The following is a 72,089-nucleotide window of genomic DNA, read 5'->3' as shown; positions in this document are numbered from 1 at the left end:
TTGAAAATGGTTTGTTTTGAAAATGGCATATTGTGGTTTTATATGAAAATATGATTTTTGGGCATACTTTGACGGGACATAACTTGGACTACGGATCTCCGTTTTGTACCAAATCTGTTTAGAAATGAAATTGGATCCAGGATGTCCATGCCGTTCGAAGGACGGGTGAAAAACGATTTAAAATGAGGAAGTTATGTCCGTTGGAAGATTGGGGTTTGAATCTATAAAATTCTGCAGCTTTTAACTTAGAAAATTTTTAGCAGAATGACCCCTTGCGCGTGGGCGCACCTGGCGCGTACGCGCCGATCTTCCGAGAAGTGCCATCCACGCGTACGCGTGATGTGCGCGGGCGCGCCGATTGTGCTGCACCCAATGCCCAGCCATTTTCCAGAGAGTTATGCCAGAACTGTGCCGGTGTTGTGCCTGGGGCACGAGAACACCCGCGCGTACGCGTGGTTGACGCGTGCGCGTCGATGGGCAAGTTTGGAATCCACGCGTTAGCGTGCAGGACGCTTACGCGTCGATGAGTTGTTGAGGCCATTCACGCGTGCGCGTGGAGTGCGCGTACGCGCGGCCCTGTTTTCATCCCAAAGTTGATTTTTGAGTTTTAAAAGCCAAATCTCATACTTCTAAGCCTCCGATCTCACCATTTATGTCTTAAATCATTATGGCATGTCTAGCTATTAAAAAGGGGCTAGTGAATGAGGTAACTTGCGAGTGAAGCAAGGGGAATATGAATGATCAATGAGGATCAAGATGATTATGTGAGATGCGGAGGATGGTGGTGGAAGTGCTTGTTATGCCATTGGCCGAAGGGCCGTGATTACTTGTGAATTGGCTGGTTCTGGATTGAACCATGAGCCGGAATAGCTGTGTATGCTATGAATATTGGCTGGTTATGGATTTAACCGTGAGCCGGAATGGCTGATATGGATGTTGATCCATGGATGAGAATTCATGCATGTTTATGCTGAATTATGATAATTGTGATTTGCACTTCCACTATCTGAGATACGAGTTTCCCTGGGTAGTAGCAGTGGCTAGCCACCATGTGCTCCAGGTTGAGACTTGATACTCTGTTTACCCTATGTCGTCAGGGTGGCCGGGCACTGTGAAATTCCCGGACGAGCTCACTCCCAAATATTTACCTGTGATGGTGATGGATAAATATTCACCTGTGATGGTGATGGATAAATATTCACCTGTGATGGTGATGGATAAATATTCACCTGTGATGGTGATGGATAAATATTCACCAGTGATGGTGATGGATATGGATCATGATTATGATCAAGCTCATATTGAGCATACTCGAGTTGGGGAGACACGACAGAGGGACAGTCCAGTGGTTAACTGCCAGGGCTTGTCGGGTTGGCTCTGTAACCGACAGATGATATCATCGGCCACTAGGGACAGGCATTCATCATATGCATACTATGTGAATTGTTTGAGATTGCCTATTTGACTGCATATTACTTGCTAATTGTCTAAATGTCTTAACTGCTCCTATTTGTATATTCTTGTCTGATATAACTGTGTTTGTTACATTATACTCCTGCTGGTGGTTGGGAGGTGAGAAGGAATTGGAAAGGGAAGTATTAGTTAGACTGAAGAATCTTTAGTCAGATGCCCTTATATGGTTTAGCTTGTTTATAAGCTTCGATATTATCTGGAGGAAGTTTTAGGATTGCCTATGGCTTTCCTCTATTTATTATGTATTATATATGTGGAAGCTGTTACCATGCTGGGGACCCCTGGTTCTCACCCATGCGGATTTTGTGGTTTTCAGATGCAGGACGTGAGGTTTCCCGTTGATACATGCTGGAGACTTCTACCTTTGCGAAGATCCTTTGTTCTCGGGACTATGTTTTTGGTTTATATGTTTTGCTTAGATACTTTTATCTCCATTAAATAATACAAATTGTGATGACTCCTCTTATGGGAGATTTTGGAGAATAGGTTTTATGTATTTGTGTCCCTTTGGGTTTCCTTTGGGGTTTTCCTTATTTTATCATATGTATATATTACTATGCTCGGACCGGTTATCTTCGCAGCCGGATTTTGAGTCTTGATATTCCTGTTTTTGACACTCCCTTGTGTATATATAATCTCGCATTGGTTTATCCTTGTTCGTTACGTTATCGATCGGAGTGATGCGCTTTTGAGTTGCGGTTTTTGTTTACCCCTTTTTCTACAAAGGCTCCTAGTTATAATCAATCATTCATACTACTATACGTACTAAATTTTTATTTTAGAGGTCGTAATGCCTTGCCATCTCTGAATTATGACTTAAGCATAAGACTTTGTATGGTAGGGTGTTACATTATGGTATCAGAGCAGTTCGTTCCTGTAGAGCCTGAGGGATGGACTGATTATGCTTCTGTGCATTCTCTGTGTGTGTGTTATGTGCTATTAGTATATCTGCTTGATATAATTGGCATAAACGTTCATGAGCATGCATTTGGGACTTTGAAGTACTAGACTTCCGATATTGAGACTGATCAACTTAATATCGATTGTTTGATATGTATAGGAACCAGATGGCGCCTCGTGGACGCAGTAGAGGTAGTGCGAGAGGTCGTACGAATGCTCGTGCACCGGAGAATAACCCTAATGACCCGGTGAACTTTATGGCTGCGTTGGAGAACATGGCTGCTGCTATGCAGGCCACTGCTGAGGCTCTTGGCCAACAAATGAACAACCATGGTAATGATGGAGGTGGAGTTCAGGGCCCGATGACTCTAGCAAACTTTTTGAAGGTTAATCCGCCTAAGTTCAAGGGAACTACTAGCCCGACTGAGGCTGATACATGGTTTCAGGCTATAGAGCTAGCGCTGCAAGCGCAAGTGGTGCCTGAAGGACAGCGTGTCGAGTTTGCTACCTATATGCTTGTCGGTGAAGCATCGCATTGGTGGCAAGGCATCCGACGTCTTCTGCAGTAGGGTGATGACTATATCACCTGGAATGTCTTTCAAGAAGAGTTCTATAAGAAGTACTTTCCGACTTCGGCTAGGACAGCTAAGGAACTTGAATTGTTACAGCTGAAGCAGGGTACCATGTCCATATCAGAGTATACGGACAAGTTTGAGGAGCTGTTCAGGCTCTCTCGCATGTGCCAAGGGACCCCGGTGGACTATGAGGAATGGAAGTGTGTTAAGTATGAAGGAGGACTCCGGAGTGATATCTTCAGTTCAGTGGGACCAATGGAGATTAGGACTTTCTCCGAATTGGTGAACAAGTGTAGGGTTGCTGAAGAGTGTGTGAAAAGGGCAACCGCTGAGAAAGGGAGTCACAAAGGTTCATTTCCACAGAACCGAGGGAAGAGCTTTGCACCTAGAGGTCCGTCTTTCAAGAGGGGAGGCTCTTTCAAGAGGCCCAACAACAACAATTTCCAAGGAAAGAAGTTTGGGAAGCAACCTCAGAATGAACAAGCTTGTGCTAGGTGTGGGAGTCACCATCCGGGAGCACCATGCAAGGCCGGATGGGGCTTGTGCTACTATTGTGGAAAGGCGGGGCATAAAGCCGCCAACTGCCCGGAGAAGCAGAAACAAGGTGCTGGGAAGGCACAACAGACTGGTCGGGTGTTCACCACTTCAGCGGTAGGAGCTGAAGGATCCGAGACACTTATTCGAGGTAACTGTGAACTAGCTGGTCAAACTCTAAATGCTTTATTTGATTCGGGAGCATCACATTCATTCATTGCATTTGAGAAAGCCCATGAGTTAGGGTTGAAGATTGTAACTTTAGGTTATGATCTAAGAGTGTACAATGCTACCCATGAAGCCACGGTAACTAGGCTAGGGTGCCCGGAAGTTTCCTTTAGGTTCAAGCAGCGTGATTTTGTTCATAATTTAATCTGCTTGCCGATGATCGGTCTTGATCTTATCTTGGGATTGGATTGGTTATCTAAGAACCATGTCCTACTTGACTGCTCTACAAAGTCGGTGTACTTTATGCCGGAGGATACAGAAGGGCCGGTTGTGGTGAATAATTATTACTTGAATTCGATGATGGTGAACTGTTCTGGAACCGAATGTCAGGGTATCATGTTGTTAACCGCGGGTGTTTCGGGTGATGACCAAAAGTTGGAACAGATTCCGGTTGTGTGTGAGTTTCCGGAAGTGTTTCCCGATGATATTGATGAGTTTCCACCTAACCGAGAGGTTGAGTTTGCTATTGAGTTGGTGCCCGGGGCGGGACCAATCTCAAGTGCTCCTTATAGGATGTCACCGTTAGAGATGAACGAGCTAAAGTCTCAGTTAGAGGATTTGTTGGGAAAGAATTTTATACGGCCAAGTGTCTCTCCGTGGGGTGCTCCAGTGTTACTGGTGAAGAAGAAGGATGGGAGTATGCGGCTCTGTGTGGATTACAGGCAGTTGAACAAGGTTACAATTAAGAATAAGTACCCATTGCCGAGAATTGATGATCTCATGGATCAGTTACAAGGAGCTGGAGTTTTCTCCAAGATTGATTTGCGATCCGGTTACCACCAGATAAGGGTGAGGGGTGAGGATATCCCTAAGACCGCTTTCAGGACTCGTTATGGACATTACGAGTACACTGTAATGTCTTTTGGGTTGACGAACGCTCCAGCAGTATTTATGGATTACATGAATAGAGTTTTCCGTCCGTTTCTGGATAAATTCGTTGTTGTCTTCATTGATGACATACTAATTTATTCCAAAACTGAAGAAGAGCATGCGGAACACTTGAGGACCGTGTTGCAGATTCTAAAGGAGAAGAAACTCTATGCAAAACTGTCTAAGTGTGAGTTTTGGAAGAGTGAGGTGAAGTTTTTGGGCCATGTGGTGAGTAAGAAGGGAATAGCCGTAGATCCAACTAAGGTGGAGGCGGTGATGGATTGGAAACAACTAACTACCGTAACAGAGATAAGGAGTTTTCTGGGTTTAGCTGGCTATTACCGAAGGTTTATCAAGGGCTTTTCACAGATAGCTTTGCCAATAACAAAGTTAACCCGAAAAGACACTCCGTTTATTTGGACTCCTGAATGCGAGGAGAGCTTTCAGACATTGAAGAGAAAGTTGACCACTGCACCTGTGTTAGTGTTACCCGAGCCGAATGAGCCATTTGAGGTGTATTGTGATGCCTCATTGAAGGGTTTAGGGTGCGTGCTGATGCAGCATCGTAATGTGGTGGCGTATGCCTCACGACAGTTGAGACCGCATGAAGTTAGTTACCCTACGCACGATTTGGAACTCGCTGCGGTTGTGTTTGCCTTGAAGGTGTGGAGACATTATCTCTATGGGGTTAAGTTCCAAGTTTTCTCTGATCATAAGAGCTTGAAGTATCTCTTTGATCAGAAAGAGCTTAATATGAGGCAGAGAAGGTGGATGGAATTGTTGAAGGACTACGACTTTGAGTTGCATTACCATCCGGGGAAGGCAAACGTAGTGGCGGATGCGTTAAGTCGGAAGTCATTATATGCGGCTTGGATGATGCTTCAAGAGGAGAAGTTGCTCAAGGGATTTGAGAGTCTAAAAATCGGTGCTCGAGAAGTATCCGGAACTTTGTGTTTGAGCCGATTAGAGATCTCAAGTGATTTTAAGACCGAACTCCTAAAGGCTCATCAAAATGATGAAGCGTTATGGAAGGTGTTACCGGCTATTGAGCAAGGAAAACGGTGGAGAGTGTCAGAAGAAAAAGATGTGTTATGGAGATTCAAGGGTAGGATCATTGTGCCGGATGTTGGCACTTTGAGGCAAGATATTTTAGAGGAGGCACACAAAAGTGGATTCTCCATTCACCCGGGAAGTACTAAGATGTACCATGATTTGAAGGCGATGTTTTGGTGGCCGGGTATGAAGAATGATGTGGCGGAATACGTTTCAAAGTGCTTAACTTGTCAAAAGGTAAAGATTGAACATCAAAGACCTTCCGGGATGTTGCAACCTTTAGAGATTCCGCAATGGAAGTGGGAAAGTATTGCAATGGACTTTGTGTCGGGATTGCCAAGGACTAGGGCTGGTTTTGATGCTATTTGGGTGATTGTGGACCGACTGACGAAGTCAGCTCACTTTTTGCCTATTCGGATGACTTACACCCTTGAGGAGCTAGCACGGTTATACATAAAGGAGATTGTGAGACTCCATGGTGTACCTGCTACTATAATCTCTGATAGAGATCCTCGTTTTACTTCAAGGTTTTGGGGTGCATTCCAAAAGGCTTTTGGGACCCGATTAAGCTTGAGCACGGCTTACCATCCTCAAACAGATGGTCAATCTGAGAGGACGATCCAAACACTAGAGGATATGTTGAGAGCTTGTGTTTTGGACCAACCGGCGAGTTGGGGTCGGTATATGCCATTGGTGGAGTTTGCATACAATAATAGTTATCATGCGAGCATCGGAATGGCTCCGTATGAGGCCTTGTATGGGAGAAAATGTCAATCTCCGCTATGTTGGTATGAAGCTGGAGAGAAAGGCTTGTTGGGGCCAGAAATGATAGCTGAGACTACTGAACAAGTCAAGAAAATCCGAGATAGGATGCTTACGGTGCAGAGTCGTCAAAAGAGTTACGCCGATCAAAGGCGAAAGCCCTTAGAATTTGAGGAAGGAGACCATGTTTTCCTTAAGGTTACTCCGACTACGGGAGTAGGTAGGGCGATTAAGGCAAAGAAGTTGAATCCTCGATACATTGGTCCATTTCAGATCCTAGAGAGGATTGGACCGGTGGCGTATCGGATAGCTCTACCACCTCATCTTTCGAACCTGCACGACGTGTTTCACGTGTCGCAGCTTCGGAAGTACACTCCTGATGCTAGCCATGTGTTGGAACCCGAATCGGTTCAGTTAAGGGAAGATTTGACGCTTCCAGTGGCTCCAGTCAGAATTGATGATACTAGTATTAAACGGTTGCGTGGAAAAGATGTTTCACTAGTCAAAGTGGCATGGAGTCGAGGCGGCGTTGAGGAACACACTTGGGAACTTGAGTCAGAGATGCGATCGGATTATCCGCATTTATTCTCAGGTAATTGCATCTGAATTTTGTGGGCAAAATTCCCAATTAGGTGGGTAGAATGTAAAACCCAGTTAATTAACGGCTAATTAACCCATAAATGAGAATTTATTCTAGAAAGCCTAAAATGTGATAGAGGAGACTGAGACGAGAATTTTGGTACCAATTTTATAGAATTCGGACCAAGATTGGACCGAACGGGCCAAACCGGGCCAATTGGACCCAAAGTGGGCCCTTGGCCCAACATAACTTGACCAAAACCCTAGTTTTCAGCACTCTCTCTCCTCATTTGTTATACACACAAGCTGAAATTAGAGAGAAAGGGAGGAAGAACATTCTCTCAACTTCTCTCTCTCACTTGATCTTCAAACCACCATAACTTTTGATCTAGAGCTCCGATTGCCGCACCGTTTGCGGCCACGCGTTCACCGCGGAGAGCTCTACAAAACCCATACAATCAATCTTGAGGTAAGCCACACTATGCTGTTCGAAACTTCAGCCCCTATTTTCGAATTTCATGGGTGAAATGTTGAGATTTTGGGTTCTTTGATGTTATAGGACCCAACTCTCTTGAAGGAGAAGGTTAATCTTGTCTCCTTGGACCTTGGGTGTGGTAAGATTCTCAACCCTAGTGTATTTTGTTGTTTGATGATGTTTGGGTTTTGAGATGTTGTGTATGGGTATGATGTTTTTTGCTTAGGTTGTGTATGTGTGTATTTTGGAGCTTGATTGGTGACTTTGAAAATCTTGAAAAGGGTTTGGTGGTGAAAAATCTGTTCTTGGAAGTGTTGAGACCTTGAGAGCTTGTGGATAAGTGGTCTAGAAGTGCTCCGGTGGAGCTTGGGAAATTCGGCTAAGGTATGGTTTCGGTTTCCCGTATCTAATATGTAATGTGGTAGGAAATACTTAGGCTAGAGGCCCTAAGATAGGCATTGAAATGTTGATGTTGTTAAATGATTGAGATATATGATGTGGTCATATATGTGATGATGATTATTGATGCCTTGGTGGTATGATGTATGAGAAATATGCATGTTGTGATATATGCTTGATAATTGGTTATGGTTGAATTGTGGGTTGAACCATGTTGATGGTGAGTATGATGTTGATTATGTACAATAATGATTTATTGGAATTGGTGTTGTTGAGAATTGGCATGAGGAATAGTATTTGATATGTCAATATGTTTGAGTTTGAGCCACTTGGGTGAAGTGGGCTAAAATGATGAAGTAGTGATTTTGGTAATTGGGGTAATGTGTCAATGCGTGAGTTGAGGAGGCTTGATGTTGAATTTGATACATTTTGCATTGATTTCAAAGAAAGGGATGAAATTGGCATGTTTTGATTGGTTTTGAAAAGAGTTGAAAATGGTTTGTTTTGAAAATGGCATATTGTGGTTTTATATGAAAATATGATTTTTGGGCATACTTTGACGGGACATAACTTGGACTACGGATCTCCGTTTTGTACCAAATCTGTTTAGAAATGAAATTGGATCCGGGATGTCCATGCCGTTTGAAGGACGGGTGAAAAACGATTTAAAATGAGGAAGTTATGTCCGTTGGAAGATTGGGGTTTGAATCTATGAAATTCTGCAGCTTTTAACTTAGAAAATTTTTAGCAGAATGACCCCTTGCGCGTGGGCGCACCTGGCGCGTACGCGCCGATCTTCCGAGAAGTGCCATCCACGCGTACGCGTGATGTGCGCGGGCGCGCCGATTGTGCTGCACCCAATGCCCAGCCATTTTCCAGAGAGTTATGCCAGAACTGTGCCGGTGTTGTGCCTGGGGCACGAGAACACCCGCGCGTACGCGTGGTTGACGCGTGCGCGTCGATGGGCAAGTTTGGAATCCACGCGTTAGCGTGCAGGACGCTTACGCGTCGATGAGTTGTTGAGGCCATTCACGCGTGCGCGTGGAGTGCGCGTACGCGCGGCCCTGTTTTCATCCCAAAGTTGATTTTTGAGTTTTAAAAGCCAAATCTCATACTTCTAAGCCTCCGATCTCACCATTTATGTCTTAAATCATTATGGCATGTCTAGCTATTAAAAAGGGGCTAGTGAATGAGGTAACTTGCGAGTGAAGCAAGGGGAATATGAATGATCAATGAGGATCAAGATGATTATGTGAGATGCGGAGGATGGTGGTGGAAGTGCTTGTTATGCCATTGGCCGAAGGGCCGTGATTACTTGTGAATTGGCTGGTTCTGGATTGAACCATGAGCCGGAATAGCTGTGTATGCTATGAATATTGGCTGGTTATGGATTTAACCGTGAGCCGGAATGGCTGATATGGATGTTGATCCATGGATGAGAATTCATGCATGGTTATGCTGAATTATGATAATTGTGATTTGCACTTCCACTATCTGAGATACGAGTTTCCCGGGGTAGTAGCAGTGGCTAGCCACCATGTGCTCCAGGTTGAGACTTGATACTCTGTTTACCCTATGTCGTCAGGGTGGCCGGGCACTGTGAAATTCCCGGACGAGCTCACTCCCAAATATTCACCTGTGATGGTGATGGATAAATATTCACCTGTGATGGTGATGGATAAATATTCACCAGTGATGGTGATGGATATGGATCATGATTATGATCAAGCTCATATTGAGCATACTCGAGTTGGGGAGACACGACAGAGGGACAGTCCAGTGGTTAACTGCCAGGGCTTGTCGGGTTGGCTCTATAACCGACAGATGATATCATCGGCCACTAGGGACAGGCATTCATCATATGCATACTATGTGAATTGTTTGAGATTGCCTATTTGACTGCATATTACTTGCTAATTGTCTAAATGTCTTAACTGCTCCTATTTGTATATTCTTGTCTGATATAACTGTGTTTGTTACATTATACTCCTGCTGGTGGTTGGGAGGTGAGAAGGAATTGGAAAGGGAAGTATTAGTTAGACTGAAGAATCTTTAGTCAGATGCCCTTATATGGTTTAGCTTGTTTATAAGCTTCGATATTATCTGGAGGAAGTTTTAGGATTGCCTATGGCTTTCCTCTATTTATTATGTATTATATATGTGGAAGCTATTACCATGCTGGGGACCCCTGGTTCTCACCCATGCGGATTTTGTGGTTTTCAGATGCAGGACGTGAGGTTTCCCGTTGATACATGCTGGAGACTTCTACCTTTGCGAAGATCCTTTGTTCTCGGGACTATGTTTTTGGTTTATATGTTTTGCTTAGATACTTTTATCTCCATTAAATAATACAAATTGTGATGACTCCTCTTATGGGAGATTTTGGAGAATAGGTTTTATGTATTTGTGTCCCTTTGGGTTTCCTTTGGGGTTTTCCTTATTTTATCATATGTATATATTACTATGCTCGGACCGGTTATCTTCGCAGCCGGATTTTGAGTCTTGATATTCCTGTTTTTGACACTCCCTTGTGTATATATAATCTCGCGTTGGTTTATCCTTGTTCGTTACGTTATCGATCGGAGTGATGCGCTTTTGAGTTGCGGTTTTTGTTTACCCCTTTTTCTACAAAGGCTCCTAGTTATAATCAATCATTCATACTACTATACGTACTAAATTTTTATTTTAGAGGTCGTAATGCCTTGCCATCTCTGAATTATGACTTAAGCATAAGACTTTGTATGGTAGGGTGTTACAAATGCTACCTTAGCATAATTATTGTTAATTCTTATTATTGGATTCAATTGTTGAGGTTATATTTTGTCACATGGTTTTGGGTTCTTAATGCTTAATATTTTTGAACACCAAGTACATTTTACATTGCCTTCATGCTTCTTAACTCTCTTGAATTGCATGTTTTGGCCACCATGCATTCATCATCCATTGTTAGGCAGTTGTATATTATCATTGCATTTTTTTAGGTGATGCTTGTTTGTGATTCACCTTTATTGACATCGCCTATTTCATCCATTGCGATTTTGGAATTGTGAAATTGGATCGAAAGCTTACCTAGTGGCATATTTTTGAGCTTTCTAAGCTTTGTGGACCATGTTTGCTATGTGATTGAGTTGCAATTCCGTCTTCTTTTTCCTAAGTTCCATAGCAATCATGTGCTCCACTTCTATGTCACTTAGGTGTTGCAATAACTTCAATATGTGTCATTATTTGTGGTGTAAGTTTCATATACCATTATGTTCATTAAGTTCACTTACACATCAATCAATGTCCATGCATTATCCAATTTCACAATTGCTTGATTAATTGCTTGAATGCTTTCATGCCTCTTCACTACTTGTTTGGTTGACTTACCCAACAAGTCTTTTGAAGTACTTCAAGAACACTAGAATGAGTGAAGTGCATGCCTCTTTTGTATAATTGTGACATGGTTATTAATTACTAGGGTGTGAGCTCTAAAATCGCATGCAAGATATAACCCACACGCCTATTTTTGGTTAATGTCACATTAACTCACTCACTCAATTCTAGTGAATTACCTCATTTCAACAATCCATGCTTCCTTGCTTGTGCATTTACTTGTCTTATTATCTCTTGTTTTCTATTTTCAGGATAAATCATCATAAGCAACAATGGAAGTGGGAAAAGGACACGCAGCAACCGGTTGACCTACCAGCTGAAGGTGGCAACTCGGAGAGTCGCCGTACCCCCTTGCTCATCTTTGAGTGCACCGAGGACGGTGCAAACTATTAAGTGTGGGGAGGTCACCCGACCACTCGGCGTTTTTGGGTAACAAGCTTCTAATCCCAACACTTTTGCATTTCATTTTAGGATTTTTAGTTGCATTTTCTTGTTTTGCATATGTATATATTAAACTTAGTCAAAATCATGATATTTTCCAAGAATTCTATCTATAAGGCACCCCAATTGATTGGAAAAAAATTTTTAGAACTTGCTTGAATTATATATTTTGTGGAACATGATTTTTGAGTTAAGAACACAAGCATGTGAGTTTTGAGCCTAATGCGTGGTTACATCTTATAACCACTTATTTTCATTCTTGTGTGCATTATTCTCTTTCTATGATTGTAATCTTTGATTTGTTTGATTCTATATGTCCATTATTTTGTGTATACATGAACTTATATGATTGAGGCCATCGTTTCAATTAGCTCACTTACCCAAATAGCCTACCTTTTATCTACCATTGTTAGCCAATTTTGAGCCTATGCTTAACCCATTTGTTCTTAATTTTAGCACATTACAAGCCAAAAGCGAAAAACAATAAATGTCCTTATTTGGATCTTTGATTAGCTTAGACTAGTGAGAGTGCTTATCATTCAAGTTTTGGGAAGTTGGGAACATGGGGTAGAGATAAAAGTGTGTTTGTTGAAAAATCTTGGAAATTGGGTACATACTCATGCATTGAATGTAAAACCATATGCATTGATACTTTTGTATATACTTTATTGCAAAAAGAAAAAAAATAATACAAAAAAATATAGATATCAAAAAAAATGAAAAGAAAGAAAAAGAAAAGCAATAAGAAGGGGACAAAATGCCCCAAGTAAAGCTCAATAAGAATCAATGCATATGTGTGGTGATAAAAAAGAGAATGCATGAGTGTGTGTGAAAAGTGAAGAATAGGTAGTTAGGTTAGCTTTGAATTGTATAGTTTATCATAGGTTAGGTGGGAAGTTTAAGTTAATCAAAGATTCAAATCTCAAGCCCACTTGACCATATGCATCCTACCTTGACCTTAACCCCATTACAACTGATGGGAAGTCCTCATGATATTTGTATGCATGCATGAAATAATTGTTGATTGTTAGATGAAAAACAAATCTTGGAAAACATGATTAGTGGATAATTGAGTGAATCAACCCCATACACTTTAGTGCCTAGAGCGGATACACATCCAGTGAGGGTTCGATTGCTCAATTACATGTCTCCACCCATGATCATCTTTTCTTGCAAGTTTGTAAAATCTTTCAATGATTCAATTCAATTGTGGGTTGATTTGATTGCTATTGCCTTAGCCCTTGTGCTTGTATATTGGTGGACGAAATTGTGATCCATGCTCTTTGTACTTGTATAAAATTTAATAATTGGCTCTATTTGAATTCACAACTCCGTTCAACTAGCCAGCAAGTGTACTGGGTCGTCCAAGTAATAAACCTTACGCGAGTAAGGGTCGATCCCACAGAGATTGTTGGTATGAAGCAAGCTATGGTCACCTTGTAAATCTCAGTTAGGTAGATTAAATTGATTTATAGATTTTTGAATAATTAATAATAAAATAGAAAATAAAAAGGGATAGAATTACTCATGTAAATCAATAGTGGGAGTTTCAGATAAGTGCATGGAGATGCTGTGCTCCTCTTGAATCTCTACTTTCTCATTGCTTTCATCCAATCCTTCTTCCTCCTTTCCATGGCAAGCTATATGTAGGTCATCACCATCATCAATGGCTACTTTTAATCCTCTCGGGAAAATGGTCCTATGCGCTGTCACTGCACGGCTAATCGTCTGGAGGCATCACCCTTGGTTGATAGCTACATCCCATCCTCTCAGTGAAAATGGTCCAAATGCTCTGTCACAGCACGGCTAATCATCTGTCGGTTCTCAATCAGGTTGGAATAGAATCCATTGATTCTTTTGCGTTTGTCATCACGCCCAGCCTTCAGGAGTTTGAAGCTCGTCACAGTCATTCAATACCGGAATCCTACTCGGAATACCACAGACAAGGTTAGACTTTCCGGATTCCCAGGATCCTACTCGGAATACCACAGACAAGGTTAGACTTTCCGGATCCCCATGAATGCCGTCATCTATCTAGGTTATACCACGAAGATTCTGTTGGGGAATCTAAGAGATATGCGCCCGGCCTAAGGTAGAACGGAAGTGGTTGTCAATCACGCGCGTTCATATGTGAGAATGGTGATGAGTGTCACGGATCATCACATTCATCAAAGTGTTGTGCAACGTATATCTTGGAATAAGAATAAGAGAGCATTGAATAAAAAGTAATAGTAATTGTATTGAAACTTGAGGTACAGCAGAGCTCCACACCCTTAATCTATGGTGTGCAGAAACTCCACCGTTGAAAATACATAAGTAAAAGGTTCAGGCATGGCCGAATGGCCAGCCCCCATGTGGTCACAAGACCAAATGATCCAAGACTTAACAGTCAAAAGATTAAACTGTCAAAAGATGTCTAATACAATAGTACCTATCCTATTTATACTAGACTAGCTACTAGGGTTTACATGAGTAAGTAATTGATGCATAAATCCACTTCCGGGGCCCACTTGGTGTATGCTTGGACTGAGCTTGATCTATCCACGAGCTGAGGCTTCTCTTGGAGTTGAACTCCAAGTTATAACGTGTTTTGGGCGTTCAACTCCGGATCATGACGTTTTTCTGGCGTTTAACTCCAGACAGCAGCATGTACTTGGCGTTCAACGCCAAGTTACGTCGTCAATTCCCGAATAAAGTATGGACTATTATATATTGCTGGAAAGCTCTGGATGTCTACTTTCCAACGCCGTTGAGAGCGCGCCAGTTAGAGTTCTGTAGCTCCAGAAAATCCATTTCGAGTGCAGGGAGGTCAGATTCCAACAGCATCAGCAGTCCTTTAGTCAGCCTTTTTCAGAGTTTTGCTCAAGTCCCTCAATTTCAGCCAGAAATTACCTGAAATCACAGAAAAACACACAAACTCATAGTAAAGTCCAGAAATGTAAATTTAACATAAAAACTAATGAAAACATCCCTAAAAGTAGCTTGAACTTACTAAAAACTACCTAAAAACAATGCCAAAAAGCGTATAAATTATCCGCTCATCACAACACCAAACTTAAATTGTTGCTTGTCCCCAAGCAACTGAAAATCAAATAGGATAAAAAGAAGAGAATATACTATAAATTCCAAAATATCAATGAATATTAATTATAATTAAATGAGCGGGACTTGTAGCTTTTTGCTTCTGAACAGTTTTGGCATCTCACTTTTTCCTTTGAAGTTTAGAATGATTGGCTTCTCTAGGAACTTAGAATTTCGGATAGTGTTATTGACTTTCCTAGTTAAGCATGTTGATTCTTGAACACAGCTATTTATGAGTCTTGGCCGTGGCCCTAAGCACTTTGTTTTCCAGTATTACCACCGGATACATAAATGCCACAGACACATAACTGGGTGAACCTTTTCAGATTGTGACTTAGCCTTGCTAGAGTCCCCAGTTAGAGGTGTCCAGAGCTCTTAAGCACACTCTTTTTGCTTTGGATCACGACTTTAACCACTTAGTCTCAAGCTTTTCACTTGGACCTTCATGACACAAGCACATGGTTAGGGACAGCTTGGTTTAGCCGCTTAGGCCTGGATTTTATTTCCTTGGGCCCTTGATGAGCGGATAATTTGTATGCTTTTTGGCATTGTTTTTTAGTATGTTTTTAGTAGTTTTAGTTTAGTTCTTAGTATATTTCTATTAGTTATTAGTTAAAATTCACTTTTCTAGACTTTACTATGAGTTTGTGTGTTTTTCTGTGATTTCAGGTAATTTCTGGCTGAAATTGAGGGACCTGAGCAAAAATCTGATTCAGAGACTGAAAAGGACTGCAGATGCTGTTGGATTCTGACCTCCCTGCATTCGAAGTGGATTTTCTGGAGCTACAGAAGCCCAATTGGCGCGCTCTCAACGGCGTTGGAAAGTAGACATCCTGGGCTTTCCAGCAATATATGATAGTCCATACTTTGCCCAAGATTTGATGGCCCAAACCGGCGCTCAAAGTCACCTCAAGAAATTCCAGCGTTAAACGCCGGAACTGGCACCTAATTGGGAGTTAAACGCCTAAACTGGCATAAAAGCTGGCGTTTAACTCCAAGAGAAGTCTCTACACGAAAATGCTTCATTGCTCAGCCCAAGCACACACCAAGTGGGCCCGGAAGTGGATTTTTATGTCATTTACTCATCTTTGTACACCTTAGGCTACTAGTTTTCTATAAGTAGGACCTTTTACTATTGTAATAGATATAGAGAGTCTTTTGATCATGTTTTGATGATTGAACTCACTTTGGGAGGCTGGCCATTCGGCCATGCCTAGACCTTGTTCTTATGTATTTTCAACGGTGGAGTTTCTACACACCATAGATTAAGGTGTGGAGCTCTGCTATACCTCGAGTATTAATGCAATTACTATTGTTCTTCTATTCAACTCCGCTTGTTCTTTGTCCAAGATATCACTTGTTCTTCAACTTGATGAAGGTGATGATTGACACTCATCATCATTCTCACTCATGAACAAGGTGACTGACAACCATTCTTGTTCTACAAGCATACGAGGCTTAGTGAATATCTCTTGGATTCTTTAACCGAAATCTTCGTGGTATAGGCAAGAACTGATGGCGGCATTCAAGAGAATCCGGAAGGTCTAACCTTGTCTGTGGTATTCTGAGTAGGATTCAATGAATGAATGACTGTGACGTGCTTCAAACTTGTAACCTGCTGGGCGTTAGTGACAGACGCAAAAGAGGGATTCTATTCCAGTAGGGGAGGGAACCAACCGGTGACTGGCCGCACTGTGACAGAGTGCGTGAGCATTAGCTTTCACTGCGAGGATGGGAGGTAGCCATTGACAATGGTGAAACCCTACACGAGCTTGCCATGGAAAGGAGTAAGAAGGATTGGATGAAGACAGTAAGAAAGCAGAGAGACGGAAGGGAAGGCATCTTCATACGCTTATCTGAAGCTCTCACCAATGATATACATAAGTATCTCTATCTTTATCTTTATCTTTTATGTTATTTTCGTTCATCACTATACCCATTTGAGTCTGCCTGACTGAGATTTACAAGGTGACCATAGCTTGCTTCATACCACCAATCTCCGTGGGATTGACCCTTACTCGCGTAAGGTTTATTACTTGGACGACCCAGTGCACTTGCTGGTTAGTTGTGCGAAGTTGTGTTTATGCCATGGTATTGAGCACCAAGTCCTTGGAGCCATTACTAGGGATTGTTTATGTTTTGAAAAGTATTGATCACAATTTCGTGCACCAAGTTTTTGGCGCCGTTGCCGGGGATTGTTCTTGTGTATGGACAACTGACGGTTCATCTTGTTGCTTAGATTAGGCATTTATTTTTTTTCGAAATTCTTGAAGATGAATTCTAGAGTTTCATGATGATTTGCTGAAATCTGGCTGGCTGTAAAGCCATGTCTAATTTCATTGGACCGAGGTTTCAACTTATCATCACAAGAGCTTGTTGATCTTGCTTTTGGAGCAGTGATCTGCTAAGGCTTGGCTGGCCTTTGGCCATGTCTAGTGTTTTGGACCGAAGCTTTCTTTGAAAGCTTGGCTGGCTGTGAAGCCATGTCTAATTCCTGGACCGGAGTCTTAGACTAGCATTGCGCTGATTCCTGGAAATCTCATTAAGAATTTTGATGTTTTCACTTAATTTTCGAAAAACACAAAAAAATTAAAAAAAAATCATAAAAACCAAAAATATTTCTTGCTTGAGTCTAGTGTCTCATCTTAAGTTTGATGTCAATTGCATGCATTCATTCATGTGTCTTAAAGATCTTCAAGTAATTCTTGATGATTTCTTACTCTGATCTTTGAATTCTCTTGACTTGAGTGTTTATGTGTCTCATATGCATTCTTATTAGTGTCAGTAGTATACAAACTGCTAAGTTTGGTATCTTGCATGCATTGTTATTTGATTCTTGTTGCATTTTGATTATTAAAAATCCAAAAATATTTTTTATTTGTGTCTTTGCAAGTCAATAATACAGAGAATTGAAGATTCAGAACATACTGCAGAGGAATTATACAGAAAAAGCTGGGCATTCGAAAATGCCCAGTGAAGAAGGCAGACTGGCGTTTAAACGCCAGCCAGGGTACCTGGTTGGGCGTTTAACGCCCAAAAAGGGTGCATTTTGGGCGTTAAACGCCAGAATGGATACCATTCTGGGCGTTTAACGCCAGGATGGTGCTAGGGGGAAGATTTTGTTTTCAAATCAATTTTTTTTTTCAAGTTTCCAAAGTTTTTCAAAACCAAATCTTTTTCAAATCATATCTTTTCAATCAAATGTTTCCAAAATCAATTTCTTTCCTTTTTCAAAGATACTTACTAACAATTAATGATTTGATTCAAAATTTCAAGATTGTTGCCTTTTCTGTTGAGGAAGGTTTTATGTTTGAATCATATCTTTTCTTGTTAGGCAAGTCATTAATTTTTTTTTATTTTTAAAATCAAATCTTTTTAAAATGTTTTTCAAATCATATCTTTTTTTTAAAACTGTTTTCAAATCATATCTTTTCAATCACATCTTTTTAAAACCAATCATATCTTCTTAACTACATCTTTTTCAAAATAAGTTTTCAATCATATCTTTTTGATTTCTAATTTCAAATCTTTTTCAAAAATCACTTGATTTCTTTTCAACTTTTATTTTCGAAAATCAATTAATGTTTTTCAAAAATGTTTTCAAAATATTTTAATTAATTTTCAAAAAAAAATTACTTCCCTCCTTCTCACATCCTTCTATTTATGGAGTACCACTCCTTCTCAATGCACAATTTGAACCCTATCTAAGTAAAGTTCGAATTTTTCTTCTCCTTCTTCTTCTATTTCTCTTTTCCTCTGACACCTCAAGGAATCTCTATACTGTGACATAGAGGATTCCACATTTTCTTGTTCTCTTCTCTTTCATATGAGCAGGAGCAGAGACAAAGGCATTCTTGTTGAAGCTGACCCTGAACCCGAAAGGACCTTGAAGAGAAAGCTAAGAGAAGCCAAAGCACAACTCTCTTTAGAGGACCTGACCGAATTCTTCAAAGAAGAAGAAGACATGGCAGCCGAAAACAACAATAATGCAAACAATGCAAGGAAGGTGCTGGGTGACTTTACTGCACCTACTCCTGATTTTTATGGGAGAAGCATCTCTATCCCTGCCATTGGAGCAAACAACTTTGAGCTTAAGCCTCAATTAGTTTCTCTAATGCAACAGAATTGCAAGTTCCATGGACTTCCAATGGAAGATCCTCATCAGTTTTTAGCTGAGTTCTTGCAAATCTGTGACACAGTCAAGACTAATGGGGTTGACCCTGAGGTCTATAGACTGATGCTATTCCCTTTTGCTGTAAGAGACAGAGCTAGGATATGTTTGGACTCTCAACCTAAAGAAAGTCTGGACTCTTGGGAAAAGCTAGTCAATGCCTTCTTGGCAAAGTTCTTTCCACCACAAAGATGGAGTAAGCTTAGAGTGGAAGTCCAAACCTTCAGACAGAAGGATGGAGAATCCCTCTATGAAGCTTGGGAAAGATACAAACAATTAATCAGAAAATGTCCTTCTGACATGCTTTCTGAATGGAGCATCATAGGTATTTTCTATGATGGTCTCTCTGAACTATCCAAGATGTCTTTGGATAGCTCTGCTGGAGGATCTCTTCATCTGAAGAAGACGCCTACAGAAGCTCAAGAGCTCATTGAAATGGTTGCAAATAACCAATTCATGTACACTTCTGAGAGAAATCCTGTGAACAATGGGACAAGTCAGAAGAAAGGAGTTCTTGAGATTGACACTCTGAATGCCATTTTGGCTCAGAACAAGATATTGACTCAACAAGTCAATTTGATTTCTCAAAGTCTGTCTGGAATGCAAAATGCACCAAGTAGTACTAAGGAGGCTTCATCTGAGGAAGAAGCTTATGATCCTGAGAACCCTTCAATGGAAGAGGTGAATTACCTAGGAGAACCCTATGGTAACACCTATAATTCTTCATGGAGAAATCACCCAAATCTCTCATGGAAGAATCAAGAGAGACCTCAACAAGGTTTCAATAATAATGGTGGAAGAAACAGGTTTAACAATGGCAAACCTTTTCCATCATCTTCTCAGCAACAGACAGAGAATCCTAAGCAGAACCCCTCTGACTTAGCAACCATGGTCTCTGATCTAATTAAAACCACACAAAGTTTCATGAATGAAACAAGGTCCTCCATTAGAAATTTGGAAGGACAAGTGGGGCAGCTGAGCAAGAATGTTACTGAACTCCCTCCAAGCACTCTTCCAAGCAATACAGAAGAAAATCCAAAAGGAGAGTGCAAAGCCATAACCATGGCCGAATTTGGAGAGGAAGAAGGGGCAGTGAACGCCACTGAGGAAGACCTCAATGGGCGTGCACTAACCTCCAATGAGTTCCCCAATGAGGAACCATGGGAATCTGAGGCTCAAAATGAGACCATAGAGATTCCATTGGACTTACTTCTGCCTTTCATGAGCTCTGATGAGTATTCTTCCTCTGAAGAGGATGAGTATGTCACTGAAGAGCAAGTTGCTAAATACCTTGGAGTAATCATGAAGCTAAATGACAAGTTATTTGGAAATGAGACTTGGGAGAATGAACCTCCTTTGCTCACCAAAGAACTGGATGACTTGTCTAGGCAGAAATTACCTCAAAAGAGACAAGATCCTGGGAAATTTTCCATACCTTGTACCATAGGCACCATGACCTTCAAGAAGGCTCTGTGTGACTTAGGTTCAAGTGTAAACCTCATGCCTCTCTCAGTAATGAAGAAGCTAAGGATCTTTGAGGTACAAGCTGCAAGAATCTCATTAGAGATGGCAGACAACTCAGGAAAACAAGCTCATGGACTTGTAGAGAATGTTTTGGTTAAGATTGAAGACCATTACATCCCTACTGATTTCATAGTCCTAGAGACTGGGAAGTGCATGGATGAAACCATCATCCTTGGCAGACCCTTCCTAGCCACAGCAAAGGCTGTGATTGATGTTGATGGAGGTGAACTGATCATTCAAGTGAATGGAGAATCCTTTGTGTTTAAGGCTCAAGGATACCCCTCTGTCACCATAGAGATGAAGCATGAAGAGCTTCTCTCAAATCAGAGTCAAGAGAGCCCCCACAGTCAAACTCTAAGTTTGGTGTTGGGAGGCCACAACCAAACTCTAAGTTTGGTGTTGAACCCCCACATTCAAACTCTAAGTTTGGTGTTGGAGAGGTTCCAACATTGCTCTGAATATCTGTGAGGCTCCATGAGAGCCCTCTGTCAAGCTACTGACATTAAAGAAGCGCTTGTTGGGAGGCAACCCAATGATTATAATTTATATAGTTTCTTTGGTTATTTTATGTTTTTTGTAGGTTGATGATCATAAGAAGTCACAAAATCCATTGAAAAAGCAAAAACAAAATGAAAAACAGGAAGAAAAACAGCACACCCTGGAGGAAGATGTTGCTGGCGTTCAAACGCCAGTAAACCTAGCAGTTGGGCGTTTAACGCCCAGTCTGGCACCATTCTGGGCGTTTAACGCCAGAAAGGGGCACCAGACTGGCGTTAAACGCCAGAAAAGGGCAAGAACCTGGCGTTAAACGCCAGGAATGGGCACCAGCCCGGCGTTTAACGCCAAAAATGGCTCAAAACGTGATTTTGAGCAACATTTGGTGCAGGGATGACTTTTCCTTGACACCACAGGATCTGTGGACCCCACAGGATCCCCACCAACCCCACCACCACTCTCTCTCTTCTTCCCCCATTCACCAATCACCTCAATACCTCTTCCCCAAAACCCTTTCACCTATCAAATCCCATCTTTCTCTTCACCACTCACATCCATCCTTCATAAAACCCCACCAACCTCACCCTTCAAATTCAAACCACTTTCCCTCCCAAACCCACCCAATATGGCCGAACCCCATCTCCCCTCTCTCCTATAAATACCCTTCTTCACTCCTTCATCTACTCTCTTCTTTCTTCTTTTGCTCGAGGACGAGCAAACATTTTAAGTTTGGTGTGGTAAAAGCGTTGCTTTTTCGTTTTTCCATAACCATTATGGCATCCAAGGCCGGAGAAACCTCTAGAAGGAGGAAAGGGAAGGCAAAAGCTTCCACCTCCGAGTCATGGGAGATGGATAGGTTCATCTTAAGGGTGCATCAAGACCACTTCTATGAAGTTGTGGCCTTGAAGAAGGTGATCCCCGAGGTCCCCTTTTCACTCAAAAAGGGTGAATATCCGGAGATCCGCCATGAGATCCAAAGAAGAGGTTGGGAAGTACTTACCAACCCCATTCAACAAGTTGGAATCTTGATGGTTCAAGAGTTCTATGCCAATGCATGGATCACCAAGAGCCATGATCAAAGTATGAACCCGGATCCCAAGAATTATCTTACAATGGTTCGGGGGAAATACTTGGATTTTAGTCCGGAAAGTGTGAGGGTGCCGTTCAACTTGCCTATGATGCAAGGAGATGAACATCCTTACACAAGAAGGGTCAACTTTGATCAAAGGTTGGACCAAGTCCTCACAGTCATATGTGAAGAGGGCGCACAATGGAAGAGAGATTCAAGAGGCAAGCCGGTTCAATTGAGAAGGCATGACCTCAAACCGTGGCTAGAGGATGGTTGGAGTTTATCCAACGCTCAATCATTCCCTAGCAACCGGTCCGAAGTTACTTTAGACCGGGCCATCATGATCCATAGCATCATGATTGGAGAAGAAGTGGAAGTTCATGAGGTTATAGCCCAAGAACTCTACAAGGTGGCGGATAAGTCCTCTACCTTAGCAAGGTTAGCCTTTCCTCACCTCATTTGTCACCTCTGTTATTCAGTTGGAGTTGACATAGAGGGAGACATCACCATTGATGAGGATAAGCCCATTACCAAGAAAAGGATGGAGCACACAAGAGACCCCTCTCATCATGAGATCCCTGAGATGCCTCAAGGGATGCACTTTCCTCCACAAAACTATTGGGAGCAACTAAACACCTCCCTAGGAGAATTGAGTTCCAACATGGGACAACTAAGGGTGGAGCACCAAGAACACTCCATTCTCCTCCATGAAATAAGAGAAGATCAAAGAATCATGAGAGAGGAGCAACAAAGGCAAGGAAGAGACATTGAGGAGCTCAAGCACTCCATAGGACCTTCAAGAGGAAGGAAGAGCCGCCATCACTAAGGTGGACCCGTTCCTTGATTTCCTTGTTCTTTATTCTTCTGTTTTTCGAATTTTAGTGCTTATGTTTATCCATGTTTGTGTCTTATGATCATTAGTGTCTTAGTGTCTATGCCTTAAAGTTATGAATGTCCTATGAATCCATCACCTTTCTCAAAATAAAAACGTGCTTAATTGAAAAGGAAAAGAATTGCATGAATTTTGAATTTTATAACAGTTTAATTATTTTGATGTGGTGGCAACACTTTTGTTCTCTGAATGTATGCTTGAACAGTGCATATGTCTTTTGAATTTGTGGTTCATGAATGTTGGCTCTTGAAAGAATGATGAAAAAGGAGACATGTTACTGAGGATCTGAAAAATCATAAAAATGATTCTTGAAGCAAGAAAAAGCAGTGAATACAAAAAAAAAGAAAAAAAAAGGGGCAAACGAAAAAAAAAAAAAGAAAAAAAAGGAGAACAAGAAAGAAATAAAGTGTGATCCAAGGCAAAAAGAGTGTGCTTAAGAACCCTGGACACCTCTAATTGGGGACTTTAGCAAAGCTGAGTCACAATCTGAAAAGGTTCACCCAATTATGTGTCTGTGGCATGTATGTATCCGGTGGTAATACTGGAAGACAGAGTGCTTTGGGCCACAGCCAAGACTCAATAAAGTAGCTGTGTTCAAGAATCATCATACTTAACTAGGAGAATCAATAACACTATCTGGATTCTGAGTTCCTAAAGAAGCCAATCATTCTGAGTTCCAAGGGATAAAGTGAGATGCCAAAACTATTCAGAGGCAAAAAGCTAAGAGCCCCGCTCATCTAATTAATACTGATCTTCATAGATGTTTTTGGAGTTCATTGCATATTCTCTTCTTTTTATCTTATTTGATCTATAGTTGCTTGGGGACAAGCAACAAATTAAGTTTGGTGTTGTGATGAGCGGATAATTTGTACGCTTTTTGGCATTGTTTTTTAGTATGTTTTTAGTAGTTTTAGTTTAGTTCTTAGTATATTTCTATTAGTTTTTAGTTAAAATTCACTTTTCTGGACTTTACTATGAGTTTGTGTGTTTTTCTGTGATTTCAGGTAATTTCTGGCTGAAATTGAGGGACCTGAGCAAAAATCTGATTCAGAGACTGAAAAGGACTGCAGATGCTGTTGGATTCTGACCTCCCTGCACTCGAAGTGGATTTTTGGAGCTACAGAAGCCCAATTGGCGCGCTCTCAACGGCGTTGGAAAGTAGACATCCTGGGCTTTCCAGCAATATATAATAGTTCATACTTTGCCCAAGATTTGATGGCCCAAACCGGCGCTCAAAGTCACCTCAAGAAATTCCAGCGTTAAACGCCGGAACTGGCACCTAATTGGGAGTTAAACGCCCAAACTTGCATAAAAGCTGGCGTTTAACTCCAAGAGAAGTCTCTACACGAAAATGCTTCATTGCTCAGCCCAAGCACACACCAAGTGGGCCCGGAAGTGGATTTTTATGTCATTTACTCATCTTTGTACACCTTAGGCTACTAGTTTTCTATAAGTAGGACCTTTTACTATTGTAATAGATATAGAGAGTCTTTTGATCATGTTTTGATGATTGAACTCACTTTGGGAGGCTGGCCATTCGGCCATGCCTAGACCTTGTTCTTATGTATTTTCAACGGTGGAGTTTCTACACACCATAGATTAAGGTGTGGAGCTCTGCTGTACCTCGAGTATTAATGCAATTACTATTGTTCTTCTATTCAACTCCGCTTGTTCTTTGTCCAAGATATCACTTGTTCTTCAACTTGATGAAGGTGATGATTGACACTCATCTCATTCTCACTCATGAACAAGGTGACTGACAACCATTCTTGTTCTACAAGCATACGAGGCTTAGTGAATATCTCTTGGATTCTTTAACCGGAATCTTCGTGGTATAGGCAAGAACTGATGGCGGCATTCAAGAGAATCCGGAAGGTCTAACCTTGTCTGTGGTATTCTGAGTAGGATTCAATGAATGAATGACTGTGACGTGCTTCAAACTTGTAACCTGCTGGGCGTTAGTGACAGACGCAAAAGAGGGATTCTATTCCAGTAGGGGAGGGAACCAACCGGTGACTGGCCGCACTGTGACAGAGTGCGTGAGCATTAGCTTTCACTGCGAGGATGGGAGGTAGCCATTGACAACGGTGAAACCCTACACGAGCTTGCCATGGAAAGGAGTAAGAAGGATTGGATGAAGACAGTAAGAAAGCAGAGAGACGGAAGGGAAGGCATCTTCATACGCTTATTTGAAGCTCTCACCAATGATATACATAAGTATCTCTATCTTTATCTTTATCTTTTATGTTATTTTCGTTCATCACTATACCCATTTGAGTCTGCCTGACTGAGATTTACAAGGTGACCATAGCTTGCTTCATACCACCAATCTTCGTGGGATCGACCCTTACTCGCGTAAGGTTTATTACTTGGACGACCCAGTGCACTTGCTGGTTAGTTGTGCGAAGTTGTGTTTATGCCATGGTATTGAGCACCAAGTCCTTGGAGCCATTACTAGGGATTGTTTATGTTTTGAAAAGTATTGATCACAATTTCGTGCACCAGCCCTCCTATCCATTGATGCTCAAAGCCTTGGATCCTTTTTACCCTTGCCTTTTGGTTTTAAGGGCTATTGGCTTTTTCTGCTTGCTTTTCCCTTTTCTTTCTATTTTTTTTTGCCATTTTTTTTCGCAAGCTTTTTCTTGTTCACACTGCTTTTTCTTGCTTCAAGAATCAATTTCATGATTTTTCAGATCCTCAATAACATTTCTCTTTGTTCATCAATCTTTCAAGAACCAACAATTTTAACACTCATAAACAACAAGATCAAAAGACATATGCACTGTTCAAGCATTCATTCAGAAAACAAAAGTATTGTCACCACATCAATATAATTAAACTAAATTCAAGGATAAATTCGAAATTCATGTACTTCTTGTTCTTTTGAATTAAAACATTTTTCTTTTAAGAGAGGTGAAGGATTAATGGAATTTATTCATAGCTTTAAGACATAGTTACTACATACTAATGATCATGAAATAAAGACACAAAACATAGATAAACACAACATTAAAAACCGAAAACAGAAAGAAATAAAGAACAAGGAATGAATCCACCTTTTAGTGGCGTCTTCTTCTTGAAGGACCAATGATGTTCTTAAGCTCTTCTATGTCCCTTCCTTGCCATTGTTGCTCCTCCCTCATTGCTCTTTGATCTTCTCTTATTTCTTGGAGAACGATGGAGTGCTCATGATGTTCCACCCTTAGTTGTTCAACATTGTGGCTCAAATCTTCTCAGAAAGTGATGAGTTGTTCCCAATAGTTGTTAGGAGGAAAGTGCATCCCTTGAGGCATCTCAGGGATTTCTTGATGATGAGCTTCCTCATGCATCTCTTGAGAACCGTGAGGGTTCTCTCTTGCTTGCTCCATCCTCTTCTTGGTGATGGGCTTATCCTCTTCAATGAGGATGTCTCCTTCTATGATGACTCCAGCTGAGTAACATAGATGGCAAATAAGGTGAGAAAAAGCTAGTCGTGCCATGGGTGAGGGCTTGTCGGCTATTTTGTAGATTTCATTGGAGATGACTTCATGAACTTCTACTTCCTCTCCTATCATGATGCCATGAATCATGATGGCCCGATCCACAGTAACTTCAGATCGGTTGCTAGTGGGAATGATGGAGCGTTGAATGAACTCCAACCATCCTCTAGCCACAGGCTTGAGGTCCAGTCTTCTTAGTTGGACTGGCTTGCCTTTGGAGTCTCTCTTCCATTGAGCTCCTTCCACACATATGTCCAAAAGGACTTGGTCTAACCTTTGATCAAAGTTGACCCTTCTAGTGTAGGGGCGTTCATCTCCTTGCATCATGGGCAAGTGAAACGCCAACCTCACATTTTCCGGACTAAAATCTAAGTATTTCCCCCGAACCATTGTAAGATAGTTCTTTGGACTCGGGTTCATACTTTGATCATGGTTCCTAGTGATCCATGCATTGGCATAGAACTCTTGAACCATTAAGATTCCGACTTGTTGCATGGGGTTGGTTAGGACTTCCCAACCTCTTCTTCGGATTTCATGTCGGATTTCCGGATACTCATTTTTCTTGAGCTTGAAAGGGACCTCAGGGATCACCTTCTTCTTTGCCACAACATCATAGAAGTGGTCTTGATGGCTCTTGGAGATGAATCTTTCCATCTCCCATTTCCTTTTCTAGAGGATACTCTGGCCTTAGGTGCCATTGATGGTAATGGAAAAACAAAAAGCTTATGCTTTTACCACACCAAACTTAAAATATTGCTCGCCCTCGAGCAATAGAAGAAAGAAGAGAAGAAGAAGAAGAAGAGAATATGGTAGAGAGGGAGAGATGTAGGTTCGGCTAAGTGGGAGAAGAGGGGTTTGTGTTGTGTGAAAATGAAGGAGAATGGAAGGGTATTTATAGGGAGGGTGTATGTTCGGCCATTTAGGGTGGGAATGGGTGGGAAAATGTTTTTGAATTTTTGAAGGTAGGTGGGGTTTATGGGGAAGAGTGGATGGATGTGAGTGGTGAAGGGGGTAATTGGGAAGAGGAATTGAGGTGATTGGTGAAGAGTGTTGGGAAATGTGACATGGGGAAGAGAAAAACTAGGATTAGGAGGTAATGTGGGAATATGTTAGGTGGGGATCCTGTGGGGTCCACAGATCCTGAGGTGATCCTGTGGGGTCCACAGGTCCTGAGGTGTCAAGGAATTCCATCCCTGCACCAAATAGGCATGTAAAATGCCTTTGCACACCATTCTGGCGTTTAAACGCCGAGTGGTGCACATTCTGGGCGTTCAACGCCCATGTAAAGCATGTTTCTGGCGTTGAACGCCAGTTTCATGCTTGTTTCTGGCGTTCAGCGCCAGTTTTTCCTCTTTGGGCACATTCCTGGCGTTCAGCACCAGAATGTTGCTTGTTTCTGGCGTTCAGCGCCAGAATGATGCTCTGTTCTGGCGTTGAACGCCAGCCTGTGTGTCCTCTAGGGTGCGAATTTTTTTCTTCTGCTATTTTTGATTCTGTTTTTAATTTTTATGATTTTTTTAACAAGCGCTTCTTGAATGTCAATAGCTTGACAGTGGCTCTCATGGAGCCATAAGGTGATCAGGTCAATGTTGTATAGTCCCAACACCAAACTTAAAGTTTGGATATGGGGTCTTGACACCAAACTTAGAGTTTGGTTGTGGCCTCACAACACCAAACTTAGAGTTTGACTGTATGGGCTCTTCTGACTCTGAACTGAGAGAAGCTCTTCATGCTTACTCTCTTTTGTCACAGAGGGATGGCCATGTGCCTTAAACACAAGGTAGTCACCATTCAATTGAAGGACTAATTCTCCTCTGTTGACATCTATCACAGCTCCTGCTGTGGCTAGGAAAGGTCTTCCAAGGATGATGCAATCATCCTCTTCCTTCCTAGTGTCCAAGATTATGAAATCAGCAGGGATGTAAAGGCCTTCAACCTTTACTAACACGTCCTCTACTATTCCATAAGCTTGTCTCAATGACTTGTCTGCCAATTGTAATGAGAACAAGGCAGGTTGTACCTCAATGATCCCCAGCTTCTCCATTACAGAGAGTGGCATAAGATTTATCCCTGACCCCAGATCACATAGAGCTTTTTAAAAGCTCATGGTGCCTATGGTGCAAGGTATTAAGAACTTGCCAGGATCCTGTTTCTTTTGAGGTAGAATTTTCTGAATCCAAGTATCCAGTTCATTAATGAGCAAGGGAGGTTCACTTTCCCAAGTCTCATTACCAAACAACTTGGCATTCAGCTTCATGATAGCTCCTAAGTATTGAGCAACTTGCTCTCCAATTACATCTTCATCCTCTTCAGAGGAAGAATAGTCTTCAGAGCTCATGAATGGCAGAAGGAGATTTAATGGAATCTCTATGGTTTCTATATGAGCCTCAGATTCCTTTGGATCCTTAATAGGAAACTCCTTCTTGCTTGAGGGACGTCCCAAGAGGTCTTCCTCACTAGGATTTTCGTCCTCCTCCTCCCTTGTGCTTTCGGCCATATTGACTATGTCAATGGCTTTGCACTCTCCTTTTGGATTCTCTTCTGTATTGCTTGGGAGAATACTGGGAGGAGTTTCAATGACTTTCTTACTCAGCTGGCCCACTTGTGCCTCCAGATTTCTGATGGAGGATCTTGTTTCACTCATAAAACTGAAAGTGGCCTTTGACAGATCAGAGACTAGATTGGCTAAATTAGAGGTGTTTTGTTCAGAATTCTCTGTCTATTGCTGAGAAGATGATGGATATGGCTTGCTATTGTTTAGCCTGTTGCGTCCACCATTGTTAAAGCCTTGTTGAGGCTTTTGTTGATCCTTCCATGAGAAATTTGGATGATTTCTCCATGATGAGTTATAGGTGTTTCCAAAAGGTTCACCCATGTAATTAACCTCTGCCATGGCAGGGTTCTCAGGATCATAAGCTTCTTCAGAAGCTGCCTCTCTAGTACTGTTGGATGCATGTTGCCATCCATTCAGATTTTGAGAGATCATGTTGACCTGTTGAGTCAACACTTTGTTCTGAGCCAATATGGCATTCAGAGCATCAATTTCAAGAACTCCTTTCTTCCGAGGTATCCCATTATTCACGAAATTCCTCTCAGAAGTGTACATGAATTGATTGTTTGCAACCATATCAATGAGTTCTTGAGCCTCTTCAGGCGTTTTCTTTAGGTGAATAGATCCACCTGCAGAATGGTCCAATGACATTTTCGAAAATTCAGAGAGACCATAATAGAATATATCCAATATGGTCCATTCTGAAAACATGTCAGATGGACATCTTTTGGTCAGCTGCTTGTATCTTTCCCAAGCTTCATAGAGGGATTCACCATCTTTTTGTTTGAAGGTTTGAACATCCACTCTCAGCTTGCTCAGCTTTTGAGGAGGAAAGAATTTATCCAGGAAGGCAGTGACCAGCTTATCCCAGGAGTCCAGGCTATCCTTAGGTTGTGAATTCAACCATATTCTAGCTCTGTCTCTTACAGCAAAAGGGAAAAGCATGAGTCTGTAGACTTCAAGATCAACTCCATTCGTCTTTACAGTCTCACAGATCTGCAAGAACTCAGTTAAAAACTGATAAGGATCTTCAGATGGAAGTCCATACAACTTGCAGTTTTGTTGCATTAAAGCAACTAGCTGAGGTTTCAGCTCAAAGTTGTTGGCTCCAATGGCAGGAATGGAGATGCTTCTTCCATCAAACTTGGACGTTGGCTTTGTGAAGTCACCAAGCATTCTCCTTGCATTATTATTATTTTCGGCTGCCATCTCCTTCTCTTGTTCGAAAATTTCTGAAAGGTTGCTTCTGGATTGTTGTAATTTAGTTTCTTTTAATTTTCTCTTCAGAGTCCTTTCAGGTTCTGGATCAATTTCAACAAGAGTGCCTTTTTCCATGTTCCTGCTCATATGAAAGAGAAGAAAACAAGAAAAGAAAGAGGAATCTTCTATGTCACAGTATAGAGATTCCTTTATGTTAGTGGAAAAAGAGAGGGGAGAAGAATGAAGAAGAATGGATTCGGATATTTAGATGGAGAGAGGTGAAGAGAAGTGTTAGTAATTAAATAATTAAATAGAATAAGAAAAGAGAAGGGATATTTCGAAAATAATTTTGAAAAAGGGGATAGTAATTTTCGAAAATTAAAGATAAAATATAATTGAAATTAAAATTTAAAACAATTAATTAATTAAAAATAATTTTTGAAAAAGAGAAAGGTATTTTCGAAAATTAGAGAGGAAAGAGTAGTTAGGAGGTTTTGAAAAAGATAAGAAACAAACAAAAAGTTAGTTAGTTGATTGAAAAAGATTTGAAATCAAATTTTAAAAAGATAAGAAGATAAGAGGTTAGATGAGATATTTTGAAATCAAATTTTGAAAAAGATAATATTTTTGAAAAATATAAGATAAAAGATAAAAAGATCTAATTTTTAAAATGACTTAACTAACAAGAAACTACAAGATAAGATTCTAGAACTTAAAGATTGAACCTTTCTTAACAAGAAAGTAACAAGCTTCAAATTTTTGATCCAATCACATTAATTGTTAGCTAATTTTCGAAAATATGATATAAAGATAAGGAAAAGATTTTGAAAATATTTTGAAAAAGATTTTTGAATTTTTCGAAAAATAGAAAAAAAATGGAAAAGATATGATTTTTGAAAAAGGATTTTGAAAAGATAAGATTTTTAAAATTGAAATTTTGACTTGACTTGTTAGAAAGAACTAATTTTAAAAATTTTTGACCAAGCCAACCCAAAATTTCGAAAATTTGGAGGGAAATAAGGAAAAGATATTTTTTTGATTTTTGAATTTTTAATTATGAGAGAGAAAAACAACAAAAATACTTAATGCGTGAAATTTTTAAATCAAAACAATGAATGCATGCAAGAATGCTATGAATGTCAAGATGAACACCAAGAACACTTTGAAGATCATGATGAACATCAAGAACATATTTTTGAAAAATTTTTGATGCAAAGAAAATATGCAAGACACCGAACTTAGAAATTTTTAATGCTTGGAAAATATGAATGCGTTTATGCACATGAAAAACAAGAAAAGACACAAAACAAGAAAACATCAAGATCAAACAAGAAGACTTACCAAGAACAACTTGAAGATCATGAAGAACACTATGAATGCATGGGATTTTCGAAAAATGCAAGAAAATTTTTTTAAGCATGCAATTGACACCAAACTTAAAAATTGACTCAAGACTCAAACAAGAAACACAAAATATTTTTGATTTTCATGATTTTCTAATTTTTTTTGGATTTCTATTAATTTTTTCGAAAATAAAGTTTAGAAAAACGAAAAATAAAAGAAAAATTTTGAAAAAGATTTTTGAAAAGAAAATTACCTAATCTGAGCAACAAGATGAACCGTCAGTTGTCCATACTCGAACAATCCCCGGCAACGGCGCCAAAAACTTGGTGGACGAAACTGTGATCCATGCTCTTTGTACTTGTATAAAATTTAATAATTGGCTCTATTTGAATTCACAACTCCGTTCAACTAGCCAGCAAGTGTACTGGGTCGTCCAAGTAATAAACCTTACGCGAGTAAGGGTCGATCCCACAGAGATTGTTGGTATGAAGCAAGCTATGGTCACCTTGTAAATCTCAGTTAGGCAGATTAAATTGATTTATGGATTTTTGAATAATTAATAATAAAATAGAAAATAAAAAGGGATAGAATTACTCATGTAAATCAATAGTGGGAGTTTCAGATAAGTGCATGGAGATGTTGTGCTCCTCTTGAATCTCTACTTTCTCACTGCTTTCATCCAATCCTTCTTACTCCTTTCCATGGCAAGCTGTATGTAGGGCATCACCATCATCAATGGTTACTTTTAATCCTCTCGGGAAAATGGTCCTATGCGCTGTCACTGCACGGCTAATCGTCTGGAGGCATCACCCTTGGTTGATAGCTACATCCCATCCTCTCAGTGAAAATGGTCCAAATGCTCTGTCACAGCATGGCTAATCATCTGTCGGTTCTCAATCAGGTTGGAATAGAATCCATTGATTCTTTTGCGTTTGTCATCATGCCCAGCCTTCAGGAGTTTGAAGCTCCTCACAGTCATTCAATACCGGAATCCTACTCGGAATACCACAGACAAGGTTAGACTTTTCGGATTCCCAGGATCCTACTCGGAATACCACAGACAAGGTTAGACTTTCTGGATCCCCATGAATGCTGCCATCTATCTAGCTTATACCACGAAGATTCTGTTGGGGAATTTAAGAGATATGCGCCCGGCCTAAGGTAGAACGGAAGTGGTTGTCAATCACGCGCGTTCATATGTGAGAATGGTGATGAGTGTCACGAATCATCACATTCATCAAAGTGTTGTGCAACGTATATCTTGGAATAAGAATAAGAGAGAACTGAATAAAAAGTAATAGTAATTGTACGGAAACTTGAGGTACAGCAGAGCTCCACACCCTTAATCTATGGTGTGCAGAAACTCCACCGTTGAAAATACATAAGTAAAAGGTTCAGGCATGGCCGAATGGCCAGCCCCCATGTGGTCACAAGACCGAATGATCCATGACTTAATAGTCAAAAGATTAAACTGTCAAAAGATGTCTAATACAATAGTAACTTATCCTATTTATACTAGACTAGCTACTAGGGTTTACATGAGTAAGTAATTGATGCATAAATCCACTTCCGGGGCCCACTTGGTGTATGCTTGGGCTGAGCTTGATCTATCCATGAGCTGAGGCTTCTCTTGGAGTTGAACTCCAAGTTATAACGTGTTTTGGGCATTCAACTCCGGATCATGACATTTTTCTGGCGTTTAACTCCAGACAGCAGCATGTACTTGGCGTTCAACGCCAAGTTACGTCGTCAATTCCCGAATAAAGTATGGACTATTATATATTGCTGGAAAGCTCTGGATATCTACTTTCCAACGCCGTTAAGAGCGCGCCATTTGGAGTTCTGTAGCTCCAGAAAATCCATTTCGAGTGCAGGGAGGTCAGATTCCAACAGCATCAGCAGTCCTTTAGTCAGCCTTTTTCAGAGTTTTGCTCAAGTCCCTCAATTTCAGCCAGAAATTACCTGAAATCACAGAAAAACACACAAACTCATAATAAAGTCCAGAAATGTGAATTTAACATAAAAACTAATGAAAACATCCCTAAAAGTAGCTTGAACTTACTAAAAACTACCTAAAAACAATGCCAAAAAGCGTATAAATTATCCGCTCATCATATATGTATTCTTATAAATTGATTTATTTTGACTAAGTGGATGCATTCATGTAGATAGATTGCATATAGATAGGTTGCATGTAGTTAGTTTGTATTGAATAAATGTTGATGTCCCTTTGCTCCTCTCTTGATTTTAGCATGAGGATATGCTTAGTTTAAGTGTGGGGAGATTTGATAAACCCCGATTTCATCGTTTATTTCACTACAACAAATAAGGCTTTTCGCAACGGTCAAAAACTGTTGCCGTAGACTGAAAAACCGTTCCCTAAACTTTAGGCAACGCTTTGGCAACGGTTTTTGACCTGTGGTATATGCGGCCGTTGCCAATGCTCAAAGGCAACGGTTTTTGGCCTAAGGCAACGATAACCAAAAAACCGTTGCCAAAGTTACTGGTATAGGCAACGGTTTTGAACACAAATTTGAAACAACGGTTTCAAACCGTTACTCGGAAAGCAACGGTTTTAGACCGTTCTCTATCTTGATACAACGGTTTAAAATCGTACCTGGATTGGCAACGGTTTTAAACTGTTGTAGTTTTGTTATCCACAACAGCAACGGTTTTAAAGCATTACCGTTGGTGTCATTTTTTGGTGACGGTTTTTGTACTGTTGCCAATTTATAGTTGTCTAAGAAAACGGTTTAAAACCGTTACCAGCTGGTTTTATGGCAACGGTTTTGAAACCATTGCCATTATATAGTCATCTAAGACAACGGTTTAAAAGCGTTACCATTAGTTTTTTTGGCAACAGTTTTAAAATATTGCCATTTTATAGTAATGTAAGACAAACGGTTTTAAAGCGTTACCGTTGTTGTTATTTTTTGGCAACGGTTTTAACACCGTTGTCCTTTTTAACTTTTGACAACGGTTTTTTGTAATATATAATTCTTTATTTACAATAGTAGTTTTTTCGTGAATGAAATTAATTTCATTTTTTTTAATTATTTATAGTCAATAAATAATCTAAACTATTTGAATAAAGTCACAAAAAAAAATAATTGAACATTTTTCATCAAATTTGACTTACAAAGATTGTTGTAAGATCCACAATCACATTCAAGATACCACAATACTATCATGACAACCTCAACTATATCATCTAATGTTGCAAAAAATATAACAAAGAAGAGTTAAAATAGCTAAGTAGCAAATAGATTTATCATCATGTCCGATCCACAAGTTCATGACTTTTACTCTGTAACACTTGCTCTTAATAATTTGACCTTAACCAAGTTCGATTTCCCCTTCAACATAGTTTTCCTGTAAAAAAAGAAAAAAAATCAAATATAAAACTACACATCTTTAATACTAATAATGTCTACTAAAATGTTTGAGAGAGAGAGGAGAAACATATATATCATAACAATATAGAAACTTTAACAATAAATAATACCTCCTCATGCGCATCATTGTTCGGATTGCCTAAAGTGCTTCCTAGTTGAGCAGCTAACATCTCAAGGTCCACTCCTGAACTTTTTTGTTGCAACATCATCTTAACAAGTGATTTTAGTTCATCTACTTCTTTTTGCATCACATCAACTTTACCCTCTAATGATGCTTTCTCAACTGCATGTTGCTGCTTAAGGGTGGCAATTTCTTCATTTTTCTTCAACAAAGTTGGTGTGGTAACTCTTCCGTGACATCGCACTCTCCCTGCCTTCTCTTTGCCAAATATGGATTGAAAAGCTCTAATTGCTGATTCTTTAGACTTTTTATTCTCAACTTGCAGATGTGCCTATATTAATGTGAAAAAAAAATAATAACAAAAAAGAGTAACTACACACTTGGACTCAAAACATATATCATTTGACAACATCAAATCAAATAATAGCAATTAAGAATAGTATCAGCATTGTTTTAACTCAACTGCAAGCATAAAGATAACCACAAATGATGGACAAATTACCAAGACACAAGAAATCCATAACCTATTTTAATCAAATTAACTCCCAATACTTACAATAACATCCAAAGTGTCTTCATCCAATGATTTTCCCTTTGTGCTTTGGCGAGTCTCAACAAACATTTCTGCTTGAGTAGGTGGTTCATTATTTTCCTTAGAAGCAGCCTATAAGTCCAGTTCAACAAGCATTTATATAGAGTTAAAAATGCACGTATTCTTGCACCCCACATACACATACAAATGCACAAAGAATAAAAATTTGTACCAATCTTGCACGTATTATTGCAAAATTTATTGGTCCCTTTCGATGGCTAAATTTCTGTTGTGCCCTATTTTTCTTATTCTGCGCAGACATTTTCTACATAGCAAGAGACAAGTATTATCAAAAAATTATCATATTTCACTCATAAATTCATATAACTCATAATTGCATAAACAGACTACAATAAGTTGCACATGTCTTACCTTAACTTTCTCAGTTCTCCAATAAGCAATCAACTTGCGAAAATGACTCTCAGGTATGCTTTTAGGACGATTTTTCAGCATTTCGTTAACACATTTGTATGGCAGAAAATGATTTTGCTTGATTGTGGTCTTATACCGTCTCCAGTTGTCATTGATACGAGCAAGGACTATCCTCTTTCCTTCAGTTGGAATAATGAACTTAGCCTATAAAACACAAAAATTGTTTGCTAGTAAGAATAAAATACATGTGTACATTTCCAAAAAGTTTCTAAAAGAAACAATAATAATATTCTCACTTTAACATATTCCCAAATGGCTTCTTTATCTTTAATCCCCTTCCAATTTGTGTAAATTAATGGACAAAAATCTGAATTCCTTGCCACTGTGCCCAAAAATTTGCTCAAGTTATTTACAGCTTCATCAGTAGGACCAATTGCCTCTCCTTCATTATCTAGAGTAATTTCTTCTCTATCCTCCATCTGTCTTGCATGAATCTTCAAGCATTGTGTAGGACCTCGTGTTTTCTTCACTGTTGTCTCTATACAAAGAGCTCAGAATAAGGCCATCAGCATCATTGCTCAATCAAAACAAGGCATGAAATGAGCCATTAACAAGGATAAAGCAGCACTAAATAGCAAAATCAACCCATATGAACTCACTAAAAACCAAATCAGCACTTATAAAATAGCTCAGAATAAGGCCATCATCATCATCATTGCTCAATAAAAACAAGGCATGAAATCAGCCATTAACAAGGATAAAGCAGCACTAAACAGTAAAATCGACCCATATGAACTCACTAAAACCAAATCAGCACTTATAAAATAGCTCAGAATAAGGCCATCATCATCATCATTGCTCAATAAAAACAAGGCATGAAATCAGCCATTAACAAGGATAAAGCAGCACTAAACAGTAAAATCAACCCATATGAACTCACTAAAACCAAATCAGCACTAATAAACCGGCACAGAATAAGGCCATCAGCATCATTGCTCAATCTAAATAAGGCATGAAATCAGCCATTAACAAGGATAAAGCAGCACTAAACAGTAAAATCAACCCATATGAACTCAGTAAAACAAAATTAGCACTAATAAAATAGCTCAGAATAAGGCCATTATCATCATCATTGCTCAATAAAAACAAGGCAAGAAATCTGCCATTAACAAGGATAAAGCAGCACTAAACAGCAAAATCAACCCATATGAACTCACTAAAACCAAATCAGCACTTATAAAATAGCTCAGAATAAGGCCATCATCATCATCATTGCTCAATAAAAACAAGGCATGAAATCTGCCATTAACAAGGATAAAGCAGCACTAAACAGTAAAATCAACCCATATGAACTCACTAAAACAAAATTAGCACTAATAAAATAGCTCAGAATAAGGCCATTATCATCATCATTGCTCAATAAAAACAAGGCAAGAAATCTGCCATTAACAAGGATAAAGCAGCACTAAACAGCAAAATCAACCCATATGAACTCAGTAAAACAAAATTAGCACTAATAAAATAGCTCAGAATAAGGCCATTATCATCATCATTGCTCAATAAAAACAAGGCAAGAAATCTGCCATTAACAAGGATAAAGCAGCACTAAACAGCAAAATCAACCCATATGAACTCACTAAAACCAAATCAGCACTTATAAAATAGCTCAGAATAAGGCCATCATCATCATCATTGCTCAATAAAAACAAGGCATGAAATCTGCCATTAACAAGGATAAAGCAGCACTAAACAGCAAAATCAACCCATATGAACTCACTAAAACCAAATCAGCACTAATAAAATAGCTCAGAATAAGGCCATCATCATCATCATTGCTCAATAAAAACAAGGCATGAAATAAGCAGCACTAAACAGTAAAATCAACCCATATGAACTCACTAAAACCAAATCAGCACTAATAAACCGGCTCAGAATAAGGCCATCAGCATCATTGCTCAATCAAAACAAGGCATGAGATCAGCCATTAACAGCGATAAAGCAGCACTAAACAGCTGGGATCAACCCATATGAACTCACTAAAACCAAATCAGCATTAATAAACCGGCTCAGAATAAGGCCATCAGCATCATTGCTCAATCAAAATAAGGCATGAAATCAGCCATTAACAAGGATAAAGCAGCTCATAAAACCATTCATAAAAGGCATCAGCAGCAACCAAAAAGTTCAACCTAAATCCACTACAATTCAGATAAAACTTCCTAACCACCTATAATCCACTAAGCATGCATAACTAAACTGACTAATTTAACAAAAACTGAACAAACTAACTAAACTAAGAAAAAGTAAACAGGAAAAAAAATTGAGAACCTGCAAAAAGTTTACCTTTCAAAGTATTGTCTATGTTCTCAGCCTCAGTTGGATTAATATAATCCTTGTCCTGCTCCTCTATAATATCTCCTTCATTCTCATCCAATTGCTCTTCATCATTAGGTTCATTGTTAAGTTGAAGAAAAGTATCAATCGGCATTGAAGCAAATTGACGTGTTTTTCCCTTCTTAGTTGGCCTTTCTTGCAAACTGCCACACTCTTCAATATCATCTTCATTTGTGGTCTCTTTCTCTTCAAATCTTGAGTCATTCTAGAATCTACTTCGTTAGTAATCTTGTGAGCCACAGCAGTAGATTTAGAAGGAAGTTCTTTTTCTTGTCTACATGTTGATCCTTGTGAGTGAGTCATACTTGCTTCCATCTGTACTTTACCTTTCTTCAAATTCTGCCCTTTTTCTTTTGCAATTTTTGGCTTTTCTACAAAATTCTGCTTATCATTTGGTTGGACACCAGTTTTTCTTAACTTCTGCTCCCTTTCCCTATTAGTAAGGGTTTTTATCCTCTTAGTGGTGGTGGTGGTTGATGTTGCTGCTGACTAGAAGACATCTTTTCTCGCTTAACTTCTATATTCTTGAAGAACTTTGCACGCAATTCAGCACTTGACTTTGAATCAATCTCATTTTCAATGAAGTTTTTGAACATTTTCTGAAAAAGGAAATAAAATAATGAGATTATTATACATCGTAAAAAATCTATTAACATAATATTAAAAAACCAAATCACATATTAAAAGAACCAAGAATCTATAAGAAATGCACCTGTTTATAATCAATTACACCAAAAATAAAAGTAAAAAAAATTATTCTATGTTGAGAAGAGAAATCTCTTTAAAGATCAGAATCATCATCATATTCAGCTTGTTGTAGAACAAGTGAAGGTTTCTCAATGATTGTATTTGGCATGTCTTCTCTAGTCCATTGAACTTCACAATTATCCTTTGGCACAAACAAATTATTCGCTTGATCAAAGGGGTCCTTCTGATTAGACTCTTCGGCTTCAACATCATACCCATCACACACATTGAATAAATCCCTTGGCACTGTGTCCATGACATAATGCTTGTCTTTGTTAAAAGGGTCTTGAATATAAAAACATTGGTGGACTTGTGAAGCTAATACAAAAGGATCATCCCGAGAACATCTTTTATTAAAGTGAACTGAAGTTAGACCAAAATTCTCTTCCTCAACTTCAAACCAATCACAATTGAAAAGAACAAATTTGAAACATGCATAATAGTCTAACTCAATTATGTCTTTTATTGCACCAAATATGTTACAGCTTTGGTCATTGGGTTGTTGTCCTTGGCACTAGCAAAGCTTGGTGTTTCGCACACCAAAGTCACACCACTGTTTTGAGTTGTGTGGCTTGCATCATGTTCTCTAGTTTGAAATTTGTAGCCATTGATTACATAACTAGAAAATCGTTTTGCAACTGTGTTTGGGCCTCTAGACAAATCTTTAAGTTGTTTCGGAACACCTTCATGAGAAGCACGCTCTTTGAACCATTCACTAAAATCATGGCTTAGAGTTTTTGCCTTCTTCCATTTTCTACCTTTAGTTTGATTGTTGACATGTTCCTCATACTCTCTAAAGTAAGCAAAGAGCGAGTAAGTAAAAATAGCTAATAGAGAATTCGTAACTGGAAAATATATAAGAAAAATACCTAATGTAGTCTTTAACTTTATCACAATTGAATAAGATGTACCGATGAGCTTGTATTTTTGAGTTGGTATCTAGAGAAAAAGGTTGCCCTTTCCTCTTTCCACCAATTGGTCGCCCCAAGCATGCAAAATAGCTATCATGACATACGTCAGCTTCACTGCAATTATCATAATTTTGTGTCCTCCTACTCAGCCTTGTATCCACATCAGGACTTAAATACCTTGAGCAAAATGTCAAGCATTCCTCAGCTAAATATCCTTCAACAATTGAACCTTCGGGGCGGCTCTTATTGCGAACGTAGGACTTTAACCTACACAGATATCTCTCGATGGGGTACATCCACCTAAATTGAACTGGGCCACCCAACCTCAACTCATTTACCAGATGAATAGGCAAATGGACCATTATATCAAAGAAACTAGGAGGAAATATTCTTTCCAATTGGCACAAAATCTCTCTAATATCTACTTCCAAATGATCTATTGTATCATTTTCAACAACTTTTTGGCACAAGGAACGAAAGAATGAACCTAGATAAATTAAAGGGCCAGCTACTTGATTCTGCATTGTGCATTTTATAGCTACTTGCAATAAATAATGCAACATAAAATGAGCATCATGACTTTTGTAGCCTGATATCTTTTTTCAGCAACATGAACACACCGAGAAATATTTGAGGCACTACCAGACGGCAATTTTACTGACTTCAAAATATCACAGAAAATGGTTTTTTCTTGATTAGTAAGGTTAAAACAAGCCTTAGCAATTTTGGCTTTCTTGCCACCATCTATCTCCTTTGGTTGAAGTTTTTTTCTTATGCCCATATCTTTGAGATCGTAACGAGCATTTGCATGATCTTTGGACTTTCCTGGAATGTCTAATAAAGTTCCAATTATGTTATCACATACGTTTTTCTCGATGTGCATAACATCAAGACAATGGCGCAATGTGTTTTGCTTCCAATATGGCAACTCAAAGAAAATGGACTTTTTCTTCCATGGACCATCAATTTTATTTTTTTGCTTCTTTCCAAATACATTTTCAAAATCTTTCAAATCTTCAAAATTTGTTCCCCATCTAATAAAGCTGGTGTTGACCTCAATTCAACATCGCCATTGAAAGATCTTTTGTCCATCCTATATGGATGATCCATAGCCAAAAATTTACGGTGATCCATGTAGCACATCTTCCGGCTATGTTTTAAATAACAAGAGGAGGTGTCATAATTACAGCAAGGACATGCTAACTTTCCCTTTGTGCTCCAACCGGATAACATAGCATAAGCTGGAAAGTCACTTATGGTCCATAAAAGTGCTGCATGTAGTTGAAAAGTTTGATTCTTTGAAGCATCATATGTTTCCATTCCAACTTCCCATAAAACCTTCAACTCTTCAATTAATGGCTGAAGATACACATCAATGCTTTTTCCAGGCGAACACGGACCAGGGATGAGCAAGGACATCATGACATATTCTGGTTTCATGCAACACCATGGAGGAAGATTGTATGCGACCAAAACTACCGGCCATGTACTATGGGAGATGCTCATGGTTCTAAATGGATTAAATCCATCGCTAGCTAGCCCTAATCTTATGTTACAAGATTCTTTAGCAAAATCGGGATGAAGCCTGTCAAAGTCTTTCCATGATTGGCCATCAGCTGGGTGTCTTAACTTTCCATCCTTTGAACGATGTTCATCGTGCCACCTTAATGATTCAGCTGTTTTGGAACACAGGAACAGCTTCTTAAGCCTTGGAATCAAGGGAAAATGCCTCAAAACCTTCGCAGGCACATGTTTTTTCTTCAACTTATCAACTTCTATATCTACCTCAACATTTTCTATGTACCTGGAAGCTCCACAAATTGGACAAAATTCATCATCTTCATATGTATCCCGGAACAGAACACAATCGTTCGGACAAGCATGAATTTTATTATAACCTAGTCCTAAATCTTTTACCATGACCTTGATTTTATTGAAAGAATCAGGAATATTCAAATGAGGAATCGCTTCTTTCAGTAATTCAAGTAGAGCAGTAAAGGATGCGTTGCTCCAACCATTAAGAGTCTTCAACAAATACAAACGGATAACGAATGATAATGTCGAAAATTTTTTACAGCCAGGATATAACTCTTGTTTTCCTTCTTCAAGCAAGTTATAAAACTTTTTTGCATCTTCGTTTGGCCCATCAGCATCTTTATCTCCTTCCAGCACATGCCGAAACGTCTCGTTTAGCAGCCCATCAATGTCGTCGACAAATCCTTCATGGATTTCACTCTCATCGGATTCACTTTCCATGTGACTTATCCTTTCGCTGTGATGAACCCACACAGTGTAACCTTTTTGAAATCCCTTACTTATTAAATGATCATAAACTTCATCCCTTCGCCCCCAACTAAAGTTATTACATATAGAACAAGGACAAAGAATTTCTTGTCCTTGTGGTCTACCTTTAGAAAAGGCAAAATCCAAAAATGAATTAACACCAATTTGGTAACCCTCAGTATGTCTTGGTAAACTAGTCCACCCTTTGTCCATTACTTTGTCAACTAAAATAAAAGAACACGAGCATATGTTTTAGACTAACTATAAGTGATTTTTTCTAATCAAGATCTTATTGCCTCTAAAAAATTTCTAGAAGTCAACCACACATGTTCGAAAGAGAACATCTCAACCAATCAAGAGACTAACAATTTATATCTAACAAACTATGCAAAGAAGCTTAAGCAAACAATTAATCAGTAAATATTCTTAACAATTAAATGTTCAAACAAAATTAAAAAAATAATATATTAAGTGATTTACCTGTAGTGTAGCTCAATGTCTAAGGTAGTCGCAGCTACAGAGAGATCCGCTATTTGATTCTCTTTTTCTGGTTTTAAAGAGACAAACTAAAACAGCAACAAAGAATAAAAAAATAAGTAATTTATAACCAGATTTTTTAACAAAAAATTCACTTTTAAAATCAGTTTTTAGAAATCTTATTTTTAAAAGTGATATATAACTAAAAAATCAAACAATAGAATTATCAAGAGCAGAATAATATTATCATTACTCTTTAAATATTAGTTCACAAACTAACACATCATAATTTCAATTGTGGTTGATAAGAAGATTTTAGAAAAGAAAGAGAGGAAGGTGGGGTTCCTAATGTGTGATGAGTCACAAGTGACACTTGTTGAAAATGAAAGGCTGATATTGGTGTGGGGGTTCCCTTCACAAGACATGCATCAGGCACCATAATTAATTATTAAGAAAAGTATATAAAACGGTTGGAACTTCATTATTTGTTAACAACAATTTAAAGAAAAATGAAATAGCTCAAATGAAATGATGTTGTTTTTGGTTTTTTGCTAAAGCTTAACTTGCAATAAGATTCAGGCTTATAAAATTGATTTATCCATTGATATGCTTAAGAAAAGAAGAGCAGAAATCGGAGAAGTAGCAAGCCAGATTGTCATTAAAACCAGTATTATATACATATATTCAAAGGGGTCATCGATTGGTATTTGGTCATTGTAACTGCGAATCAAGAATGGGGAGCATCTACAAGCATCACATTTTCCATCAAATATTTAACATAATAAAAATTTATCCTGATTAATTGAGGTATGTAGGAAGAAGAGCAGAATTTATGCTAATCTCTAAGTTGAATAGTTGGAATAAGCATGAAATTCCTCTGTTATCCTAGATGAAACCAACCAACATGAAAAGCAGTCCACAACTCACTCAAATAATAACATTATACAACAAGGCTAAAATAAACAAAGCAGATAAATAAAATAAAAAATAAACAATTGAGAAACAGCAATATAGAAATTACTCTATAATCCTCAATAAAGAGTTATTGGGAATCCACCATAGAACACCTCAGAGAGCAGAGAAACAGAACCATAATGCCATTGAACACACTACTTGCAGATAATAAAAGTTTTGCTACCTTAAATAACAGACTAACCTAAGCCCCAGGTTCATTTCACAAGTACGCAGTCCAAATTCAAACCAGAACAAAAGCTCAGTCAACATTCAACCCTCATCTTGCTCATGTTCACAAATTTCACCACTTTTCACAACCAACAAAACTACCAAACAACCAATCAAGCCCTAACTAAAAAACAGAAAATCAGAGAAGAAGACCCCTTACCACATATGACAACCCACAAACAGCCAATGCAGCAAACCAGCAGCAGCGAAGCAACAGCAGCAAAGCACAATCCACAATCAGCTAAGACACTGAAGCAGACACAGCAAGGTAGAAGCAGCGAACCAGAAGCAGAACAGGGGAGATCAAGGACGCCTGATTAATTGAGGTATGTAGGAAGAAGAGCAGAATTTATGCTAATCTCTAACTTGAATAGTTGGAATAAGCATGAAATTCCTCTGTTATCCTAGATGAAACCAACCAACATGAAAAGCAGTCCACAACTCACTCAAATAATAACATTATACAACAAGGCTAAAATAAACAAAGCAGATAAATAAAATAAAAAATAAACAATTGAGAAACAGCAATATAGAAATTACTCTATAATCCTCAATAAAGAGTTATTGGGAATCCACCATAGAACACCTCAGAGAGCAGAGAAACAGAACCATAATGCCATTGAACACACTACTTGCAGATAATAAAAGTTTTGCTACCTTAAATAACAGACTAACCTAAGCCCTAGGTTCATTTCACAAGTACGCAGTCCAAATTCAAACCAGAACAAAAGCTCAGTCAACATTCAACCCTCATCTAGCTCATGTTCACAAATTTCACCACTTTTCACAACCAACAAAACTACCAAACAACCAATCAAGCCCTAACTAAAAAACAGAAAATCAGAGAAGAAGACCCCTTACCATAGATGACAACCCACAAACAGCCAATGCAGCAAACCAGCAGCAGCGAAGCAACAGCAGCAAAGCACAATCCACAATCAGCTAAGACACTGAAGCAGACACAGCAAGGTAGAAGCAGCGAACCAGAAGCAGAACAGGGGAGATCAAGGACGCCGTGGAGAAGCAGGGAAGCCTCGGAGAGGGGAGAAGCACCGACGCCGCAGAGAGGAGAGACTCAGCAACGCCGGGAAGAAGGAGGCAGCGACGATTTGGGAAGAACGCAGCGCGGCGACGATTCCGGAAGAATGCAGCGCAGCGACGATGCTGGTGCGACGATTGTGAGATGCGCTTTGGGGCTTCCTTGTGATTCCGATGATGGTGTGATTTACGCCTTCATGGAGAGCTGTGGTGCAATGCGTCTCTGATTCTGATGGGTGGTTTAGGGTTCGGTGCGGTGGAAGGAGGAAGAGCGTTCTTCGCTCTTTGCTGCTTTCGAAGAGAAGATGATGAGGGCTTAGCTCTTGTTTTTTTTATTCGCTGTATGCATATGTATTATTGGTTTATTACTTAGGGAAAAATTATTATTTTAATTTTATTTCTTTATATTAAATATTTATTATATATTTATAATAAAAATATATAATATTTATTATAAATTTATTTTAGCTTTATGGGTTCAAAAAATAATATGTTTTATATATTTATAATAATATATAATATTTATAATAAAATTATTTTAATTTTATTTTTTTAAAATAATATTTGTTATTTTTTATAACAATAGATTTTGAATATTTTGTAAATTTAATATTTATGAAAAAATAGTTTTAATTTACATAATTATCTGCAATTATTTTTATTAGTATTGTTTAATTTGTATAATTATTTAAATAATATTAGAAAATGGTTGTTTCATAAATAATTGTTGTAATGGTTGTAAAACCGTTCTTTAAAATAGTCAAAGAGAACGGTTTTATTTTGTTACTATAGCATAATGAAAAAATGAACTTCAACAGCAACACTATAAAAACCGTTGTCAAAGACAATCTAATGGAACGGTTTTAAAGTGTAGCATTTCGGCAACGGTTTTAATGCGTTTCTTTTGTGCAATTCTTTAAACAACAATCGAAAACCGTTGCTTAAAGCCAAATCATGGTAACGGTTATAAAACCGTTCTTTAAAATGGTCAAACAGAACGGTTTTACTGTGTTGCTAGAAATTGATGAAAAATGAAATTCAACAGTAACACTTTAAAAAACCGTTGTCTAAACCTATCTAAGAGAACGGTTTTAAGACGTTGCAAAATTTGGCGTTGCTAAAGGCCATATTTGTTGTAGTGTTTTGTGCTTAATTTGGGAGATTTTATCACATTTTCCCACATTTATTCAATGAAATAGCATGGTTTGGCAATTCTCCCTTGATTTGTGCTTAAATGTGAAAACATAATTTTTAGGCCTTAAAATAGCTAAATTCAATTTACTTTAATTCCATTTGATGCCTTGATGTATTTGTTGAGTGATTTCAGGTTCATAGGGCAAGTATTGGACGGAAGAAGTGAGGAGAAAAGCATGCAAAGTGGGAGAACTCATGAAGAAATGAAGGAACCGTAAAGTTGTCAAGTCTGACCTCTTCGCACTCAATCGACCATAACTTGAGCTACAGAGGTCCAAATGAGGCGGTTTCAGTTGCGTGGAAAGCTGACATCTGGGGCTTCGAAATGACATAAATTTTGCCATATGTTGCTTTGCGTTCAGGGGTGCGCACACGCCATGCACGCGTGTGCGTCGATGCTGCTCGTGGCCCACTAAAGTAAAATCGCCCCCAGTGATTTCTGAAGAACTTTGGGCCCAACCCAATTCATTTCTAATGCTATTTCATATAGAATTCAAGCTTGGGCAAAGGGGGAGCAATTGTTTTTGTAGCATTAGCATCATGTAGGTTAGTTTCTAGAGAGAGAAGCTCCCTCTTCTCTCTAGAATTAGGTTAGGTTAATTTCCATCTTAGATCTAGGTTCAATTACATGTTTTCATCTTGTTTCCTTTATGATTTCTTACTTCTACTCTTTCATTCTCATGATTTGTAATGTTAATTTCTCTTTTATGTTCATGGATGCTCTTGTTGGATTTGATTTACTTTTAATGCAATTTAATGTTTGATGTTCTTTTAATTGTTGATTTGAGTTGTGAATTTACTTTTCTTGCAATTTGTAGTTGGTAGATTTTACCATTTCTTGCAATTTACTATGCTTTTCTTTTATACCCACCAAGTATTTGACAAAATTCTTGGTTGGGCTTTAGAGTAGATTTTGAGCATTCTTGGCTTGGAAAGAGTAATTAGGCAATCCTTAGTCATAAAAACCCAACTCATGTTGGTGATCTAGAGTTGTTAGCTAATATTATTTACATTGATGCTAATCTTTTGCTAATTTAATTAGTAAGTTGATTAGGACTTTTGGATTGAGATTAGCTAGTCTTAGTAGACTTTCTCTCATGGAAGATAATATGATACCTTCTTCCAATATTGGAGATAACGTAATGAGATAAATTCTTGTTATATTTGTGACATGATTAATTAGTCTTGTTTGACATTCTCCCTATGTGAAGATGACATGATACCTTCTTCTGTTTGTTGGAGTTGACTAAATAAGATGAATTAATCAATGCATGACTAGGATAGAAAGCCTATGATCTCAACCCTTGCCATGAATGTCTCTCTTTATTACTTGCTTTCTTTAATTGCTTACTTGATTTACTTTTTTTTCCCATTTAATTTCTTGCCCCCAACATCAAATCAAAACCCCTTTGTCCCCTCATAGCCAATAATCATACACTACATTGCAATTCCTCGTGAGACGACCCGGAGTCCAAATACTCTGGTTAATTTTTATTGGGGTTTGTACTTGTGACAACGCAAATTTTTTATGTGAGAATTGTTTGATGGTTTGGAGCTATGCTTACAACGAAGTAGTTCTTATTTCTATAAGAAGGAAATCTAGACCATCGAGCAAATACCGTTCATCAAAATGGCGCCGTTGCCGGGGAGTTGCAATGGTGTTATGTTATTGGCTATTGTGAATATGTGAATATGTTTGTCTTTTACTTGTTTGTTAGTTTTTGTTAGGTTTAGGACTTTGTTTCTCATTTTTGTTAGTTTTTATTTCTCTTTGATATTATGAATTCTCATCACTTTGGCTATGAGTTTGGCTCAAATTATGTTGTAGGAAATGGGAGCTACAATGATAATATGCATAAAGGATGCAACAATCAAAGGTGGGAGGAGCCTCAAGGGATTGATCAACCTCATTGACAATAACCCCCTCCGGTTTCTTATGGGTATAATTCTAATCCTAATGCATATCAATCTAATGGATGTGGTGACCCTTATTGTGATTGTCAACAACCCTCACGACATGCCTATGAACCACCCCCTCCATATAATTTTGAGCCACCTTACTCACAAGCCCCTTTTCACCAAACACCTCCATATGACCCCAACCTATATTCACCATACCAAACACCTTTTGAACCATATGAACCACATGAAAAACCACCCCAATTCAACCCCCATACCCCCAAGAACCACTGCCTCCATACTATTACCAAGATGAACCACCTCCAATGTATGAGAACTCTCAACCACAAGATGAATCACCTCCCATATTTGAAAAAATCATGGCTCAGTTTGCTAACATTACCGCTACTCTGAACTCATGGGACTCATGCAACAAGCAAAGCATCTCCATGAATGAATGTGAAAAATTAACCGAAGAAAAGAGCATGAAGGAGATTTTAGAATCTCAACATGAGGACAAGGAGATGGGGTATGTCTTGCAACAATTGGAGAAGGGAAAGATTGTTAATGAAGAAGAAGTGGTTGAAGACCTAGGCGAAGTTGAACAAGAGGTGGATTTCAAGTTGGATGACACTTCCACACTAAGTGATATTGTTGATGATCTTGTGGAAGTTGTTGAAATTTCTTCCATTGAACTTGAAAATGATGTTGAGGAGGATAATGCGCAGCCTCCAAGGCATAGTATGAGTGATGAAAGATTAGAAGAGGTTGATCAAGAGATGGATTCAATCATTGAGAATTTCTTATCTACAATTGAATCCTCTCCCATTGGGCTTGAAATTGAGATCAAGGAAGAAAATATCTCACCTCCCATACCCTTGGTGAGCAATGAAGAAGAGATTGAATTAGAAGGAAGCTACCAAGAGGAAGAGGTTGAAATTGAAGAAGCTTGTGAAGAGGTGGAGATAATCAAAGAAGAGCACAAGGGAGTGGAACTTGCAAGACCATTGGCGACATCCCTTCCTAAGTCACCATCCAATACAACATTCAAGTGGGTAAAACTCTTATCCCTAAGCTTTATTATCCCACTTGAATATGGTTTGCTTGAAAATGATGGTTAACTTAGAGCTCTTTGTGGATTGAGGAGTAAGAAAGAGTCATGTAGTGGTTGGAAACATCATTCTAGGTTCATTATGGTTGCATGCTCAAAGTTTGATTGCAAGGTTTGGTGTTGAACTAAATTGCATGGGTCTAGGAGAATGTTTGTGTGCTTAATTGAGAATTCTAAGGTCATGCCACCCAATTGGAATCATGATGATCAATTTGAAGATGGGTGCAAGAACAAGGTTTGGGACCCTGGTATTCATCTCAATAACCAAAACTCTTGGGGTCTTGTCATCTACCTAAGCTTACTTGAAGGCCTTGTGCACCTAATTTGGGATCCCGGAGGACATTGGAGATGCAAACATTGGTGGGAATTCAAGGATGAATTCAAGCATAAACCACCCCAGCAAGGACCCCCACCAAATGTCCAACTTAAGGACTTAAACTAAAAGTGCTAGATGGGAGACACCCCACCATGGTAAACTCTTTCCACTCTCTTTTAGATTTGGTTAATAAGTGATTGGAGTTGCCATTGTAGGTAATTTTTATTATTTTCCATACTCTTATGCATTTTGCTTTTATTGATAGGTTGTTTATTGTATTCATGCTTTGATTAGAATAGTTGTTATTGAATTATATTTTGCTTGTAGTATAAGATTTGTTTTTAGTATGTTTGAAAATTTTTCAAATACCAAAAAGATTTGTTGTTAAATTTAATTCTTGATTGTTTTAAAATGCTTGTAGATTAGGAGAGTGTACTGTTTTCAAAAAAAAAAAACAAAACAAAAAAAAGGGGCATCCGCACGTAAGCGCGCTGTACGCGCACGTGCCGGTGGTGCATATTGCACTCCTGGTACAAAAACCAGAGAGTTATGCCCAAGTTGTTCCTACCATGTGTCCGCAATCCACGCGCCAGCGTGCATGACGCATCCGCGTCGGTCGCCATCTTCACATCCACGCGTAAGCACACACGGCGCGTACGCGCCCTTCTGCCGCCTGCCCACCGACATGCACGCGTGCATGACGCATACGCGTCGCGCTCTGCACCCTATTTTTCCCCTGTTCTGGCCTGTTTTCTTTCTTCCTTCTTTGCTTCTTTTCTTTCTCTCTTTCTTCTCTCTTTTCAATTCTCCTCTTCTCATTTTTTTCTATTCTTCATTTTGTTGCATTTACTTATTTTCATTCATTGCATTTTAGTTTTGTTTTTATAGCTTGTTCTTATTTTCTTTTCTATGTTCTTATTTTAATAATGGTGTTGAATTTTTCTACTCAATTGTTGAGACTTTCTTGGTCAGTATTGGTGCTTTGTGACTTGTTGCATTCATTGTAATATTCGCTCTACACACAAGATTAGTGCTTTTGTTAGGATGGGACCAAATGCTCTCATGCTCATCACTAATCCTGTTTGTGTCAATTGTTGATTAAGCTTGATGCAACATGCTCTTCATGTTATATACCTGTGCTTTGACTTTACTCTTGCATCAAGTGTTAGTTAATATGCCTTAGCTTATATTGTTTTCTCACTCACATGTTGTAGCTACCATGTAGTGAGAACCCTATTCTTATCTGGCATTAGCCCCCGCCTATGTTTTATTTGCTTAATATCTTTGTTGTAGGCTTAATTCTCTTTCTTTTTCTTTCCTTATAGGTTGGCCACCAAGAAGGAAAGGAATGGAAAAGCTTTTAAATGGGGCAACAAACAAGTCCTTTCGCACAACCTTTTGGAAGAAACTCATCAATTGTAGCAACCCATCCACCTTGCTCTTCTTTGCATGCACCGAGGACGGTGCAAATTTCTAAGTGTGGGGAGGTCGACCGACCTCCTTTGCTAGTTAGTTGTTGCATTGCATGATAGGTTGCATGTTAGTTATAATTTGTATATATTCTATCATTTCTTTTTATATTAGGACTACTTGGTTAGGGTGATGATTTCTTTTCCAAGAAACTATTTTAAGGGTACCCTACCAATTTGAAAAAAAAAATTGTGTTGAACTTGCTTGAAGAATTTATTTTGGAACATGGTTTTTGAGCTAAGAACACAAGCATGTGAGTTTTGAGCTAAATTGTGTGGTTACATATTATAACCACTTATTTCCATTCTTATGTGCATTATTCTCTTTCTATGAATGTGATCTTTGATTTGTTCGATTCATTATTTCAATTTTTCCATGTATACATGAATTTATATGATTGAGGCCATCATTTCATTTAGCTCACCTACCCAAATAGCCTACCTTTCATCAACCATTGTTAGCCAAATTTGAGCCTATTTAATCCTTTTTGTACTTAATTTTAGCACATCACTACCCCTAAGTGAAAAATAATAAATGTCCTTAATTTGGATCTTTGATTAGGTTAGGCTAGTGAGGGTATGTATCATTTGGGTATGGGAAACTTGGGACATTGGTTGAGGTAAAAGTGTAATTTTTGTATTTTTGTTGAAAATATTGGGAATTGGGTACATATTCATGCACTATATGTAAAACCATATGCATTGATACGTTTGTATATACTTTTGAAAAAAAAACAAAAGAATGTGAAAAAAAATTATATATACAGAAAAAGAAATAAAAAGGGGACAAAAAAGCCCCAAAGTAAAGTTCAATAAAAAAATCAATGCATATGGAATGTGAATTAAAAAGAATGCATGAGTATGTGAAAAAGTGGGAATCATGGGTACCTAGGTTGTGTATTAGAATTGTATAGGTTGTTATATGTGTTTGGTGAGACCTTAGGTTAATCAAAGATTCAAATTCCAAGCTCACTTGACCATATACATCCCTACCTTTACCCTAGCCCCATTACAACCTATGAATAAGTCCTCATGATGAATGTATGCATGCATTGAATAATTATTGATTGTTAGATGAAAAACAAATCTTGGAAAGCATGATTAGAAGAGATTTGAGTGATCGACCCTATACACTAGAGCGACTAGAACGGATACACTTCCGGTGAGGGTTCGATGCTCAATTCCTTGTTCCCGGCTTTCATGAGCTTTCTTCTTGCAAAGTCTATTTGAACTTCATTTTGATATTTGAATCGATAGAGTTTGTGAGTCGTCATATGACCTTTGCCCTACTTGCTTATATATGTTCTTGGAGATTGATTTGCTTTTAACCAAGTAGGTAGAATCATTTTGCATTTTGTTGCATTCATATAGATAGGTGCATATCGTTTATTTGCATTGAATAAATGTTCATAACCCTTTTCTTGTCCTTCTTTATTCTTAGCATGAGGACATGCTTGGTTTAAGTGTGGGAAGATTTGATAAACCCTAATTTTGTGGTTTATCTTGTGCTTATTTTGGGGGATTTTATCACCTTTTCTCACATTTATTCAATGAAATAGCATGGTTTTGCAATTCTCCCTTGATTTGTGCTTAAATGTGAAAACATACTTTTTAGACCTTAAAATAGCTAAATTTAACTCAATTTAATTCCATTTGATGCCTTGATATGTTTGTTGAGTGATTTCAGGTTCACAAGGCAAGTATTGGATGGAAGAAGTGAGGAGAAAATCATGCAAAGTGGGAGACTCATGAAGAAATGAAGGAACCGTAAAGCTGTCAAGGCTGACCTCTTCGCACTCAAATGACCATAACTTGAGCTACAAAGGTCCAAATGAGGCGGTTCAAGTTGCGTTGAAAAGCTAACATCTGGGGCTTCAAAATGATATAAAATTTTCCATAGTTGCCTGACGTATATGGGCGCGCACGCGCACTTTACGCGGACACACCGATGGAGCATGTGATCACTAAAGAGCAACTCGTGGCCAGCGATTTCTAGCTCATTTTGGGCCCAATCCAACTCATTTCTGATGCTATTGAACCCAAGGATTGTGGGGGGAATGAACCAAGTAGTCATAGTTGAGTTTTCATCATGTTTTAGGCTAGAATTCTAGAAAGAGAGGCTCTCTCCTCTCTCTAGATTTTAGGGTAGTTTTAGTTAATTCTTCTTAGATCCAAGTTATAATTCTTGTTTTGATTTAGTTCTTCCTTTTAATTTCTTGTTATTACATATCTATTCTTCTAGTTTTACTTGTCAATTCCTTTATTTTGCCATTTTTTATGTTTATGAACAATTGTTGGATCTTAATTTTCTTTAATGCAATTTTATGTTTCCATGTTCTTTTATGTTAATCTTCCTTACTATTAATGATTTCTTGCTATTGATAGTTATGGGTTTCATTTAATTCTTGCATTTTGTTATGTTTACTTTTCTTGCACACTAGGTGTTTGATAAAATGTTTCCTCTAGTTTTTGAGTAGTTCTATTTACTCTTGGCCTAGGTGGAGTAATTAGTGATGCTTGAGTTATCTAATTCCTTTGATTGATTGACAATTGGAAGTTGCTAATTGATTTGGATACCACTAGCACTAGTCTTTCCCTTGGGATTTGTTTAGGACTTGTGGAATCAAGTTGATTCATCCACTTGACTTTCCTCCATGGTTAGAGGTTAACTAAGTGGTAGCAATCGATAATTTGTGATCACAATTAAGGAGGATAACTAGGATAGGACTTCTAGTTCTCATATCTAGCCAAGAGCATTGTTAGTTGTTAGTTTATTTTCATTACTATTTTGATGCGTGAACTCTTGTATCGGTATAGAGTTTTCCTCAATGGATGAATTCTCGTTGCAAGTATAGTTCTACACCAACGAAGAGTCCTCACATGCAAAAATTTTGGTTGTTACTAAGAACAAACCCCAAATAAGAATTTACCGGAGTATTTGGACTCCGGGTCGTCTCACGAGGAATTGCAATGAAGTGTATGATTATTGGTTATGAGGTATATTTTTTTGGAGTTTTGGATGAGAGACATGAAAAGTAATTAATAAGGAAATTCAAATAACAAAATGGCCTTGGCAAGGTTTGGTGGTTAAGGATCTCTATCATAATCACTAACCACAACATGAGAATTGGCAAGGATCAATCCCATTAAGTTAACCCCTAACTAATAGAAAAGGAAAGTCAAGTGAGCTATATCAATCCAAGTCCATAAGTCCTAGTTCTACACCTAATCAATTGGTGAGAATTAGAGTTAATGGCTCCCAATCATCAATCACTTGGACATTAGTAACTCAAGAGTTCCTAAGTTACCCTTCCCAAGCCAAGAGTATAAAATTCTACTCTAAAGCCCAACCAAGCATTTTGTCAAACACTTGGTGGGTAATAAAGGAAAGCATGGTAAATGACAAGAATAGTAAAATCTACCAACTACAAATTGCAAGAAAAGTAAATCAACAACTCAAATCAACAATAAAAAGAACATCAAACATAAATTTCATAAAAAGTAAATCAAATCCAACAAGAGCATCCATGAACATAAAAGGAAAATTAACACTACAAATCATGAGAATGAAGCAGTAGAAGTAAGAAATCATAAAAGAAACAAGATAAAAACATGTAATTGAACCTAAATCTAAGATGGAAATTAACCTAACCTAACTATAGAGAGAAGAGGGAGCTTCTCTCTCTAGAAACTAACCTACATGATGCTAATACTACAAATAATTGCTCCCAAAATTGGTCTTCATGTTGTGATCCGGGATCCCATATTTTGTTTTGATACCCATCTTCAAATTGATCATCATGATTCCAATTGGGTGGCAAGGTTTGTGAATTCTCAATTAGGCCTCCAAACATTCCCCTAGACCCATGCAAATTGGTTCTACACCAACCATTGCTCTTGAAATTTGAGCATGCAACCATCATGAGCTTAGAATGATATTTCCAACCACTACACAACTCTCTCCTACTTTTAACTCCACAAAGAGCTCTAAGTTTACCATCATTTTCAATCAAACCATATTCAAGTGAGAAAGTGAAGCTTAGGGATAGAAATTTTACCTACTTAAATGTTGTGTTGGATAATAGTGACTTAGGAAGGGGGACCTCCCCACACATAGACAATGCGAGGTCTATTCCCTTGTGCTCTTCCTTGACTACCTCCACCTCTTGGCAAGCTTCTTCAACTTCAACCTCTTCCTTTTGGTGGCTTTTTTTCCAATTCAATTTCTTCTTCATTACTCACCAAGGGCATGGGAGGTGAGGTATCTTCTTCTTTGACCTCAATTTCAAGCCCAATGGGAGAGGATTCAATCGTAGATAGGAACTCCTCAGTGATTGAATCCGTCTCTTGATCAACCTCTTCAAAGTCTTCAATCAAGATATGCTTTGGAGGTTGTACACCCTTCTCAACATCAATATCAAGCTTCTTGGAAGAGGGCTCTCTAATGCTACATTCCCATGGACTTCCAACATCTCCTAGGTCTTCAACCACATTTTCTTCATTAACAATTTCTTCACTATTCACTTGTTGCAAGACATACCCCATCTCCTTGTCCTCATGTTGAGATTCTAAAATCTCCTTCATGCTCTTTTCTTCTGTTGATTTCTCACATTCATTTGTGGAGATGCTTTGCTTGTTGCATGAGTTTCATGAGTCCAAGATAGCGGCAATGTTAGCAAACTGAGCCATGATTTTTTCAAATATGGGAGGTAATTCATCTTGTGGTTGAGAATTCTCATACATTGGAGGTGGTTCATCTTGGTAATAGTATGGAGGTGGTAGTTCTTGAGGGTATTGGGGGTTGAATTGGGGTGGTTCTTCATATGGTTCATATGGTTCACAAGGTAGTTGGTATGGTGGATATGGGTTGGGGTCATAATGAGGTGTTTGGTGGTATGGGGCTTGTGAGTAAGGTGGTTCAAAATCATGTTGAGGGGGTGGTTCATAGGCATGTGGTGGTGGTTGTTGACAATCACAATAAGGGTCACCACATCCATTAAATTGATATGCATTAGGATGAGAGTTATACCCATAAGAATCTGAAGGGGGTTGTTGCCAATAAGGTTGATCAATCCTTTGAGGCTCCTCCCATCTTTGATTCCCAAATCCTTGATGCATTTTACCATTGTAGTTTCCATTCCCTACAATGTAATTTGAACCAAACTCATAGCCAAAATGATGAGAATTCATAATAGCAAGAGAAAATAAAAATGAAACTAGTAAGAACTAATAAAAACTAACTCCTAAAACAAGCAAAAATTAGCAAAGAAGCATATTAACATATATACAATAGTTGATCCAGGGCATCTAGGCCAGTTTCACTGACCTTTTCTTTACTGTTTTAGGTTAGTTTCATGCATTTTCTTAGTGAATAAGGCAAGTTTTGGATGAAGATACACTTACACCTTGATTCAAGCAACTATTGTGAATTTCACATGATTTCATGAGGATTTTTGCTAGAATTGAATGATAAATTGATTATGCATAATCTCATGACTTTGGCTAGAGCTTTGATGCACTTTATTTGCTTGATTTCAGGACAAAGGAAGCAAGGAAGAACCACGTTAGTACTCACGTTAATCTAGTTAACGTGACCACTAACGTGGAATGGTAAATAGCTTGCAACGTTAATGAGAAAAGTGATCACCAATAACGCCTGCGAAGCCATCATAAGCCCACGTTAATTGCCACGTTAACTAGGTTAACGTGGTAGTTAACGTGGAGACAAAAGAAAGCTCCAACGCTAATGGTAAATGTGAACACCACTAACATTCCAAGATTTATCAATAAGCCACGTTAAGAGTCACGTTAACTTAGTTAACGTGAACTCTAATGTGGAAGAGAGGAACAATGCCAACGTTAGTGACACTCACCTTTGTCACTAACGTTGGATCAAACTAGCATTGCCCATGTTAGTGGTCATGTTAAGACTACTAACGTGAAAGTTAACGTGGAGCTAAGTTTGATGAGCTAACGTTAGTGACACTCACCTTTATCACTAACGTTGGAGATGGCATTCACAACCACGTTAGTGGCCACGTTAATTTAGTTAACGTGAGCTCTAACGTGGAGAGTAAGGGCACTTAGAGCGTTAATGACAAAGGTAAGGGTCACTAACGCTCTCGAAGGTGAGGCATAACCACGTTAAGAGCCACGTTAGTTACACTAATGTGAACTCTAACGTAGGGACAAAGGGCACAAGGCAACATTATTGGGAAAGGTGAGTCCCAATAACGCTTGCGAAGGTTTATAAGGCAACGTTATTGGGAAAGGTGAGTCCCAATAACGCTTCCGAAGGTTTACAAGGCTACGTTAGTGGTCACGTTGGTGCCACTAACATTGGAGTTAACGTGGGCTATATGGGGTTGGAACGTTAGTGAAAAATGTGATTGTCACAAACGTTCTAAAACCCACAATGTCACTTAACGTTAACTTCACTAATGCCCATGCCTAATTCATACTTCTCTGCAAGCTGAGCCCACTAAAGATTGTAACTGCTTCAACTCAAGATCTAAGGCCTACATCCAAGACTTGAAGAACTCACTAGAAGATCAAGATAAGTAGTATATATAGGAGTAGTTTTGAACTATAGAGAAGCGGGGCACTTTGGAGAACTACCCTCTGTATATTTACTTTTCTGCACTTTTAGCTAGGGATGTATTCTTTTCTGCCATGTTCTATTTCTAGAGCTATGAACAACTAAACCCCTTTCATTGGGTTAGGGAGCTCTGTTGTAATTTGATGGATCAATTATAGTTTTCATTCTCTTATTCTTTCTTCTCTTTTGATTTACTAGAAAGCTTTCAATCTTAATTCAATTGGTTAGTTGTCATGGAAAAGAAACTCTCCATAATTGGATCTCCTTTGAGCCTTGGAAAAGGGATGAAGAGATCATGCTAGAAATTCTTTCTCATGTTGGACCAAATTGGGGTCTGGGCAGATATAGTGACATGTAATCCTCACAACACTTTGATTTGGAAATACATGTGGTATAATCAGTGACCACACTTCATCTCTTCCCATGAGCAATTAAGTCAAGGAATTGGGCAATTGTTCAAGCTTAGAGAGATTAGGTTGCCAAGGAATTGGAACCCAATCACTTAAGATTGCTAAGGAGATCAATAGATGCTTTGATTGAGGAAAAGATGAAAATGAATTTGATCCGGAGAATACAATATCTCCTGAGCCCAATGAATTCCCCATTTCTGATCTTACCCATTCTCTTTATTTTCTGCCATTTATTTTCATGCTCATTTCCCCAAATTTCCATCTAAGATTTTGCACTTTATTTTCTGCTATTTACTTTCCCGCCATTTAATTTTCTGCAATTCTCAAACTACATTCTGTTTAGCTCAACTAGCATACTCTTCCAACTAAAGTTGCTTGACTAATCAATCCCTGTGGGATTCGACCTCACTCTATTGTGAGTTTTTACTTTATGATAATTCGGTATACTTGCCGAAGGGAAATTTGTTGAGAGACAAGTTTTCATGCATCAAGTTTATGGCACCGTTGCCGGGGATTGATTTTGTATCAACAATGATTAAGTTGGAAACACACTAGATTGAGCATTTTTTTCCTTTGTTGTTTACTCTATTTAGTCATTTATCTTCATTTTGTTTAGCTTCTTCCTCATCCCCTTTACCCTCTCTATTTTTTTTCTTTCTTTGTTATTATCTACAATTCTGCTCACTAACCCACTAATTGTTTGATAATTTGCATCACTCACACTAACAATCACTCTAACAAGAATAATCTCTTCATTTCATCTCTTGCTGTGTGCTTTGTTAGTTGTATGACAGGGAGAAGAGGGGGAGCTTCAACTTCCTTCAATTCAGAACCTGGAAGGACCCTCCGGAGACTAAGGAAAGAAGCAAGAGGGAAAGGAGTTGTTAGTGCTGAGGAAGAGGAAGAGTACTTTGAAACCAACATGGAAGAGAACTTGGAAAACAATTATGAAGGAGAAGCTCACAACCATGCTAGAGAAGGCCCTGCAAATCATGCTGGGCAAGAAAGGAGAGTTCTAGGCTCCTACATCAATCCAAATTCAGGAAACTGTGGAAGTAGCATCCAGAAGCCCACCATATATGCCAACAACTTTGAACTAAAACCCCAGCTCATCACCCTTGTTCAGAACAACTGCTCATTTAAAGGAAGTGCTCAAGAAGACCCCAATCAAAATCTAACCCCCTTCTTGAGAATTTGTGACACTGTGATGTCTAATGGAGTCCACCCGGATGTCTATAGGCTGCTTTTGTTCCCTTTTTCACTCAGGGACAAGGCATCCAAGTGGCTTGAATCCTTCCCAAAGGAGAGCTTAACAAATTGGGAAGATGTGGTGAACAAATTTTTGGCAAGATTCTACCCTCCTCAAAGAATTAATAGGCTGGGAGCTGAGGTGCAGACTTTCAGGCAACAAGATGGTGAGACTCTCTATGAGGTAGGGGAGAGGTTCAAGGACTTAACAAGAAGATGCCGACCAGATATGTTCAATGAATAGGTTCAACTTCACATTTTCTTTGAAGGTCTTTCCTATGAGTCAATGAAGGTTGTAGATCATTCATCAGCGGGCTTTCTAAACAAGAAGAAAACCATTGAAAAGGCCATAGATTTCATTGAAACAGTAGTTGAGAATGACTACTTCTATGCCTCTGAAAGAAGTAACACTCGAGGAGTAATGGAGCTGAACCACATGGATGCATTGCTAGCTCAAAATAAGATGATCACCAAGCAGATAGCAGATCTCACCAAGAAGGTGGAGGAAAGCCAAGTTGCAGTAGTCATCACTTCATCACCAACTCAAGAAGGAGTGAATATAGGAGAAGAAGGTGACTGGGAACAAGCCAACTATGTTGGAAACTCACCTAAACAAATCCATGACCCATACTCCAAAACTTACAACTCTTGATGGAGAAATCACCCCAACTTTGGTTGGGGAAATCAACAAGACCAAGGTCAAGACCAAAGACGCCACAACCTCAATTCCAACAACAATGCAACTCACCAACATACCTCACAGAGGTCCTATCAATACCCACCTAACCACCGTTCTCAACCACCTAACCCCAATCCACCATCACTAATGGACGATAGACTTTCAAAAATTGAGACTCTACTTGAAGATTTATGTAGAGAAGTCCAAGACAACAAGGTGTTTAAGGAAGAAGTGCGAGCCAATATCAAAAACCAAGGAGAAAACATCAAGAGACTGGAGTCCCAAGTAGGGAATCTATCTCAACAAATTCCCAAACCCACTGATGGATTTCCCAGTGACACGGAGAAGAACCCAAGAGGAGAAACAAAGAAAGTATGGTGGGAAGAATGTAAGATGATCACCACAAGTGATGAGAGGAGTATGAAGGAAGTAGAACATCTCCAAGACAGTCAAAAGGGAAACCAGGAAGAAAGAGACCATGCACCCCAACCTACACTCAAGGAAGAACTGAAGAGAAGGGAGATACTGAACCCATATGCACGCTTTCCCCAAAGGCTTAAAGGTGGTGTAGTAGGGAGAATGTATTCAATATTCCTCGACATATTTGCATCTCTTGATGTAAATATACCATTTATTAAAGCCCTCCAGCAAATGCCTTCCTACATAAAGTATATAAAGGATCTATTAGCCAGAAAGAGTTCATTGAAGGGTGGACAAACAATAAAGATGAATAGGGATTGCAGTGCTCTCATTCAACCAGGGCCACCCACAAAGAAGAAGGATCCAGGGAGTTTCCACATTCCTTGTACCATAGGAGAAACAATGATTGATAAGGGACTCTGTGACTTGGGAGCAAGTATCAACCTAATGCCTCTATCCCTCATGAAAAAGCTTCAAATTAATGAGCTAACATCCACAGATATAATCATCAAATTGGCTGACAAAACTAAAAAACAGGCACTAGGAGTGGTTGAGAATGTGTTAGTGACGGTTGGGAACTACTTCCTCCCCACAGACTTTGTTGTCCTGGAAATAGATGAGAATCCTATTCACCCCATCATTCTGGGAAGGCCATTCTTAGCCACAGCCAGAGCACTCATAGATGTGGAGCGAGGAGAGCTAGTGCTGAGAATACATGATGATCAACTCACCTTCAATGTTTTCAACCTCTCACAAGAAGCAGACCATGATAACAAAAAGTCAAAGGAAAAGCAAACAAAAGAGCTGATGACAGAGCTAAACAAGGGAGCACAAGCACCACACTTCATGATTCCTATGGTTAACAACCAATGTGATCAGAAGGAGCAACAACCAAGTGTAATCCAAAAGGAACCAGACCCACCAGAGTCATATGAGATAGGCATCAAAACCACTCTCAAAGAGGAAACAACAAGGAACAAGGTGACATCAACGGACACAAGAAAAAAGGTCCCAAGGGGATGGAAAAACAAGAAAATACCTACAGAAGATTTCTCGCCAGGGGATGAAGTGGTCTCTACATACTTTCCATCTATACCACCTCACCTCCCTACTATTCCATCTCAGCTGCTTCTAGTGTACACCGTCAACAAAATCTTGTCCTTAGAGCATGTGGAGCTTATCAACAAGGTCAATGGAAATAGGTTCACTGCAAGGGGGGAAGATTTCAAGCACTATCAGCCACCTTGACAAGGACCAAACGTCAAGCTAATAACGCTAAAGAAGCTCTTCATGGGAGGCAACCCATGTTCTACACCCTCTTCCTTTAATCTCAAATAGTAGTAATAAGGCAAAGTTCATGGATTCTAAATCAATTTTGATAAACAATATAAGACTCCCTTACATGCAGCGTATAATACATGATAAGTTTGGTGTTCAAGGCACACCAAGTGGGCTTGAACACACTTTATGAGGTGAAATTATTCCTGAAACTTGTTGCACCATATGATCACAAACAAGTTTTGTGTACCAACGTTGCACGCATGGGAGATCTAGTGGTTGATTGATTTGCATTCATGAAAAGCATTTAGTTAAACTAAAACAAAAGAAAAAGATTTTTTTAGTAGCTAGTTCACACCTTAAGTCTTCCCACCAAAAATTTCAATTAACCATTTGCATTCCTTGTTTTTTTTTTGTCTTGTATAGGAAATCAAAAAGGACATTGATGGTACTTGATAGGACAATCAAGGAAGGGAGATTCGGCCACTATGCCAAGGAACGTATACACTTGTCTCCAAGCGGAGTATCTTGGAAAATGTTGCCATGCAACATTGGAAAGTGGATAGCCTTGGAGACCGAACCAAGACCTTCATAAAAGGGGTGATCCTTTTGCTCATCCAAGATCAAGCCCCAACCGTTCATCACAAAACTACACTAGCAATCCACACCTTTCAAACACCCATCACTCCTCCATATAAATGATCCTCATTTTTGCACCCTCTTCGTACACTTCTTGTTCTCATTCATATCCCTTCCCTTTCTTTGAATATACACTCTGTTCCTCACCAAAGGTTTCACACACACCCTCCTAGCCATCTTGTGAGTAACAAACATATCAACCATCTTGCATGGCATCATCAAGCTCAAAGAGACGAAAAGGGAAGGAACCCATAGAGCAACCTCCTTTTGATGAAAAGCGATTTAGAACCTTTTACCATGCACTACTGATAAACCACTATTTTATGGTTTATCTTATGATCAATTGAGTGGTTTTTATCAACTCTTTACCCACTTATTCATACTATTTGCATGAGTTTATGTTTTCCTTCTGGATTTTGTGCTATGACTGAAAATATGCTTCTTTGGTCTTATATTTGTTAATATTAATCCTCTTTTATTACCATTAGATGCTGTGATATGTGTGTTAAGTGATTTCAGGGATTACAGGGCATGAATGGCTCAGAGGATGGAAAGGAAGCATGCAAAAGTGGAAGGAATACAAGAAGTTGAAGAAATTGCTAAGCTGTCCAGCCTGACCTTTTTGCACTCAAACGACCATAACTTGAGCTACAGAGCTCCAAATGAAATGGTTCCAGTTGCGTTAGAAAGCTGACGTCCGGGGCTTCGCAACGATATATAATTTACCATAGCTGCCTTGACGCCAGACGACGCGAACGCGTGGATCACGCGGCCGCGTGACCTGGCAGGAACACAACCCACGCTACCGCGTGGACGACGCCTCCGCGTCACTCTTCCGTGACCTGTACGGACCAGAAAACACTGGGAGTGATTTCTGGGCTCTTTTTGACCCAATTTTCAGCCCAGAACACATAGATTATGGGCTATAAAGTGAGGGAATGCATCCATTCATAATGATGCTCTCATAATTAACTTTTTAGGATTTAGATGTAGTTTTTAGAGAGAGAGGTTCTCTCCTCTCTCTTAGGATTAGGATTAGGATTTTTATTAGGATTATGAACTACAATTTGGGTGGATGGCTGACAAAGAAATCATATATGAATTAAGCTTTCAATTCACACAAACTGAGTGCCCATAAATCACAGAGAAGGTGGAAAAACGTCGATTGGAGCTCCTCACCGATCCGGATACATGGGTGAACGCAACTCTAGTAAGAGAGTTTTATGCAAATACAGTTAGACATGATAAGGCGGATGAATCCTATACAAGTTTCGTGAGAGGGGTCATGGTGGATTTTAGTCCCATGAGCATCGTGAGAGTGCTGAAGTTGTGAAGCATACCTTTTGCAAAAGAGAGCTATCACTCAAGAATGGATAACAAACCCAACCAGGACCAGATAATACAGGATATCTATGTGCAAGGAGTAGATTGGGACAGAGACCCCCATAGGAAACCCAGATTTATAAAAAGAGGAGACCTCCTCCCTGAGGCTAAAGGGTGGTTTGAAATCGTAAGGAGATCCTTCTTCCCAGCCGGAAACAACTCAAAGGTAAACCTTAAGAGAGCAACAATGGTGCAATGCCTAATGAAGGGAGGAGAAATCAAGGTTCATGAACTCATAGCCCAAGGCATTCGGAAGCTTGCTGAGAAGAGCGATTCTGGAGGAAAGATGGGTTATCCCAACACTATTCTCCGTCTTTGCAACCAGGCTAGGGTGATATTCGAGGATGAAAACCCCGAGTGGATAAAGGTTGGCCTTCCAATCACTTATCGTCGGATGCATGCTGTTGCAACTCCACTACCTCAACGAAGGGTAAGAAAGAGGCCAGCCCATCAAGCTGAAGAAGGACAACATCCACAGGAGCAAGCCCCAGCCACCTTAAGCATGCACCAATTACAAGAGGCTATTGATACCTTATCTAGGCAATGCATGGAAAATCAGGGGGCACAGAAGAAGTTTCAAATGCAATTAATGGACCGCCAAGAAGAATCACTCTCTAGATGGATGAATCAGCAAGGGGAATGGCAAAAACAATTGCTGGACCAGCAATTGGAAGAAGGGAGACAATGGAGTGAATCCTTCTATAACCTAAACCAGAAGCAAGATCAACAACAAGAAGCCATCCAAAGGCTAATCAACATCCAAGCACATCAAGGTGCACACATTCATGAGATGCATAGGAAACAAAGAGAATAGGCAGATCTTTTTGATGAATATAGAGCATTCTTGGAAGGAGTCTACATGAGTGAGACTGGATATCATGTAAATACCCAAGCCAGGCTTAGGTACCTAGTCAGAGAACTACCTGTATTGCATCCTGGGATCGTAAAATATGAGGATGTAAAGGATGAATTAGCACGAGTGGAGCGCGAAAGGGCCGAAAAGAGTCATGAGTCAGTAAGAAAGGCACTGGAAGATTAGAAAATAGCTAAAATGAATCGGATGAGAGGAAGCACAAGCGGACAAAGTGAACATAAAGAGGTCAAGGAAGCAGAAGAACATGAGCATTCCAATAACTGAAAGGTGGTGAAGTTCCTTCTTAGTTCTATCTAATTCACAGCTTTAAATAAGGAAAATCATGTATGAAATAGAACATGCTTCCATGAGTAGCTTAGGATTTTCAATTCTGCATTTAAGGTTTTCATTGCTTAGGTCTATGCTTATTGAGCTTAATGTCCCTAGTGTTTGCTTACATCTTACTTACTTGTATACTTGCCCTTTAAGTTAATCAAAAAAGAAAATGTTATGAAAAGAACAAGAGTGGAGTTATTTTGTGAAGTAAGTTCTGAATGTTTATGGTAGGATGATTAGTAAGCTAAGTTGGTTCACCAAACAAGGAAAGAAGGCAACTATCTATCCTGAATCCTATGAGACTAACTAAATAATAAGATCCCAATAAGAAAAGAGAAAGAGAAATAAAAGTGAAAAGGAAAGAAACACAATAAGAAACAATGCTAGGCACCAAGGGTTTTAAGATTGAGGCATGTGTCCATGGTGTTAATGTGCAAGGGATATGCTTGGATGAATAAGCTCTTAGGGGTGCCTCATCACTTGGTAACTTGGATTAATTAATCCGGGATTATCAGCTGAAAGTCCACTATCAAGAGTGACCTTTGCTACAGAACACTTAGTAACCCAAAGAGGTGCTGGACACCAAGGTCTCAAGAAAGAAAAATAACAAACCATGTGCCTGTGGTGTGTATGTATGAGGGAAAGAGACTTGAGGGAGTAAGTCATTAGGGGTGTCTTAACACCTAGTACCTTGAGCCAACTGGTTCGGGAGTGTTGGCTGAAAGCTTATCATAAAGAGTCGCCCTCTTACAGAGCACTTAACCAAAAGATGAATGTAATAAACCTTGGAAAAGAAGGAAGGATCAACAATTAAGAAGTCTTAAAGGATGCAATCAAGAGAGTTGCTATGCATGAAACCCCATAAACCAGGAATTCTATTTCTATATTATCTTCTTGTTCTTTCATTCATTCTTCCTATATTTCAGTACTTGCTTAGGGACAAGCAAGCTTTAAGTTTTGTGTTGTGATGCCAGGGCATCTAGGCCAGTTTCACTGACCTTTTCTTTACTGTTTTAGGTTAGTTTCATGCATTTTCTTAGTGAATAAGGCAAGTTTTGGATAAAAATACACTTACACCTTGATTCAAGAAACTATTGTGAATTTCACATGATTTCATGAGGATTTTTGCTAGAATTGAATGATAAATTGAAGATGCATGATGTGCGGAAAACGATCCGACACAAAACTCACCGGCAAGTATACCGGGTCGCATCAAGTAGTAATAACTCACATGAGTGAGGTCGATCCCACAGGGATTGAAGGATTGAGCAATTTTAGTTTAGTGGTTGATTTAGTCAAGCGAATTAAGTTTTGGTTGAGTGGTTTGTATTTAACAGAAGCTAAATTGCTTGGAATGTAAAGGGAGAAGGGAAAATTGCAGTAAATTAAAGAGCATGAAAGTAAACTTGCAGAATCTTAAAGAACAAGAAAGTAAATGACAGAAACTTAAAGTGCAAGAAATGTAAATTGCAGTAACTTAAAATGCAAGGAATATAAATTGCTTGAATGTAAAAAGGGATTTGAGGAATGGGATTTCAGGATCTAAGCAAAGAGGAACTGAATTGCAACAATTAATAGAGCAGAGATTGAATTAAAAGCAATTGGAGCTCAAACAGTAAGGGAATCAAGTGCAGCAAAGGTTCACAGAAGAACCAAAAGAAAATTGGGATCTCAGGTCTCAAGAGACTAGAAAGCAAAGTCTAGATCTCAATTGCCTTCCCAGATCCAAGTTCACAAAGCAATTGACAAGAAATAGAAGAAGAAGCAGTAAAGGAAATTGAAATTAAACTCAATTGTGCAGAAAGTAATTAAAGAGATTTTGAATGGATATTGAGACAGAATTTCCTCAATTCTTCACACCCAAAACTCAAAACAAGAAAAGTAAAAGTGCTCAAGCAAGAACGAGGAAGAAGAGAGATCAATTCTCCTCCCCAATTCTCTGAAATCTCAGTGAAGTCACCAAGAGAAGTTGCAAAATTCAAAGTTCCAAAGAAAGTGCAAAATTCAAAAGTCAAGTAAAAGGTGAATGTAAAAGTCCTAATTACATCAAACTAACTCCTATTTATACACTTTCTATTCTTGGATCTTGGGATTTGGATGGGCTTTTGATTTGGTGAAGAATTGAATTAAATTGGATTTTTAATTCAATTTTTGGCCCATGAGAAATTGCTTCCAGGAGGCTGCCCTGCCCTTGCGGAGGGCAGGGCAGAAAATTGATGCGGCTGGCCCATGGTGCGTGCGCGTGGTGCGAGCTTGGTGCGCAGGATGCTGCCCTGCCCTCGCGGAGGGCAGGGCAGAAATTTCTGGTGCGCCATTCTTGATGCCTGTGCGCCAGATTGATGCTGCCGAAGCCTCCTTGGTGCGCCAGAATGGTGCCTTGGTGCGCCACAACAAAATGCTGCCCTGCCCTCGCGGAGGGCAGGGCAGTGTTTCCAAATTGAAGCCCCGTGTTCGATCCTTGAGTGACGCACACGCTACTTCTTTTCTTTGATATTCTTGGCACCAAAGTGAGACTTAGTTTCTTGTTTCCTCATGGTTCCGTGTTCGACTCTTGAGGTAAGCAATGGTGGGCTTTTTCTTTGAATTTTTCCTTTTGGAGAGCCCGATACTGCCCTTGTGGAGGGCAGGGCAAGGTTTTCCTTCCTTTGATCCAAGGCACCATTTTGTGGTCTGCCCTTGTCGTGGGCAGGGCAGAGTTGCCTCTTCTTGGCTTGCTCCCTTATGTTGCCCTCCTAGAGGGCAGTGTGCCCTTGTGGAGGGCAATGCTTGTTTCCTCCATTATGCGCCACACTTCTCCTTCCTTTGACCACGTTTTCTTCTCCTTGGGCCACGCTTTCTTAGGCCGCGCTTTTCTCTTTTCTTCTTTTCTTCACCTACAATAAACCAAAACAACCACTCCAAGTATCACTAAATTCACAAGGCTTATAAATCAATTAAAAATCAATTAACTTCAGCTTAAACCTCATGAGTTAACATTAATTTCATGGTGGTTGTTTGATTTAAAGAAGTTATGCATTTTCACTCCAAATCACTTACTTAGGATGCAAGAAAGTGCATAAAGACTAACAAAACAAGTAAAATTAGGTTGAAAAATGGGTATATGATGACTTGTCATCAATGCATAATCTCATGACTTTGGCTAGAGCTTTGATGCACTTTATTTGCTTTATTTCAGGACAAAGGAAGCAAGGAAGAACCACGTTAGTACTCACGTTAATCTAGTTAACGTGACCACTAATGTGGAATGGTAAATAGCTTACAACATTAATGAGAAAAGTGATCACCAATCACACCTGCAAAGCCATCATAAGCCCACGTTAATTGCCACGTTAACTAGGTTAACGTGGTAGTTAACATGGAGACAAAAGAAAGCTCCAACGTTAGTGGTAAACGTGAACACCACTAACATTCCAAGATTTGGCAATAAGCCACGTTAAGAGTCACGTTAACTTAGTTAACGTGAACTCTAATGTGGAAGAGAGGAACAATGCCAACGTTAGTGACACTCACTTTTGTCACTAAGGTTGGATCAAACTAGCATTGCCCATATTAGTGGTCACGTTAAGAGCACTAACGTGAAAGTTAACGTGGAGCTAAGATTGATGAGCCAACGTTAGTGACACTCACCTTTGTCACTAACGTTGGAGATGGCATTCACTACCACGTTAGTGGCCACGTTAATTTAGTTAACGTGAGCTCTAATGTGGAGAGTAAGGGCACTTGGAGCGTTCGTGTGATGCATGGGAATTTGTCTCTCAACAAATTTCCTTCGGCAATTATACCGAATTGTCATCAAGTAAAAACTCACAATAATGTGAGGTCGAATCCCACAGGAATTGATTGGTCAAGCAAATTTAATTGGAAGAATGCTCTAGTTGAGCTAAGCAGAACGTGGATATAGAATTGCAGAAAATTAAATGGTGGGAAAGTAAATGACAGAAAATAAAGTGCAGAATCTTAAATGGGGAATTAGGGTGATTAGCATGAAAGTAAATGACAGAAAGTAAAGAGAATGGGTAAGATCAGAAATAGGGAAATTATTGGGTTCAGGAGGTATTGCATTCTCCGGATCAAGTTCATTCTCATATCTTCCTCAATCAATGCATTCATTGATCTCTTTGGCAATCTTAAGTGATTGAATCCCAATTCCTTGGCAATCCAATCTCTCTAAACATGAACAATTGCCCAATTCCTTGATTTAATTGCTCATGAGAAGAGATGAGGTATGGTCACTGATTATACCACATGTATTTCTAAATCAAAGTGTTGGTAGGGTTATATGTCACTATACCCATCCAAACCCCAATTTTGTCCAACATGAGAAAGTATTTCTAGCATGATCTCCTCATTCCTTTTTCAAGGCTCAGAGGAAATCCAATTATGGAGAGTTTCTTTCCCAAGATAACAATCCAATTAGATGAAGATCGAAAGCTTTCTAGTAAGATTAAGAGAAAAGAAAGAAGAAGAATAATAAAAACAATGATTGATCCATCAAATTACAACAGAGCTCCCTAACCCAATGAAAGGGGTTTAGTTGTTCACATCTCTGGAAAATGAGAATAAAGAAGAAGAAAGATACATTCTAACTCTAGAAGTTGCAGAAAAGTAAAATATACAGAGCGTAGTTTTCTCCAATATGCCAACCACCTTCTAGTTCAAAACTACTCCTATATATACTACTCTTCTTGGTCTTCTAGTCAATTCTGCAAGTCTTGGATATGGGCCTTTGATCTTAAGTTGAAGCAGTTGGGAATCTTCAGTGGGCTCAGCTTTATTTGCAGAGAGAAAGTGATGTAAGCATGGTCTTTGGCTTGGGGCGTTAGTGGCGTTAACGCTGAGTGACATTGTGGGTTCGAGAACGTTAATGACAATGACTTTTCTCACTAACGTTCCCACCACATGGCCCACGTTAACTCCAACGTTAGCGGTACTAACGTGACCACTAACGTTACCTTGCAAACCTTCGCAAGCGTTATTGGGACTCACCTTTCCCAATAACATTGCCTTGTGCCCCTAGCCCCCACGTTAGAGCTCACGTTAACTAGGTTAACGTGGCTCTTAATGTGGTTATGTCTCATCTTCGCAAGCGTTATTGGGACTCACCTTTCCTAATAACTTTGCCTTGTGCCCCTAGTCCTCACGTTAAAACTCACGTTAACTAAGTTAACGTGGCTCTTAACGTGGTTATGAATGCCATCCCAACGTTAGTGACAAAGGTGAGTGTCACTAACATTGGCTCATCAATTTTCAACTCCACGTTAACTTTCACATTAGTGGTCTTAATGTGACCACTAACGTGGGCAATGCAAGCTTGATCCAATGTTAGTGACAAAGGTGAGTGTAACTAACGTTGGCATTGTTCCTCTCTTCCACGTTAGAGTCCACGTTAACTTAGTTAACGTGGCTCTTAACGTGGTTCATTGCCACATCTTGGAGCGTTAGTGGTGATCACAATTACCACTAATGTTAGAGTCTTTTTTGTCTCCACGTTAACTACCACGTTAATGTAGTTAACGTAGCAATTAACGTGGCTCATGATGGCTTCGAGGGCGTTACTGGTGTTCACTTTTCTCATTAACGCTGCAGGCTTATCCCTATTCCACGTTAATACCTACGTTAACTAAGTTAACGTGGATGCTAACCGGCTCTTCCTTGCTTCCTTTGTTCTGAAATTACACAAATAAAGTGCATCAAAGCTCTAATCCAAGTCATGAAATCATGCATTATCCAATTTAACATTCATTCCTTGCATAATTCTCATGAAATAATGTAAAATTCAAAATATTTGTCTAAATCAAGATGTAAGTGTTCTTTTACCCAAAACTTACTTATTTCCTAAGAAAATGCATGAAACTACCCTAAAACAGTAAAGAAAAGGTCAGTGAAACTGGCCTAGATGTTCTGGCATCACAACACCAAACTTAAAGCTTGCTTGTCCCTAAGCAAGTACTGAAACATGAATGATGAATGAAAAGGCAAGAGGAATGAATCATTATTGTGGAAGTCAAATCCTTAGTTTTATGGAGTTTCATGCATAGTGGTGCACGAAATTGTGATCACTACAACTTCGCACAACTAACCAGCAAGTGCACTGGGTCGTCCAAGTAATACCTTACGTGAGTAAGGGTCGATCCCACGGAGATTGGTGGTATGAAGCAAGCTATGGTCACCTTGTAAATCTCAGTCAGGCAGACTCAAATGTATAATGGTGATGAACGAAAATAACATAAAGATAAAGATAGAGATACTTATGTATATCATTGGTGAGAGCTTCAGACAAGCGTATGAAGATGCCTTCCCTTCCGTCTCTCTGCTTTCCTAATGCCTTCATCCAATCCTTCTTACTCCTTTCCATGGCAAGCTCGTGTAGGGTTTCACCGTTGTCAATGGCTACCTCCCATCCTCTCAGTGAAAACTAATGCTCACGCACTCTGTCACAGTACGGCTAATCACCGGTTGGTTCCCTCCCCTACTGGAATAGAATCCCTCTTTTGCGTCTGTCACTAACGCCCAGCAGGTTACAAGTTTGAAGCACGTCACAGTCATTCAATCATTGAATCCTACTCAGAATACCACAGACAAGGTTTAGACCTTCCGGATTCTCTTGAATGCCGCCATCAGGTCCTGCCTATACCACGAAGATTCCGATTAAAGAATCCAAGAGATATTCACTAAGCCTCGGATGCTTGTAGAACAAGAATGGTTGTCAGTCACCTTGTTCATAAGTGAGAATGATGATGAGAGTCACGGATCATCACATTCATCAAATTGAAGAACAAGTGATATCTTGGAACAAGAATAAGCGGAATTGAATAGAAGAACAATAGTAATTGCATTAATACTCGAGGTACAGCAGAGCTCCACACCTTAATCTATGGTGTGTAGAAACTCCACCGTTGAAAATACATAAGAACAAGGTCTAGGCATGGCCGTGAGGCCAGCCTCCCAAATGATCTAAGAACTAGATGTCCAAAGATAGATAAATACAATGGTAAAAGGTCCTATATATAGAGAACTAGTAGCCTAGGGTGTACAGAGATGAGTAAATGACAAAAAAATCCACTTCCGGGCCCACTTGGTGTGTGCTTGGGCTGAGCAATGAAGCATTTTCGTGTAGAGACGTTTTCTGGAGTTAAACGCCAGCTTTCATGCCAGTTTGGGCGTTTAACTCCCAATTAGGTGCCAGTTCCGGCGTTTAACGCTGGAATTTCTTGAGGTGACTTTGAACGCCGGTTTGGGCCATCAAATCTTGGGCAACGTATGGACTATCATAT

General features: G+C 39.2%; 2 protein-coding genes and 1 non-coding gene across 3 annotated transcripts; all 3 read right to left on the bottom strand.

The window, feature by feature from the left end:
- Positions 1-19,114: 19,114 nt before the first annotated feature.
- LOC130959496 (small nucleolar RNA R71) lies at positions 19,115-19,222 on the bottom strand. The gene has a single exon (XR_009078572.1). It is a non-coding gene; the product is annotated as a small nucleolar RNA R71 (small nucleolar RNA).
- A 15,584-nt stretch (positions 19,223-34,806) lies between these two features.
- LOC130957289 (uncharacterized) lies at positions 34,807-38,438 on the bottom strand. The gene is made up of 7 exons (XM_057884156.1): positions 38,294-38,438; positions 36,247-36,488; positions 35,951-36,154; positions 35,751-35,843; positions 35,543-35,650; positions 34,976-35,317; positions 34,807-34,842 (listed from the first exon to the last, which is right to left on the bottom strand). The coding sequence occupies exons 1-7, from the start codon at positions 38,436-38,438 to the stop codon at positions 34,807-34,809; spliced, it is 1,170 nt and encodes a 389-aa protein (XP_057740139.1).
- A 2,572-nt stretch (positions 38,439-41,010) lies between these two features.
- On the bottom strand, positions 41,011-42,498 carry LOC130957288 (uncharacterized). Its single transcript, XM_057884155.1, has one exon. It carries the CDS (start codon positions 42,496-42,498, stop codon positions 41,011-41,013), a length of 1,488 nt encoding a protein of 495 aa, XP_057740138.1.
- Positions 42,499-72,089: the final 29,591 nt, after the last annotated feature.

Source organism: Arachis stenosperma, chromosome 10 (assembly GCF_014773155.1).
Source record: "Arachis stenosperma cultivar V10309 chromosome 10, arast.V10309.gnm1.PFL2, whole genome shotgun sequence".
Taxonomy (NCBI): Eukaryota; Viridiplantae; Streptophyta; class Magnoliopsida; order Fabales; family Fabaceae; genus Arachis; species Arachis stenosperma.
This window is presented reverse-complemented; position numbering and strand designations above follow the sequence as displayed.

Excerpts from the sequence above, each read along its gene's own strand:
- LOC130957289 (XM_057884156.1), bottom strand. The coding sequence starts at position 38,438 with ATGCCGATTGATACTTTTCTTCAACTTAACAATGAACCTAATGATGAA. Across the intron at positions 36,489-38,293 it reads CATAGACAATACTTTGAAAG|AGACAACAGTGAAGAAAACA; the intron begins GTAAACTTTTTG and ends CTCTTTGTATAG. Across the intron at positions 35,318-35,542 it reads AAGACACTTTGGATGTTATT|GCACATCTGCAAGTTGAGAA; the intron begins GTAAGTATTGGG and ends ACATTAATATAG.
- LOC130957288 (XM_057884155.1), bottom strand. The coding sequence starts at position 42,498 with ATGGACAAAGGGTGGACTAGTTTACCAAGACATACTGAGGGTTACCAA.